This window comes from Mastomys coucha, unplaced genomic scaffold (genome assembly GCF_008632895.1).
Source record: "Mastomys coucha isolate ucsf_1 unplaced genomic scaffold, UCSF_Mcou_1 pScaffold16, whole genome shotgun sequence".
NCBI classification, from domain to species: domain Eukaryota; kingdom Metazoa; phylum Chordata; class Mammalia; order Rodentia; family Muridae; genus Mastomys; species Mastomys coucha.
In genome coordinates, this window is record NW_022196898.1 from 41,200,886 (window position 1) to 41,259,148 (window position 58,263).

The following is a 58,263-nucleotide window of genomic DNA, read 5'->3' on the forward strand; positions in this document are numbered from 1 at the left end:
CACTTGGCAGGGGGCTGGCACTGCTGCTGGCTCTGCTGGCAGGACATCTCAGCTGTGGGTCTTCAGGAGCTGTGAGAGAATCATAGATCTGTCAGACACCAGGCACTGTGGAAATCTGACCATATCTGGTCCCACAGAAGTGTTACTGATCATCATATAAACACCATCCATAGTCATTTCACTTATAATACACTCAGATTATCACATCCTATTCACCCTGTCTTTAAACATCAGAAACCCATGCAAATGAGATACAGTTATCTAAAATCCAGAGCACTAAATAAATATTCTGTGACACTTAGATAGGTTTGCTATTATTAGTCTCCACACGTGCAAATACATGCACTATTTCAAAGTTAGCTAGTTTTTTTTTTAACTTTTATTGCATTATGATGAGAAAAGTTACATGATTTCAATTTATCTGAATTTGTTAACATTTAAAAACAAATTTTAAGTAAATAGAATTAAATCACATTCTTGTTTTCCTTTTGTACCCCAACTCCTCCCAGAGACCCCCTTCAATACCTACAATATCTTTTTTGTCATATTCCTTAAAATTTATAAAATATTATAACAATAAAAATAAGTATTATAAAAGTTGTTTGATATAAAACAACAATCAATTTAACAGTCTTATGTAGATGCTCATCTACAGCAATAGTGAAAATACATTTTTCTCAATATAAAGTCTAAATAACTCCAAACATATTAACTTTATATTTCAAAATAATACATCACTACTAGTATTTTCTTAAATGAACATTAATATATAAAGTTTTTTGTTTGTTTGTTTTGTATTTAGTAGAGTTTAAAATCTTGGCTCTTAGTGTGGTACAAGCCCAAAATAAAAACAATTTTTAGACATTGGATTTCATTGAAATAAGGCTGTACTTCAATGACCCTCACATCACCAAATAATTTTACCTTCATCGTAGCTAAACTGAGAGTTGACAGTTCTGCAGCACCAAGAAATGAATTGTAGGCACGATTTTTGGATAGAGACTTCCTGCTATGGTCAAAGCTATTTGACTTGAGTGAGTGACTTTATTCTCAGTCCACAGAGAACAGGTTACATTCACTTAAGAAATGGTATATGTATTAAGATAGTCTATCCATAAAGTCATTCACCACAAAGTTAGCTAGTTTTAAAAGAGAGAACAATAATAAACTAAAGAAGATTTAGTTTAAGGTCAGTATTTGAAAGGACCTTCTAGCACATTTAGGGAGTAAGCTCAGCCCATGACAGAAAAAAATATGTAAACACTGTTCAGATCTTCTAGGAACTCTAACATGTTTTGTGAGAATGAAGGTCAGATGTATCCAAATTTCCATCTTCTCTGGCTAAGGGTGATAAGGTCAGTGTCATACTGGTGATATTCTATTGATCACAGAAATATGTGAACAGATCCCAGAAATTGGGCTCTTTCTTTCCCAAGCCTAACTGAGTCCTGTTGCCTTTCCTTTCTCTATTTCTTCAGTGCCAGTGAGGGGAAACATTTTCTTAAGAAGCCTAATTACACCTGGTAACCTGACTAGTTGCACAGTTGTCTATGCTGAATGTCCCATCCTAAGCGGTCCTAGAAATTAAAGATACATAGTATTTGCCAGAACCAAAGTACCCAAAGCTTTTCACATTCTTATAATATCAAGGCTGTGACTAATTACTATCACAGACACCATTGCCTCATCCCTCAGATTTCACCGTGTTTTATGATATTTCAATGTGGCCACAAGTTGACCATCCCAGAGTCTACCCAGCTCTAGTCCAGCTCCACTCTGTTCTAGTCCTTACCTCCAGTAAGCACTTAACAAGATGAGGTTTAGCCCAAGATCTGTAGGTATCGCAGCCAGTAAATGGATGGAAGGATCCTGTCCATTGGTCCTTTTATTCTGACCCTGGACTCTGTCTCAGCCAGTGAGATAGTGTCTGAAGACAGGATGCCCTGCCTACTGACACCCACACTTTTTGTGACAGATTATGACAAGATATTCCTCATCAGCATTCTACTTTGTGGGCAGGCAACTCCATCTATCTTAGGACATGACTTAAGCATGAAATCAGGATGTGGATTCATATATCCTTAAACCTGGCATTCCTACAAAGTACTTGCATTGGAATCCTCTTATTTTGTTGTCATCCTCCAATTCAGCTGGATCTTACTGTGATATGTGCCACTGGTGGCCCATGCTAAGATGAAAAAGAAACCTTGAATATCTTGAATGTCTGCTTCTATCCAGGTATGAATATGTGAGTGCACTTTAGACATCTACAGCAATAAAACCCTGCATGATCCATCTGGCTCAGCACCAAGACATATTGATGTACATTCTGAAAGTTTGTGTATCCAGTATCATTTCCTACTTAAAGTATTACCATGGATTATTATGAATAATACTTATGGGAATATATGAAAATCAATGAAATCTCAAGACATGGATAAAAATCCCTCACAAAAAAAAGAGCATCCTCTTATATGGTGTCCAATCAACATACGTGCAAACTGATAAATGTGCAGTGGGTAATATGGCATTTAAACACATCAATTGAGAGATGGTTTATCAATGGATAATATACACTGCTCTTGAGGAGGATCTGAGATTGATCCCTAAGACCTAAGTGGGGCAGCTCAGGACCAATTACAATTCTAGAGTCACAGCATATAACACTGTCTTCTTAACTACGATGGTGCAATGCACACACAAACATACACACACAAACAAACATGGGTATACACACTGACCAAATAAACTAGAAACACACACACAAACAGGCTTAAACACACACATACACACACACAATAACATACAATTAAATTATAAAATATTTGCCTTGGAAACAATAATTAAAAGCAGCTTACACAGATACAGAGAGCCCCAACCAAACAGCGGATGAAGATTGGGGAGTCATGGATGAATAGGACAAAGGATAGCAGGCTACCAGGGGACAGAATCTCCACAGGAAGGCTAACAGAATCAACTAACCTGGACCCTTGGGGCTCTCAAAGACTGAATACCAACTAAAGATCATACACAGCCTGGACCTAGACTTTACAACATAGTAGCACATATCCAGCTTGGTCTCCATGTGGGTTCTGAACAACGGGAACAGAGGTTATCCCAAAAGCTCTTGCCTGTATGTGGGATATGTTCTTCTAGCTGTGCTGCTTTTAATGACCTCAGAGGGATAGGAGGCATGGAGTCTTGGAGAGACTTGAAGTGCCAGGGTGGGAGGGATACACAGGGGCCTCTACCCTCTCAGAAGACAAGGGTAGGAGGGAGGAAGTATTGTATGGGGGCTAAAAGGGAGGGTCCATGAGGATGATGTAAAGTAAATGAGTGAAAAAATATATTTTTTATATTAGACTTTTAATGAATTTATATCTAATCGTCTTCTTAGGAATATGCTATACTGGTCTTTAATATTTTAATATTGCTGAATCTATAGAAGCCACCACATATCACTCATGGAAACTAAATGTGATTGCTGATAATGTCAGATGGCACATTACTAAGAAGAAAGTTAGAAAAGGGGTTCATATGGTATGGAGGAAATGATGTTGAATCAATAGAAAACACAGGAACAGTCATATGCTATGATGTATTGTCAGTCTACTCCTGCATATGACACAAAAGACCTAATGTGCCATATGCTCTCCCAAGAAGAAGTGCAACAAACTCATTAGCAAAACTTGTCAGGACTGTATGTCAGTTAAGAGCAATAAAGTCCTTTGTGACTTCACCCTCTTATGCTAGTTCATCTGAAACATTTTCCCACCAGCTCCCAAATTTGTTCGTAGGTGAATAATGTGATTTTTGGCTCTTTGCTTATGATTTTCCATAAAATGTACATTACAACTTTAGGTGCTTTATGATATTGCTTGATTACACCTTTCTTTCTTTTAATCTGTGATGTTTAATATAATCAAGATGAATTCTTAGAATTTCTTTTGGGTTTATTTATTGTTTCTTATAATCCTTAGTTGAACACATTCATCCTGTAGACAAATGGTGATATATAAGCCTCTGACTGGCATCTTCATTGATGTCTAAGCTTAGGAACAGATATTCCTAAGGACTTGGATCACCCTAAAGGAGCCTAACCTCTGAGACAGAGTGAGGTGTGTAGTCACATGACCTTGAAGAGTTATTCACTGTTACAACTGCACTGCCTTTATTCTCTTGCTCATGTTATTACAATAGCTTTAGTTACTGGGAGAGGTCAGGAATTGATTCCTGATTTATCCAGTGGCAGTTATGCCAGGCTCACATTGGAATTTCTAGGATGATGTGGCTGAGATGGCACCTAATCCACATATCTGCCATTGGCAAGACAACACCCAGGTCCAAAACTGACTTGCCTGAGCATAGTTATGTAAGAGTAGCATGATTGTTGGAAGAAGTCTAGAATCTAGCCTTGAGTGTGATCTCTGGAGGCTTAAACATCAAGCCAATGTGAGTATCATGGCTGGTACACTGTAGACAGTCTGAGGGCTTCCATTATCAGGTGTTTCTTAAGAGGCACAACAAGGGACATCAAGACTAAGAAACCCAAAGTTTCAGTTGTGGCATAGCTTGTGATTATCCAACTGCTCTCTAATTACAGTTAGGATGTACTCAATGAGAGGAAAAGCGTGTCTGGCACTGAAACCTCGGGAAGTACCCAGGGATATTAAGGCCATAAATCTTTGAGGAAAATCTACCACAATCACATTACTTCAGTAGCATAATTCCCAACTGCACTCTAAATATCTGTCTCTGTACCCCAGAGAAAAGTGTAGTCCTCATCCCCCATTAAGGAAAACACTTGCTAGGCAGTGGTGGCACACACTTTTAATCCCAGCACTTGGGAGGCAGAAGCAGGTGGATTTCTGACTTCAAGGCTGGCCTGGTCTATGGAGTGAGTTCCAGGACAGCCAGATCTGCAAAGAGAAACCCTGTCTCAAAAACAAAAACAAAAACAAACAAACAAACAAAAAAGGAAAACACTCTTCTAAACAGAGACTCTGAAAGAAAACCACAGCAATTCCAAATGCAGATTAACAAGATCCATGCCAATCAATAGATCTGTGTAACAAATTCAGCAAGTAGAGATCAACTGTCATTATGGAAGAGCAAGTGAATAAATTGTAAGGGCCAGAAGTTCATTGAATTTGGTGTGAGAATGGGTCTCCCAGTAAGATCATAGGCTAGACTCATAAAGTCTCACCAACTTGACTGCCTAAACATGAGCTGAACAATAACAACAACAATAAACATTACAAACTGAGGAAAGCTCTTGAAGCTTCAGCCCTACTGAAAGGACTATGGGCAACTAAGGAATCCTGAGGGGAAAAAAAAATTCTTCCCTGGGGAAGAGCATGTCAATAAGTTATCCAGTACCAAATAGTTTCCTGTAAAAATGTACATACAAGTAATTTTATAGTGACTGAGAAGGTTAAATTTAGGAATGTGTTTTTATTAATTTTCTGAACCAATAATTACAGGGAATAGAAAGAGATTAAGAATCTGAAAAGAAGTTGGGCAATGGTGGTACACACCTTTACTTGGGAGGCCCGAGGCAGTCAGATTTCTGAGTTTGAGGCCATTCTGGTCTACAGAGTGAGTTCCAAGATAGCCAAGGATATACAGAAAAACCCTGTCTCAAAAAAAAAAATGAAAAATGTCAAAGAGGGATGGATATGTGGTAGAAGCTACAGCAAATTTCTTAGTGGATATTATTCCTCCAAGGAAGAGGTTGGTTAACCTCATACTATCTATGCCACTATTGTACCAATGACCAACTATGCCATACCTGTCATGATTGTAGCTTCCTGCATTCACAGCTGCTTAATATATTTGAGGAGTTTTTATCCTACCCAACCAAAACTAACATTGCATATTTTAAGACTATTAAAGTTATCCAGCAGATTATAAATACCCTCATCTGTACCAATGTGTTTTTCTATGCACTATAACAGAAATTATCAGTGTGTTCATCAAAAGGGTCTTAAATATCAACCACTGGTGCACAGTGCAATAAAATCACAGTAGTGTATATTCATTTTCTTATCTCTGGAACTGATTTGTCCACCAATATGACTATTTTAGCTTTGTTGTAGACCTCTACTCTACTCTACTTGACTCTACTCTACTCTACTCTAATATACTATACTGTATTTCAGAGACTCATTATTCCCTGGTGGTAGTAATATACACATACACATATTTCCACACGGCATTATTGAACATCTTTTTTATCAGAATTTTTTTACCCTCCCCTCATGATTCTCTCCTTCTACTTCTGACCTTTTGAATTTAGAAGAAGATATAGTAGGGGATCTTGAAGAACTGAGTAGAGGAATGAAAGGTGAATATCATCAAATTCTAGGAAATCCATGGGATAAAAAATAATCAAGTAGTAACAATTATATTAAAGCATTGAAAAGCAAGCACACTAAAACCGTAGTACCATCATGGTTGGTTTGATTACATGGATATAAGGATTATGAAACAATTTAAAAGCTGTAAATGTAATAGACCAAATGAATAGATGAATAGACTTAGGCACAGAATTATGATATTCATCTTCAATTAGGTGAAAAAGGCTACAGAAAAATGAAACATCATTCATGGCCCATGCCTTGAAGATTCTAGAAAAAGCAAGAGTATATTAAATATTGCATTAATAAGGTAAACATAAAATTATTTCATTAAATCTTCAGAATAAGACAAGGGTGTATACTTTCTCTACTCTTAAATTCTTAGCTTGATGCCTGAGAGAGGGAGGCAGGGGGAAGAGAATAGGAAAAAAATAATGACTGCTGAAATGTCCTAAAATGACCCTAGAAAAAGGTCACATACAATGTTGACAAGTTTGATATTTCAAATTCAGTAGCATTGCTATAAGGGTAAAATGAATATGCTGTTCAAGAACTCAGGAAACATCATTTTTTCATTTTAGAAATTAAAGATCTAGGAATGCTGTGAAATAAAATCAAGGAGGCAAAACAGTTTTACAATGATACTTAATGACACTGAAGAAAGGCACTGAAGATAATGATGGGAAGGCTTCATTTACATACTAATAGTTAATACTGTGAAAATTATTATATTATAGAAAGCAATCTTCAAATTGAATTCAATCTTCACCAAATACAGCACAATAGAAATTTTAACTGAAATTTTTTTAAAAGAAATCATAAAACTTACATAGTGTTTAAAAGAGCCCACACCAACGAAGAAATCAGGCATGGAACGCACAATGCCAAAAGTATCACAATTCCTACTTTCAAATTGTATTTCAGAACAAAATTATATTAAATGGCATAAATTGCTGTAAACTGCCAGAAAATTATGTGGATACCAGTAAAGTAGACCACAGAACAGAAAGATAAAAAAAAACCCAGAGAGACAGATATGAAATCTCTGACAAAACTGTCAATAGCACACGTTGAAGAAGAGAGTACCTCTTCAGTACCTGGGACAGCAAAGGCTGGAAATCCTCATAGACTAGAGAAAAACCACACTTGTTTCACTTACACTGCACAAAATCAACTCTAAGAGAGACAATCACTCAAGGCAATGAGGGAGAAAATGTTTCAAGGCATATATAAATAGGCAAGGACTTTCAAAAAAAAAAACCTTCATTTTCAGGAAAAGGAGTGATCAACAATGAGGTTAACTTGAAAAGTACATTCTAGGCAAATGTAACAAGAAGGGAGTAGCTAACAAAATGAAAGAAAACTATGGATCAGTAAACATTTGGTGGAGAATTAGTGCCTAGACTACCAAAACAAGGAAGAGATTACCATGAAATCATGCAACTAATAGAAGGGAAACTCAACCAGTACTCAGAAGAAGAAAAAAAACAGCTATATGTGGATAATGTTTACTGTTTCTAGCCCTCAGGAACAAGAAAAAGAAACTGATGCTCAGATTCAGCTCACAGCAATCATCATGACCACTATAAGGAAAACGAATGGTAAGAAATGATGGTGAGGATAGTGGAGAAAATGAACCTCAAAACTCAAACAAGAACTACCTTTCGATTCAGTTACACCAATTCTAGGTATACACCAAAGACATCAGAGTCACCATACCACAGTGACACCTACAGACTGATATATATCATTGCACTATTCATAACAGCCACCATAGAGAACCAACCTAGAGATCTATCACATGTGGAGAAGAAAGAAAAGAAATAAAGAAAAAATAGAAAAAAATATGTTGTGCTTGCACAAAGGAATTATATTCTTTTACTTACTTGGTTAGAGTTACAATAAGATATTTTACATTATTTGTGGCTATTGTGATATGCTTGCCACCACATTTTTTTCTAAACCACATTATTGTTTAGTTAATGAGTTAATTTTATATCCATCCACTTTTCTGAGTTGTTTATCAGCAGTAAGAGTTCTCTAGTAAAATTTTTGGAGTTGCTTAAGTACATTATTATAACCTCCACAAATAGTGATTTTTTTACTTCTTTCTTTTAAATTTGTCACACTGATCTACATTTCTTGTCTTATTGCTCTAGCTAGAACTTCAAGTACTATATTGAATAAAGAGGAATAGAGTGTCCACCCCTGCCCTTGTCCCTGATTTTGGTAGGATTGTTTCAAGTTTCTCTCAATTTAGTTTGATGTTGGCTATTGGCTTGGTGTACATTGCTTTTATTACGTTTAGGTATGTGCCTTGACTCCCTGCTCTCTCCAAGACTTTTAAGATGAGGGGTAGTGGATTTTCTCTAAGGTTTTTCAGTATCTAATGAGATGATCGTGACATTTTTTTTCTTACAGTTTGTTTGTGTAATGAATTATGCAAGAAAGTCATGTCCCTGAAGAAGGAAATTGGAGAAGGTATCAGAAAATGGGGAGATCTCCTACTTACTGATTTGTAGTACTAACATAGAGAAAATGGCCATCTTACACAAATCAAAGCACAGGTTCAAAGCAATTCCCATCAAAAAGAGTTTTTGGCAGACATATAAAGAGAAAATCTCAACTTCATATGGAAGTACAAGAAAACAACAACAGAGAATAGTGAAAAACAAACAATCCTGAACAATAAAATTCTTCTGGAGGAATCACCATCCCTAACCTCAAGATGAACTACAGAGCAATAGACACAAAAAAAGGTAACAAACAAAAATAATAACCTGCATGGTATTGATAAATAAACATCCAGTTTAATGAATAGAATTTAATAAAAGACACAAATAAAATTGCACATATATGGACACTTGATTTTTGAAAAAGAAGCCAAATAGCATACAATGGAAAAAAGAAAACATCTTCAGGAAACAGTGCTGGTCTAACTGGATGTCTGCATGCAGGAGAACAAAAATAGACCCATTTTTATCACCCTGCCCAAAACTAAATTCAAAGTGGATCAAGAAGCTCAGCATAAAACTAGATACACTAAGTCTAATAGAAGAGAAAGTGGAAAATAGGCTTGAATTCATTGGTACAGGAGACAATTTTCTTAACAAAACAGGCACTAAGATCAACAATTAATAAATATGACCTCATGAAACTGAAAAGCTTCTGTAAGGTAAAGGACGTTGTCATTAGGACAATATGGCAGTGTACATATTCAGAAAAAGACCTTCTGCAACCCTTCATCTGACAGAAAGCTAATATGCAAAATATATAAAGAACTCAAAAAGTAGACTCCAGCAAAACAAGTAACCCATTGAAAAACTGTGGAACAGTGCTAAGCAAGGAAATATCTAAAGAAGAAACTCCGAGGACCAAGAAGCACTTAAAGAAATGTTTAACATCCTTAGTTATCAGGGAAAAGCAAATCAAACTGACCCTGAGGTTCCATCCTGCAACAATCAGAATGGCTGAGATCAAAAACTCAGATGACAGCATATGCTGGCTAGCATGTAGAAAAAGGGGAACACTCCTCCATTGCTGGTGGGATTGCAAACTTGAACAACTACTTGGGAAATCAATCTGGCATTTTCTCAGAAAATTGGCAATAGTTCTACATGACAACCCAGCTATGCTGCTCATGGACACCCAAAAGATGCTCCACCATATCACAATGACACATGCTCCATTATGTTCATAGCAGACTTATTTGTGATATCCAGAATCTAGAAACAACCCAGATGTCCCTCAACTGAAGAATGGGTACAGAAGATGTGGTTTGTTTACACAATGAAATACTATTCAGCTACTAAAAACAGGGACATCATGAATTTTCCAGTCAATTAAATTGAACTAGAAAATATCATCCTCAGTGATGTAACCAGACCCAAAAGGAAAAGCATGGTATGTACTCATTTGTAAGTGGATATTAGCCATAAAGTATGGGATAGTCATGATACATCCCATAGACCTAAAGAACTTAAAGAAGAAGGAAGGTACAAGTGAGGATGCTTGAATCCAGCTTGAAAGGGGAAACAAAATATTCATAGGAGGCAGAAGGAGGAGACATCCAAGTAGTAGAGGGTATGGGGAAGGGAATAGGAGGGCAGGATCAGGTGTAGGAAGAAACAAGTGAGAGAGCCAGAGGGCCAGGAGAATTAATGGAAATATGCAGCGTCCTAGGGTAGTGGTGGGGAGAATTGGGAGTCCTGGGGTGCATTAGGCTTCCGGGACTCAGTGAGGGTGACCGCAGCCAAGATTCCTAACAGTGGGGATATGGAACCTGAAATAGCCAGGCAGATACCCCAGTAGAGGGATAATGACACCAACCCACGTAGAAAACTTTCTACCCAAAATTTGTCCTGTCTAAAAAGAAAATGCTGGGATGAAGATGGAGCTGAGACTGATGGAATGGCCAACCAATAACTGGCCCAACTTAAGAGCCATCACATAAGCAAGTACCAGTCCCTGAAAGTATTAATGATACTCTGTTATACTTGCATACAGGAGCCTAGCATGGCTGTCCTCTGGGAAGCTCTACCCAGCAGCTCACTGAAACAGCCAACATTGGACAGAGGTGGGGGACTTTTATGGAAGAATTGAGGGATGGATTGAATGGCCTGTGGTGGATAGGAACCTCACCAGAAGTCCAAAATTGTAAACTAAGTGGACCCTTGGAGCTCGCAGAGACTGAGTCACCAATCAAAAAGCATACACTGGCTGGACAGAGGCCCCTGGCACAGATATAGCAGATTTTAACTGAGTCTCCATGTGTGTCTCCCAACAAGTAGAGCTTTGGCTCTCCCTAAAGCTGTAGCCTTAATCTCAAATCCTTTCTACAGCAGTGCTCTCTTGTCTGGCCTCAGTGGGAGATGTTGTGCCTAATTTTTCAGAGTCATGAGGCAAAAAGGTGGAGGGATATCTAGAGGGTCCCCATCCTCTAAGAGGAGAAGGGGTAGATAATGTGACAAGGATTCTGGAAACTGTTTAACATACAAATTAATAAAACATAAATAAATAAATAAATAAATAAATAAATAAATAAATAAGGAACTATATTCTATCCTAAAAAGGATTAATCATTTACAGATTAATGGATAGACTTGGTTATAAGATTACATTAAAAATTACATTAAAAACACAGAAGTAATGTATGTTTTCTCTCATATAAAAAGGTAAAATGCATTATACTTCTTCAAAAATAAAATGTACTACCAGTTAATTTTGAGTTCTACCATAGGATTATATCTTATTGAAATTATGCTCATTATATATGATGAGGATATGCCATTTTATGAAATGTTCAAGTTGCAAGTGGAGAGTTCTTAATATTATTTAGTGGGTATATTGCTCTAAAGATTGTACAAAAATAATTTACCATTACACTTAAATTAATAAACTTTATTTTGCTTAAATTATGCATAGCAGTGTGAATATATATTACAGAGACATTTTCACACACATTTAAGAGAACTGGACATGAGGGGCTGATATAGTGAGCGAGTGAACAGAAAGACCCTTTCTGTAGGAGTGGCAGCAGTTGAATGATGAAAAAGTCTCTTTCCTTCTAAGGACAGAGGACAGAGTTAGAAACCTGAAGGAAACTACAAGATCCAAGATAATTTGTCCAAGTACTACTACAGTGACTTGTATTAAATTAAAACACAGAAGTAGGAAGCAGGCATGTGAAAAGGCTTCCAAACATTTCCATCTCTACTAATGAACTCCTCATTTGTGAGAGTTCAGCACACACTAACAGAGGGGAAGGAATGAGAGCACTGCCAAAGATCAACTGTACAGAAATTCCCACACTGTAGCAGTTACAGCAGCAAAATGACTTGAAGAAAAATGTTTCTGCATTTCTGTGTAGCAACTTTGTTTACAAGATACATCGAGAACAAGAGGAAAAGAACTGATTGACCAGTGTGCTGCGTGTTCTCACTTCATCTGAGTGTAGAAACATGGTCCTCCTAATGACTAATAGTGGGCATGTACCAACAACTCCTTGGACACTGAGTTAGTCCCCAGTTTTATAATTGTGACAACTGATCATTTAAAAAGAGAAAGGAAATACTTACAGATAGAGTACAGAAGTTAGTACAACATCATGGAAATACACACACATCTAAAAGAGGACAATAGCCCTGAGTACCGCAGTCTGTCTGAAGGAAAAGATGACTATGCAATGAGAAACAGGATGCACCAAGAAAAAAAGGAAAGCAATGGTCTTGTCAGGAATGGTTGTCAAGGATTTTTAATTTATAACAAAGAGGCAAATGGGCATTATCATTTCCTGAGGAGAATACAGAACATTTCCCAGGAGATTTCAGCACCTCAGAGGGCAGGGTAAGGAGGAGGAGAGAGAGCATCAAGCATTGGTGAGTTCTCTGAGGATGTGATCTTCCTGCACCTTTTGTCTGAAGTCTTCCTCAGCCAGGTCAGCAGCACTCCCCAGACTGCTGGCTACTTCCACAGCAGCCACTGCTGCCACCACTGCTGCCACAGCAGCCACTGCTGCCACCACTGCTGCCACAGCAGCCACTGCTGCCACCACTGCTACAGCATCCAGAGCTGTGGCGATGGCGACGGAGAGATCTGCGGGGTCTGTGGTGGCTCAGGCAGCAGCCTCCACCCCCAGAGCTGCAGCAGCCACCAGAGCTGGAACCACAGCAGCCCCCTGAGCCCAGGCTACAGCAGGAAGACACAGGGGGGCACTTGGGAGGACATTTAGGGGGACATTTTGGAGGGCACTTTGGAGTCTGGCACTTGGGAGGGCACTTGGCAGGGGGCTGGCACTGCTGCTGGCTCTGCTGGCAGGACATCTCAGTTGTTGATGTTCAGCAGCTATGAGAGAATCACACACATATCAGACACCAGATACTGTAGCCCCCTAGCCCGTCTTGCCTCCCACCCTGCCCAGCATTATAACTGATCATCATAGAAACATGATCTATAATCATTTATTTATAATATTCTCAGGTTTCACATCCTGTTTATCATGGCTTTGCAACATCAGAAACATGAATGGTTACCTAAAATTCAGCACTTCTAAATAAATATCCAGTGACATTTAGAAAATGTCTGCTGTTCTTAGTCCTCATACATGTGCCAGTTTATGTACTATTTTTAAAGATGTAGGCAATAATTTTTTGAAGGTACTTTTAATTTAATGTCATAGGACCTTCTAGAACTCTTACAGAGTAAGCTCAGCCACTGACAGAAAAATATGTAAACCCTGCTCAAACATCCATGGGAACCGAAGCCCCTCTTGTGAGGCAAAATGTCAAATGTGTCCAAATTACCAACTTCTCAGGCTAAGGGTGGCAAGCTCAGGGTCATCTTCTTGGTGTCCAATTGATAAGAGAAATATGTAAACATACCCCAGAAGCAGGACTCTCTTTCCCATGCCAAACTGAAATTCTGTTGCTCTTTCCTGACTCTAGCCCTTTACTGGCAGGGAGGGGAAACTTTTTCTTCAGAAGCCAAGTCCCCCTAAAAACCTGTCCAGATGAACAGTTATTTGTTCTAAGTGTCCCATCCTAAGGGGTCGTATACACTGAGGGTACTTTGTGCTCTCCAGAGACAGAATACCCAGAGCTTTCCAGTGTTTGTTTACCAAGGCTGTGGCTAGTGTCTGACAGTGCTGGCTTTGCTCCACCCCTCAGACTTCACCATATTTTATTATCTATCAATATGGCCACAAGGCTGAGGGATCCTTCCCAGTGCCTCTCCAGCACTAGTATGGCTCCACTCTTAAAGTCTCTGCCCTTACCTCCAGGAAGCACTTACCAAGATGAAGGGTAACACAAGATCTGTGGGTATCTCAGCCAGTGAGTGGATGGAAACACCCTGTCCATCAGTCCTTTTATTCTGACCCTGGGCTCTGTCCCATCCTGTGAAACAGTGGCTGGACATGGCACACCCTCCTGACACCCACATAGTCATATGATTAGTGATGACTAGTTGTTTCTCCCCAGCCTTCCTTTATGATGTCCAGGCATGCTGCATCTGTCTTTGAGCATCACTTAGACATGAGGGGAGGAAGTGGATTCCTGGATTCTTAATCCTGGCATTCGTACAGAGTATCCACAGTAGGAATTAGTCATGTTTCTATCTCCTATGCCCTTTTTTGCTGGTTTTTATCTTGGGATGTGCAGCTTGTAGCCCAAGTCAAGCTAACAAAATATTAAAGTTTCTTGTATGTCTTTCTTTTTCCTTCTGTGCCTATGTGAATGGACTTTAGACATCTACCTTGCATAATGTAAAACCCTGCACAAAGGATCTGGCTCAGAACCATGATATGTTGAGGTGTTGTCCTAAAAGTCAATTTAGCCTGTCATTTCCCACTTCAATTATTACAATAAAATATTAATGACAATATTTATCAGAATATTATGAGAGTAAATGAAATATCAAAAAAAGAATAAGAAATAGTTACTGGCATTAGTAGGGGATCATAGTATAGGGTTTACAAAACATGTGAAACCTGTTACATGTATGATGAGGATTCTACCACTGAACAGTATAATATGAACTAGAGAAATGGTTCAGCAGTGAAAATTGCATACTCCTCTAATCGAGCCCTGAGCTATGTTCCCAGCACTTGATTGGATGACTAATGTAACTCTACTTCCAGGAGAAGAAACAATGACCACTCTTCTGACCTTCAAAGGCACAGGATTCCAAATACACATATGTGCATAAATATATAATTAAAATATTAATAATTTTTCAAACAATAATTGAAGGATGGTGGAAAGTATCAGTATATATTGTCTATATGCTAGTGTCACAAGAAAACTATTATCGTGTAAAATTAATGTACACTCATAATATAAGAAGCAGTACAGACTTCCAGAGTGTAGATCTTCTTATCTTTGTTTTTTGATTCTTCAAATTTAATCTTCATGTATATTTTTATATAGGACACTTCATGTTTTCATATGCACCATTAGGGCTATGATAGTAGTATGTTTACTATTTCAGGGCTACTAGATATTCTGTAGAAGCCAGCACACTTCTGTCATGGAAAGTACAAACCATTTCTAGTGACATTACAGTTAGGGAAAAGTTCAGAAGAGAATCAGGAAAGGAATTCATATAAAATACAAAGAGTGATATTTAGAGTTGAGAAAATAAAAAATAAAATAAAAAATTAAAAAATAAAGTGTATACTGTGAGACATTGTCAATCTCTTCCTACATGTGAAACAAAATAGCTAATTGGGCCATATCCCCACCTGTAGGGCATCAAGTGATTTTAAAAGAAGCAGTCATTGAATACACATATAATACATTATTATACTTTTAAAGCAGATACTTAAAAGTATGATTTCTTATGACTTTTTCAGGGACCCATACCCTGCTCTCCCATTCTGGACTCCTCTTCCTTCACTAATGTGACTCATTCTTTTCCAATCCTCAGATCAGATCACTTATCCCCTGCTATTTTCTTCTCTATTGCATGCCCACACCAGAACCCTGGCAACGGTCCCATTTTACTCTCCAAGTTTCTGAAGTTATTCATGTTCTCAACCCTGAAGATTTAGAACTAGAAGCCTGCGATGAGAGAAAAATATATGATGTTTCTTTGGGTCTGGGGTACCACTCTCAATATGATCATTCTATTTTCACCCATTTACATGCAAAGTTCTTTTTATTTTTCTTTACAGCTGTGTACTTTTCTATAGTGTGTATATGTATCATGTTTTTATTATCCATTTGTCCACCAAAGATCATTTCAGTTATTTCTCTTTCCTACCTTTTGTGAATAGAACAGCAATGAACATGACTCAACAAGTATCTGTAGAGTAGAATGTGGAGGAGAATCCCTCTTTGAGTTGTTCATCAGAGTTTTCCAAGAAAGTCCTCAAACATTCCAGGCTATTGCTGTAGTCCATGGGTGTTTCCTAGAAATGGAAGTTAAGTGCCTTTTGCTGAAGATACCATCCACTTGAGACACAGGGTTCAGAGGCCCATGAGCTACAAATTTTGGGTGAAGTTGTCATGGATGCTTACATAGGAGGGAAGCCACTAACAGTCCTATCCAGCTATGATGCCTATGAAACACAACAACAACCAGCATGGCATGATAACCATAAGGATGCAACCAGCACACAAATCTCTGTGGTAACTAAAAGCTCTGTAAGTAGACTTAAAATATGATAGATCTGGGGTAAATCATGCCTGGTATGGGAAATCTATTGAACTACCCCAACTAATGAGGTCATAGACCTTGTAGAATATTATATAACCAACATTTTATAAAACCAGCACAAAACTGTGTTCTAAACATTTATCCTTATAGCCTAAGATAAGTGTAGTTCTCATATTCATCAACAGATGTAAACCATTACAGAAAACCACAACTAATGCAAATCCAAAATTGTGGAGCCCAGACCTGACTGATACATTTACAATACTATGGCCATCCCTTAAGGCTCAGGGATCATTGTAGAAATGGGGACAAAAAGATCATAAGATTCAGAGAAACAGGGGATTAGTTGTGCAAATATATCTCCTAGGACTGTCAGAAAATACACTCAAAAATTCTCACCAACATGACTAAACTTGAGCTGAACAAGGAACAACTCCAGACATGCTGACATGAATTGAGTAAACCTACTAGACCTCAATGCTGCACAAGAACTACAGGCAACTAGGGAATGCTGTAAATGGAAGAAATAGTACTTCCCAGAGAAGAACATACCAATTGGTTACCCAATACCAAATGGACAGCTCTTAAAATATACATAATATTATGTACACTATAGACTGAAAAGGTTGTATTTAAGAATACACATACTTATGCTCACATGTGTGTATATATATATTTGTGACTATAAGTGTATATGTGAATGTGTGTATATTTATAATGTATATATTTATGGATGTATGTGTATATGTAACAAAAATTTTTGAAAACAGATCATGGATTCTGTCCTCTCTCTCTCTCTTTCTCTCTCTCTCTCTCTCTCTCTCTCTCTCTCTCTCTCTATATATATATATATATATATATATATATATATATATATATCTGTCTCTTTGTCTCTCTGGTTTTCATTAGTTTTCTTCATGTGCATAGGCTTTACATGAAGGTTCTATTTTGAACTTGTAATTTTTAATAAAATTTTAATGGAAATAGTTTGTACTTTCTATAGAATGTCATGGTGGTAGAGAGTTATAGTTTAACATTACTCCAAAAGCTTTAAAAAAAAAGGTTATTTATTGTGGTATAGACAAAGGAAAGTCAATTTGAATGGAATGAATGAAAAAGCCTCTTCTCCATGAATGCTGATTGACTCTTGAAAAACAACATGAGGCTGGGTCAGTTGAGAAGGGTAAAAATAAATGAAATGTGGTAGAGATATGAGGATATTTATAAACATGTATAGAGAGTCTACATAAAGAGATGTGTACCTCTCTATCATATATTTATCATGTCTGTCTGTCAACCCATCTTTCTTTTATCTAAATGCATCTACTCTTTATACACACCACCATCCTATGTCAAAATACAGCATCCAAATCTCTTTGTCTATCAATGATTCTGTTGCAACATCAGCTACAATAAAAGACATTAACACTCCCATAAACCATTAGTAAAGACTTGTCCAGGACTGTATACCATTTAACAGGAGTAAAATCATTATGCTATACAGCCCTTTGCACTACCTCTTCCTGAAGAAATTCCTACCTGCTCTCAAAATGGTTCTTAGGAAATGATGTTATTTTTCATACTTTACCTATAAGTTTTCCTTAAACACACACCATGCCCTTTGGCTCCCAGGACATTGAATCTGGGTTCAACTCTTTTTTCTTTCAATCCATCATATTCAATGTAATCATCATGTGTTCCTTTAACAACTTTTGTTAGTGTTTGTGGGCTTTTTCCTTATCTTCAGTAGTTGAGCAAAGTACTACGCTTATAATAGAAATTTGATGGTATCTAAGCCTCTCACTAACACCGTCACTGATGTCTCATAACTAGCTATTCCTTATGACTTAGGTCACTTCATGAAAACAAGAATTCTCTGAGACAGACAGAGGCATGTGTTTCAACATGACCTTGAAAGACTTGCCACTGTCATACCTGGTCTGACATTTGCTCTTCTACTTAGGTTGCTCCAAAGTGATTAGTAATGGGGAAGAGGTCAGGAATTGATTCCTGGTTTCCATAATGATAGTTCTATTCTGGTCAACTCCTGACTTCTAAGATGACTAAGACGAAATGAGTCTGTTCCATACGTATGCCTCTGTGCATACCAACACCCAGTTCCTCAGCTGATGTGGATGAGTAAAGGTAGGTGTGAGTAGCATGCCTCCTGAAAGAAGAGCAAGGGACATAGGCTTCAAGCCAATATTAGCACCTCAATTCACAAATTGACATCCTTAGGGTTTTCAGTTATGAGGTGTTTCCTAAATGTAAAAGAAAGGCAAATTTTCTCTGTCACATAGAACATAGGTGAGCACTGGGGGGTCTCACTGGGAGCACTGGGAGCAAGAAGCAATCCAAATGGAAAAAAATAATGTTCTTTTGAGCAAATACAGGGTTGAAATAGAGATTTTTGTTGTTTTGTTTTGTTGAACTATTTAACAATTACAAATCATGAAACAATATTCTTACAAATAAATTTAATTTTAAGGTCTTTATATATTTTATATATTAGTGTTCTCTCAGATGTGTAGTTGGTAAAAAAAAAAAAATCTTTTTTCAGTCTGTAAGATCTCACTTTGTAAAAATGGTGCCATGCAGAAGTTTTTCAGTTTCATGAGGTTCCACTTACTAATTGTGCTAGTGAGGTTCTGTTCAAAAAGAACTCTCCAGTGACAAGGCTAGTCACACTCTCCTCTTCTATCAAGTTCAGTATATTTGGTTTTACGTTGAGGTCTTTGATCCAACTAGAGTTGAGTTTTGTACAGGGTGCTAAGTAGAAATCTATTTGCGCTCTTCTATATGCAGACATTCAGTTTGAGCAGCACCAACTGTTATAGATAGTTTTTTTCCCAGTGTATATTTCTAGTATGATTTTTATCAAATGTTAGGTGTCCATAGGTGTGTGAATTTATGTCTCAGCCTTCAGTTGTGTTCCATTCATTGACATGTCTATCTGTGTGCAAGTACCATGCTAATTTTATTAGTATAGCTCTGTACTACAATTTCAAATCAGGGATGGTGATTCCACCAGAAGTTGTTTTACTGCTCAGGATTATTTTAACTATCCTTGTCTTGTTGTTGTTGTTGTTGTTGTTGTTATTGTTGTTTGTTTGTATGTGTGTGTGCATTTGTTTTCATATAAAGCTGAGACTTGTCCTTTCAAGGTTTATAAAGAATTGTGTTAGAAACATAATGGGGATTGCACTGAATCTGTACATTGCTTTTGGTAGGATGGCTGCTTTTACTATGTTAATCTTGAACATGAGAGAAATTTCCATCTTCTACAATTTCTTTCTTCAATGATTTGAAGTTTTATCATACAAGTCTTTCACTTGCTTGGTTAGAGTTAGTACAAGATATTTTATATTACTTAAGGGTATTGTTAAAGGTATTGCTTCCTTGATTTCTTCCCCAGACCATTTGTCATTTGTCTATAGGAGACATACTAATTTTGTGAGTTAATTCTGTATCCTTCTACTTTGCTGAAAATGTTTATCAGTTGTAGGAGTATTCAGATCATTTAGATATTTCCAAATAAAGATACTCTGACTTGTTTCTTTCCAATTTTACCCTTGATTTCCTTTGGTTGTCTTACTGTTCTAGCTAAGACTTCAAGCATTATATTGAATAGGTATGGTGAGAGTGGAAAACCTTGTCTTATTCCTGATAGTAATAGAATTTTTTTTTAGTTTCTTTCCATTTAACTTGATGTTGACTGTGGTCTTTCTGTAAAAAGCCTTTATTATTTTGTTCCTTGTATCCTTATTTTCTGTAGAGTCTTTGGTTTTGTTAAAGGCCTTCTCTGCATCTGAGGAGATGATCATGTGGTTTTTGTCTTTCAGTTTGTTTATATGATGGATTATATTTATTAATTTAGGTATATTGAACCACCCATACATCTCTGTTATAAAGCATATTTGATCATGATAATTAGATCCTTTGGATGTATTATTGCATTCAGTTTGCAAATATTTTATTTGACTTTTCACATCTATGTTCATAAGGGAAATTGGTCTGTAATTATCTTTCAGGGGGAGTCTTCATGTGCTTTGGATATCGGGGTAACTGTGGCCTTATAAACAAATTTTAACAATTTTTCTTCTGTAGAATGATCAGAGGAACACTGATGTTAACTCTTCTTTGAAAGTCTGATAGAATTCTACTTTTAAAACAACTAGTCTGGACTGTTTTTTGGTAGACTTTTAAAATTGCCTTGGTTTCACTAGGAGTTATAGTCTATTTAAATTGTATATCTGATTTTGACTTAGCTTTGACAAATTGTATGTATTGAGAAACTTATCTGGTTTCTTATTTTAAGGTCCTTTTCTTATGTGTCAGCTATGTTGCAATTTTCAGGGTCTACTATGGTTAGGCTGTGGAGGCAGGATTAAAGTAAAGAATGGAGGGTGGAGATCTGAATCTTGCCTACTTGTCCCCCTTCCCTGTTTTACTGACCATTTCTCAGGGAGTACCTCCTAGTGTTGCATGCACTAGGACATATAAAGAAGAAGAGGCATATAAAGGGAAGGAAAGTTTGAGGAGAGGGTCTACAAGGTCCATTAGAAATTGGAGCAAAGAAGAAAAGAAAGTTCCAACAAGTGACCTGTTATATAGCTAAAGGTAAGACTTGAGGATTGGATTTTGAGGAGAAAAAGATATAGTTGTCCTACCTGAGAATGCAAAAAGAATCTAAATATAAAGAAAAGCGATAACCTAATTTTAAAATTGTATAAAAAATGAATTCTTAAAAGAAGAAATTCAAAGAACTGAAAACAAAGAAATGTTCAGCATCCTTAGTCAGCCAGAAAATGAAAATCAAAACTACTTTGACATTTCATTTTACACCTGTCAGAATGGCTAAGATTAATAAAACAAAAGGTAGTTCACGCTAGTGGGAATGTGGAATAAGGGGAGCACTCATCCATTGTTGATGGGACTTCAAACTTATACAGCCACTATGGAAATAAGTATGGTGGCTCTTCAGGAAGATGGAAATCAGTCAACCTCAAGTTCATTCTAATATATACTACTCTTGGACATATACCTAAAGGATGTTACCGCAGAGATACCTACTCAAGCATGTTCATTGCTGCTCTGTCCATAATAGCCAGAAATTTGAAATAACCTAGATGTCACTCTACAAACAAATGGATTTTTAAAAATGTAATACATTTATACTTTGGGATATTACTTAGCTGTTAAAAAGGAAATTATGAAGTTGGTGGGTAAATGGATGGAATTAGAAAAATAATCACCCTGTGTGGGGTAACACAAACCTAGAAAGACAAATATGATATGTATTTATTCACTTATATACAAATATTAGCTCTTAAGTCAATCATACTCAAACTTCAATTTGTAGAACTACAAAAGTTAGGTATGGAGTAAGGCAATTAGAAAATATACCTCTCTAAGAAAGACAAATAGAATAGATAGTTATGAATTGATGGGACATGGTTGAAATGGGAATATCAAGTGGGGAAGAAAAAGGAATAGGAGGAAGGAAATATGGGGGAGGAGACAGCTAAAATTAGCAGCCATTTGAATGGTAGTATGGACAACTAATATAGTAGTCATTTCCTAAAATATATACATATATGAGGGTAATCTAAATGAAGTCATCAAATAACAGGGAAGACAATGCCCCAACCAGCTATCTGTTGTCACAAAAGAAGATTCTAGTACTGGGAATGGGTTGCATCTAATTAAGTTGTTGGCCAAAGAGGTCCATGGTAATCCCTAAACAACCTAATTGAGCTTATAGGTTTCTCTCCACAAATTGACAGCAAGGCCTGTTGCTGAAAATAACACTTGAATTCAGAGAAGTTGAGCTGGTGCCTACTAAATGGAGCCTATACTCCTATGTGCTAGCATTATTAGTATAAATGGGTATTTTGCAGGCTACCAAAGGAGAAACATAAGAACCTACTCAGCCACAAATGTTTTGATCTATAATGGTATCCAGCCTTTAAAATATGTTAGTTAAATTGTAGTACAAAGCTTGTGGGAGTAATTAACTAGTATCTGATTAAAACTCATTCCACAGGATAGAATCCAGAACTGATACTGCTTGAGGGACCAAGAACCTAAGATTAGACAGCCCAGGGACCTAGGATAAAAATGAAATACTACAGTTCTTTAAAAAAAAAAGTAGCAATAAAGTGACTCCTAATGACATTCTGCTTTACTCATAGATCTGTGCCTTGCTCAGTCATCCTCAGCGAAGTTTCTCCCAGCAGTAGATGAAAACAAATATAGGGACCAACAACCAGATATAATCAGGATGTCTCCATCAAATCTCTCCCCTCAGGGCTCAGTCAATCCTGAGGAAGATGATATGGGAAGAGTGTAAAAGCAAGAGGGGATGGAAAAACAAAAGAAACAAGGTTATCTATGTCAACAAAATTGAAGCAAATATGAACTCACAGAGACTGAGGCAGCATGCACAGAGCCTGCACAGGTCTGCATCAGATGAGATCCTAGAGCCGGAAGAAGTGGACACATGTCCCAGTCCCTGGCCCCGAAACTACTTCCAATTGACAAACACTTGCAAATGAAAATTTAGTTTTCTCTGAGGGAGTCTAACTGGGGAAAGAAACTACTCTTAAGGGTAGTCTGCATGCCCAGCAGTAAACAGCCAGCAGGAAAAGAACCCAGTGGCTCCTTTGGAGGTTCATTTTCTCATAAAGTCATGTCAGGACTTATAAAAATTTATTTTAGAATACATATGAACCAAAATATCACATTGTACCTCATAGTTGTTGATGAATGAGAACTATTTGATGTTAAAAACACTGCCAAAATCATCAGAGAAAATTATGCAGTTGGACATTTATTGCTGTAAAAATAGGTTAATGCAATAATTCTGCATGCCATGTGATAATTTATTCAACACATATTATTTGGTGTGCACAGGAATTAAAACATAAAATGGGAATACTCTTTTTATAATGCTGGAATATCCTACATGTGGATGAGATATAGAGAACTTTTAATGATACAGAGATGGAAATGGAGAGGAGCCTGGGATAAAGAAGGTCCAGCGACAGGCCCAAAGTGGGATCCAACTCAAGGGGAGGTCCCAAGGCCTGACACTATTTCTGAGGCTATGGAGTGCTCACAAAAAAATGGACCTAGCATGACCACACTCCAGAAGACCCAACAAGCAGCTGAAAGAGCCAGATGCAGATATTTGCACCCAACCAATGGGCAGAAGCAGCTGACCCCTGTTGTTAAATTAGGGAAGGCTGATAGAAGCTGAGATGTGCGGTTCTGTAGGAGGACCAGCAGTCTCAATTAATCTGGATCCCCGAGATCTCTCAACCACTGGACCACCAAATAGGCAGCATACACCAGCTGATACGAGACCTCTAACACATACACAGCAGAGGACTGCCATATCTGTTCACTCAGAGATGATACACCTAACCCTCAAGAGACTGGAGGCCCTAGAAAGTTTAGAGGTCAGGTGCGGTGGGGGTTGGGCATCCACAGGGAGATGGGAGTGGGTTATGGAGGAGGTGTGGGATGTGAAGCAGTCGGAGGATGGATGAGGGGAAGCAGGAAATGAAATATAGAGTGTAAAAAATAAATTAATTTAAAAAATAGTAAGTCACTTTAAAACAGTAAAAAAAAAAAAGCGTAAATGTCCCATAACAAATTATAAATATTTTAATAATAATTTCATTTAAAAATTCAAACTCATATATTCTAATTTAAAACTTTAATTTTAATGAAGTATCTTTAAATAATTTAATTAAAATTTTGATTTAAACATTTTCAGTGAAGGTTATGTTTGCTTACCTAATGTTGACTGTGTATGAAATGCCTGAAGTGGTACTCCTGAAAACCTTTCAGAAAATTCAAGCCCATTAGTGCAGATAGATGCTTTTCCATCTGCTCACTCGTGTATTCCTACTGCTTAAATTCCTGGGATGCATTCACTGATTATATTATATTGGGTATTTTGACTTTTCTCTTTCTGCTTTATTTATGTGGATTGGATTTACTGGAAATCTTATCTGGATAAAAATTAGCTCATCATCTGTGAAGATTCTATGCCCTAGTGTAGGGGAATGCCAGGGCCAGTAAGCAGGAGAGGGTGGGGTGGTGAGCAGGGGGAGGGAGGGGAAAGGGTTTTGTTTTTGTTTTCTTATTTTATTTTATTTCTTTTTTTTCAGAGGGGAACCTGGGAAAGGAGATATTGTATGACATGTAAATAAAGAAAACATCTAATAAAAAACAAACAAACAAAATAACAAAACAAAAAAGAGAAAAAATAATGACAGCATACAGTTTCAGTGAGCATGTGGAGAAACTGCATTCCTTATGCACTGGCACTAAGAGTGTTAAGCGATTAACTAGAAAACAGCTGAGCTTAATTTACTGTTACTGCAAAAATAAACAGGTGCTAACATTGTCAGAGTCCTGCAATTCAACTCCTGAGTATTTGACCCAGAGAAATACTCACTTACATGTGCACAAAAATGTATGTGTATTTACAATAACTTTTTTCAAAATAGACACAAAGTATAAACAACCAAGGTGAATGATTAAGCTGTGGTAACTTACTACATTAAAACTACTCGGGAATAAAAATGAATGAACTTTCTTACGTAAAAAAAAAAGTTGGCTCATCAGAATTGACATTTGATCTATTTCTTTCGTGCAATGAACATAGTTTTTCCCAACCTGAGTCATGCTTTCTGATTATTTTAAAATCACACTCTTTATTAGAAATTATTTTTGTATAATGTATTAATTTTCCCTTTAATTTTACTTTTTAACTTAGCTATTCATGTTATTTATTTATTTATTATTTATTTATATCTTTTCTGACTTTACCCCCTTCCTGAGAGGAGTTGAGGAGGGAAAAAGGGAAAAGTATCACTAAAATATATTTTTTTCTTTCTCTCTCTCTTTTTTTTTTTTTTTTTTTTTTTTTTTTTTTTTTTTTTTTTTTTGGTTTTTTTAAGACAGGGTTTCTCTGTGTAGCCCTGGCTGTCCTGGAATTCACTTTGTAGACCAGGCTGGCCTCGAACTCAGAAATCCACCTGCCTCTGCCTCCCAAGTGCTGGGATTAAAGGCGTGCGCTACCACCGCCTGGCTCAAATATTCTTACATATTACATATTAAGCAACTTTGCTGATACATTGCCTCATTTAACATATTTGATATTATTTCACACAATAAGTCACTTTCTGCATAATCTATTCACTCCTCTTGGCTCGTTTATTATGTTCTCCAGGAATAAGATCTAGTTTTCGCACTTGAAGGATTTACTGGACAAAAGGCCATGTGGACATTAAAACAACTGTGCTCATCACTCTGGGTTTATGGCAGTAAAGTGCTATCCTTGGGTTTCTGGAATGCAAGGAACAGAAAGAGAAACTAAAGGACTAATCAATATCCTAAGTTGTGCTTCCACAACTGCTACCAGCAAGACATGTGGTGGCCCTCTGCCACCAGAGGGAGGGGCGGCATAAACCAGCCGTGGCAGATAGCATGACAATTGTAAGCCTGTTTGGCCTCCATTTTGATTTTGTAGAGTGTACTGAGCATGGATAGACTTGTCTCCCTAGCAATTTTCAGGATTGGATAGTATAAATCAAAGGCCTGTGGTTCATTGAAACTACCATGTCAGTGGCAGGCTTTGTAATAATTCACACTCCTCTGAATGTGGAGAACAGGAAGATGGGGAGTCTTTAGGAAATGAGCAGATAGATGGGTGTCCTTAGGCTAGCTAAAGAGAGTGTCCTTTGGACCATTCTCTGGAAACAGTGTACCCTGGGGACCCTTCTTCCTGCAACTATCTAAAGCAGGGAGGGGTGTTCACAGAAGGCATCAGGAACTTCTTGTATTGCTCATGTATGTTAAGAGTCTAGCCTCCAAACAGATGGGAATTGTGGGGAATTTTCTCTTTGAGAAGAGGCATTCTTATGAAAGAGGGAGGAAAATAAATCACACCCAGTCATCAGTGGGTCACACACTGGGTCAAGGAATCATCAGAGAACAAGAAATTTACAAGGACACATACTTAAGGAGTCCCAGTCCATAAGGAATCTATCAGTCCTCATAAAGGTATCTTAGGAACTGAGGACTGGGAAAGAACAACAAAGAAACAATTTTTCACCTCCAGTGTGACTATTGTGTGATTTCCTATCCTCCCTGGAAGAACCTAAGCATGCTAAAACATAGGTTTCCCTGACTTACTGAGACCAAGTAAGGAAAGAGCCCCAGTCCTTGTCACTTGGTCTGAAACATGTAACCAGGACACTGCTAAACACAGTTGCCAAGATAGACCTCTGGGGACAAAAAAAGCAGGAATCTGTTGTGAATCTGTGAGGAAGGCTTTATTACTCTGAAACACAGAAGCGGGTAGCAACATGGGAACAAATTTTGAATCTCCACAGTTAGATTTCAGTATTGTAGTGACCTAGCCTTGAAACACAGGAGGAACAGGGCAGAACAGCAGGCAGGGGCAGGTCTTCTGAACATAGCTTCCTCCTGAATGGCTTGCCTAAAGTGTTAGTTGCTCAGGTCAGCAGCAGCCTCCAGACTGCTGACTACCACCACCACTGCTGCCACAGCAGCCACTGCTGCCACCACTGCTGCCACAGCAGCCACTGCTGCCACCACTGCTGCCACAGCAACCACTGCTGCCACCACTGCTGCCACAGCAGCCACTACTGCCACCACTGCTACAGCATCCAGAGCTGTGACGATGGCGACGGAGAGATCTGCGGGGTCTGTGGTGGCTCAGGCAGCAGCCTCCACCCCCAGAGCTGCAGCAGCCTCCAGAGCTGGAACCACAGCAACCACCAGAGCTGGAACCACAGCAGCCCCCAGAGCCCAGGCTACAGCAGGAAGACACAGGGGGGCACTTGGGAGGACATTTCGGGGGGCACTTTGGGGGACATTTTGGGGTCTGGCACTTGGGAGGGCACTTGGGGGTGCACTTGGGAGGGGGTTGGCATTGTTGCTGGCTCTGCTGGCAGGACATCTTGGCTGGTGGATGCTCAGGAGCTGCAGAAGAGTTGCACACAAGTCAGACCCAAGTTCCAAGACCATCTTGTCTACTCTTGTCCTTTCAGCTTCATTTCTCATCCCTCATGTGTCTTTTAATCAGACAGGAAAATATATATGAGGTTTTCTTCATCTTTACCCCTTACTAAGTACTTTGTTTCAGTATCTCATACCAAACGTCATTCAAAATGTGTCAAACAACACTCTCTTTAAACATGCCAAGAAAGTTGTTGATTGTTCAAATCACCAAAGTGCCCAGTCAAGCACTCACTCTGTTGCATCAACCAGCACTCTGAAACTATTCAAGAAGTTTAGAAGTGAAAGGTCTTTCAGAAAAGAGGAAAGGCATTCCCTCTGGAGGAATTTCAGAATCACATGGTTGTAGAGAAATGAGGGAAACTGTAAGTCTTTGGGATCAATTTGTTACCATCAGTTTACACAGGAAGAAACTCAAGGTAAGTGCGTATACTAGACCTGAGCTGATCCTGACTCAGCGGCTGGGCTGGGGTTTGTTTCCAGACCTTCTGGCTCTCAAGCTAGGGCCCTGCCCCACAGCAGTCTTCCTGCTGAGTAATCAGAGCAACCAGCCTCTCTATTCTTTTCTTCCTCCAATACCGGTGTCCTCAACACATCCTTTCCAAAAATGAACATGGCTAACTTTCTAAATTGTATTCCAGTGTTTCCTTGCATAATCTAGTGGACAACATTAAAAAAAAAAAAACCTGTAGCGACACACTAAAGAACATAAAGTAATTTAGTTTCTTTGAAAACATTGCACACATCCCTTAGTCTTCTCAGTTTCATTTGATTACTTTCAAAACCCCCCTTTCCCCATACTTCTTCCTAATAAAATGTTTCTTGCAGCCTGCACAGCCTCTCTCATGCTCTGCCCTGGCCATTCTTCTGAAGAAACACCTGCTCTTGTTCTATGGACACTTACCAGACTGACACGCAGGACAGACTCTGTAGACACCTCAAGATGCGAGTGGATAGAAGTATTCTGGCTGCCAGCCTTTTTATTCTGCTCTTAAGTTCTTCCCTTGGTACATGAGACAGGGCTTGGGCATGGAGGATTGCCTTCTAACACCCACATAACTCTGTGACACGTCATGACTGGGTATTCCTCACCTGACACCCGCCACTGGACTAGATTCCTGTGTTACAATGTTTGCTTGATATAGAAATGCTTGGAGAGAAGATATGGATGAGGCATCCCTGAAGTCTTTTTTTCTCTTCATTCCTATGTTTCCCTCAAGCCTAGTAATATGCTAATATTTAAAGGTTCTGGCCCCCCTCCCACCAATTTCTTCTTCCTGTTCATGACAGATAAAACTCATTTTTCATCTAGACCTTTGATTCTAGTGGCTTCATGTGATATTGTACTTTTGAGGTATGTGTGTGTGTGTGTGTGTGTGTGTGTGTGTGTGTGTGTGTGTGTGTAGCTGTGTTTGTGTGTGTGTTATAGGCACAGAAAACTCATTATAAAAGCAGCCCATGGAAATGTGGGAAAATTACTCAACATCTTAAAACCTCAGATTTCTGATCTCAATATAATAATAGAAATATCTCCATCATAGGATTACAAAATTAATTACTATGGGAAAGTGTAAGTAGCCAAAATAATATATGGTTTTATTTTGATATTCAAAAAATGAATAGATGAATGGATGAAAAGATATAGAGGTAATAGAGATCAGTACATGATAGGTTAGATTCAGAGAGACAGAGAGAAGGAATGGAGACTCACCTGAGCTTTTAAATGTAAACTGGAATGGTTTAAAGATGCAGATGCTTTTAAAGCAAAAGGATTCTTATTAAACTACAAGGTACCTTTTCCTCCTTACATAACTCAGTGAGTTTGGCTTTGTGAGTATATAGAAAATACAACCAATGAGAGAAACACTGCCCTAAATTATACCAGGAGAAGAATTTTCAGTTTCAAAATAAATCTGAAGAAATGAGTAGGCTTTGAGCTGTGACTCAGAGTAGTATAAATGGTAGATATGAAAATCGTCAATACTTAATTTGAACCATTTACATTGTTGAAATATAAATCTTCTATGGTAACTTCCTAGCTTCTAAGATGACTTTAAACTCTATAATTTGTACGTGTTTTTAGGAAGCTTCTACAGTAGTAGGTGTTGAATTTGCCTCTTAAGTCTTTAGTGGTTAGTTATCCATCCATATTCCTACCTTACCTTACCCTTCCGTCCCCCACCTCATTTAATGCTTTTTGTTCCAATGTCGACTATCCTTACTCATATTTCCTGTGTGCTATCCTCCCTATCTTAAAAGCCCCTGGAATGCCCCCTTACTGGCTTCTTGACATCTATGGGTACAAAAACTTAAGGAAAATACCCCACAAGTGAATCATGTGCAGAGAGTGAGAGACTTTGGAGCATTTACTCTTAGTAGTACGTCTTCACCAAATTCCTCCCCTCATGGCTCAGGGAGCTACAGAGAAGAAGTAGAAAGCCTGTAAGAGACAGAGGTGATAGATGTCACCAATAAAACAGTACTTCCCAAACATAATAGAACTGACCACATACAAACTCAATAGAGGCTCCCCACATAGGTTCAAGTCAGACAGGTCCCAGCACTGAGAAGGGAAAGTGATTATGAGTCCTACCCTTAACCAAGAAACTATTTGCTATTGATAACTGTTGGGAAATGAAAGTCAGTTTTCTCCAACGGAATATCACTCCATTGGCGTATCAATGGAGTGTCACTAGATATATCAATCATACTCCAGGGCAAGCTCTATGTCCAGGAGTACACAAAAAGAACTCCATGATGGTTTGTGGATTTTCATTTTTGTGCTTTGTGCTTATTTTTGATATACACACACAGAGGGAGAGAGAGGGAAAAGGAAGATGGAGAGAGGGAGAAAGAGACAGAGAGACAGATAGAGACACAGAGAGAAAACAAAGTGTGATGGGTAAAGAGGATTGAGAAGAGCAGGGGGAGGGGAAACATGATCAAAATATATTGTATGAAATTTTTAAAAAGAATTGGTTGATTAAAAAAATCAAATGCCATTAGGATACCCCCATGCCTCTTATCCCAGGTCTCTGTCTCTTCCTGGAGATGCACCCTACCTCCCCACTCTTGTCAGTTGCAGATTTACATTCATTTTCATGGCCTCCTGCCCTTCCCAATACCTGATCCTGACCCTCATTCCCCTCTCCATCCTCTCTCCCACCCAGTTCTCTTCCTTCATCTGCCTCTTATGACTATTGTATTCCCCCTTCTAAGTGAGATTCAAGCATCCTAGCATGTGCCTTCTTTCTTGTTTAGCTTCTTTGGGTATGTGGAGTGTGTCATGGGTATCCTTTATGGCTAATATCCACTTAAAAGTGAGTATATACCATGCCTGAAGAGATCACCTCCTATAGACAGGCAGGAACCCCAATGGAGCAATAGGCTCACCAACCCACCCACAAAACTTTCAACCCAAAACTTAACATGTCTGCAAGAAATGCAGGATTAGGGATGGAGCAGAGACTGAGGGAATGGCCAACCAATAACTGGCTGAACTTGAGACCCACCCCAGGGGCAAGCACCAGTCCTTGAAACTATTACTGATACTCTGTTATGCTTTCAGACAGGAGTTTAGCATGGCTATCCTCTAAAAGGCTCCACCCAGAAGCTGACTCAGACAGGTGCAGATACCCACAGCCAAACAGTAGAAGGAGCTTGGAGACTCATGGAAGAACAGAAGGAAGGACTGTAGGCCCCCAAGGGAAAAGGAAATCTAAAGAAAGACCAACAGAGTCAATTAACTTGTGGCTGAACCAACCAAAGAACATACACCGGCTGGACCTGGGCCTCCCTGCACATGTGTAGCAGATATGCAGCTTGGTCTTCATGTGGACCCTGAACAACTGGAACAAAAGCTGTTGCCTGTATGTGGGATATGTTATTCTAGTCAGTCTGTTTTGTCTGGCCTCAGTGGGAGAGGAAACATCAAGCCTCACAGAGAATTGATCTGCCAGGGTTGGGAAACACCCAGAGGGGTCCCCACCTGCTTAGAGGAGAAGGGGAGGGGGAATGGGGGAAGCATGGTGGGAGGAAGTGACTGGGATGGGTGCAGGGAGCTGGATGTACAGTAAATAAGTAAAAATAATAGTAAATAAACATTCTAAAGCCCCAGTAGATATATCTGCAGTACAGCTGTTTCATGCATAGTTTAGGGAACACTGTGGAAGAAGGTTAGAAAGATTATAAAACCCAGAGTACCAAGAAGTTTGCTGTATGATCATCTTTCTTAGAAATGTCTATATAAGCAAGATCTGAACAATGACAATATCAATAATCATGCTGAAACCTAGGAAAATCTCAAGGAATCCCACCCCAAGATTAAGAACAGCAGGCAACTAGTGACTACTGAGAGAAGGAGAATTAGGGGTTTTTTTAGAGATGAGGCCCCTGATTAGTTATCCAATATAAAGTGATCAGCCCTAAATACACATACACCCAAACAAAAGTGGAAGTAAGTAAGTTATTGTAGCATGTGTGTGCATGTGTGTGTGTGTGTGTAAAATAATGATATAAAAGGAAATTATTTTGATATAAAAGGAACAATTTGAGAGTGAAAGCCACATGTGAGAAAGTAGAGAAAAGAAAGGAAAGATAAAAATTGTGTAATTATATTTTAATTAAAATATAAAATGAAAACAATTTTAAAGAAAAAATTCAAAACTAGTATCCACATATGAAAAGGACACGCACTGTAGCATTTCGCTTTCTGGGTCTGTGTTATTTCATGCAGTATAGTGTTTTCCAGATCTATCTATTTACATAGGAATTTTATAATTTTATTTTTTCTTAACAATTAAATAATATTCAGTTAGGTAAATTTACCACATTTCTATTACCTACTTATTAGATGGTAAACATGTAGGGTTTTCCATTTCTTGGATGTTATGAATAGAGCAGCAATGAATGTGGATGAACAAGTTACTTATATAGTAGAACACAAGGCACTTTGGCTATGTGCTTAAGAGTTATATAGCTAGACCCTGCTTATATTGCTAAATAAGGATAATGAATGTAATCATATGTAACAATCTACTATAAAACAATCTAACATTCCATGAGAAGCCTGAAGTTGCCTTGGGTTAAAAACAAATGCAGACCTCTAATACTGTGTTTGCTTATTTATATTTAATGCACTGCTGTTTACATTGTAAAGACTTTTTAGTTTTAACAGCTGAAGGTTTGAATGGGAAGGAATAAAGGCCAAGATTTGACTCTCTGTTGGACTTGGAATGTCTCGAGGGAAAGGCCTGAGTTTCTTTAATTTAGTGATGTTCAACTTTGGAAAAGGGGAAAATGGATACTTTAACTTTACATTGCCCCCAGAAACAGTATTTAACAAATTGGAGATATGTTTGATCATAATAGCCATCATCTTTGAGGTCAGATATTCTCCTGAACACTGTATCATTCACCAGAAATCCAGCTCATAGCAGAATTATCAGTGAGCCATTAGAGACAGTTTACATTTAAGTACTATGGGACTGATACAGATATCTGGCATGGGCCAGATGACTAATGTTGGAGATTGTGGGTGAGTATGAATCAGCATGAAATGATTGTCATTGGATGTCTAGGAAACCCAAAAGTAAGTATTTATAACACCTGTTAGAACAGCTATTCCTGACAACAATGCCATGTTTGTGAAATTCAGTAGAGCCCTTCAGGCCCACCAGCCTGTGTTTGTCTTTAGGCCTATGTGCCACTGCTGTGTGTGTGTGGAGGGGTGTATGTGGGTGTGTATGTGTCTGTCTGTCTGCATGTATGTTTACATATATGTATGTCTATGCATATACTTTTCCAATGGCTTGGGTGCCAGTAAATAAAATGTGTCCTGTTTGTTTCTATCATGCCTGGAAATCTCTTCAGCCTCCCATGGTTCTGTGACCATCCTCCATTCTTGGTACCTACTAACAGAAATAAGAAGCAGCACATTGCTATTAGAAGAATGAGATGATGCTCACTGGAAACAGCTCCTGGGTTACTGACTGAACAAAACAAACTTCTGAAGACTGCTAGTAAGGTACTATGGAAGTAGGTGATTAACAGATTGCTCAGCCCTGCCTTTTCCTCCCAGTCACAGAAAGCCAGAATACCTCTCAGTGATTAAAATCCAACTCAGTTGCAAACCTAAACAGTATTTCTGACTGAGCCCAAGGCCTCCAGTCTCCTCCCACTAATCCAGAAAACCATTTAATGGCAAAGTTGCTAGGCAAGACCAAAGTGCAGGTGAACATTTGCAATGGTTGGTTTTTCACTGTCCTTTCAGGTTAAATACTCATCAAAGTACATGCACTTTCCTGTCCTTTGGCTCTATGTCATTTACCCTTTCAATTCTTCTTCCTTGAACTCCCCTAAATTCGTGTATTTACTTCCTTCAGCTCACTTGGCCTCTGCTTGAGGCATGGCTTGGCTTCCCTCTGGAGCTGGCCTCCCCTATCCAACATCCATTTCCCCAAACATTGCCTCTTTTCTCTTCCTCTCTCCATAGAGATGATATTCCACTGCCCAAAGCAAATGTATGTTTAGTGTTTGATAACACATGAAATATTTTAAATTACATTTCATTTACTTGTCACTATGATCTAGACCAGAAGTGCATTTATTCACATTAGCCACATTTTATAGATCAGGAGTTGAGTATTAGGAAAATCACATAAACCAAGACCTGTCAAGTACTGAATTGGTAGTGCTGAGTTCAAACCTGTACCTTAGTATACCATTTTCACTGCCTCTGGTTCACAGTTCTATACTCCTGTGAGACCCTCTGTCCCACACATTTAGTTCATCCTCTGCATTTTATGGTATCTTGATTTCTTACTCTTCATTCTGATGCTAGGTTGCTGTGTTACTTTTAGTTTCACAGCAGTTTGTTTACTTATTCTATTACAAAATTTAACTATATTTATACTTATTATGCACTTTCCTCTGCAATGAGTTCAATTCCTTAATAGCCAGAATATGTATTTTGTTCACTGAACTATCCCATACTGTCACTCTCTACTATATTTTTTAGACTAACAAGTGGCAAAAGGTAAAATTATATACTTGTATACATGGATAAATGATGCGTTGCACTTCCAAATTGTTCTGTTTTTTCCTGATTTCTATCTGGAATCTTCCTTTGCTGATTTATTTTAATTGAATTTAAGTACACAAGTTTTATCTGTGGTTGATTTGTTTTCTGGATGGAAGCTACTTCAAATAAGGGAAACTATAAATGTGCTATTACTTTCAGAATAGAACATTAGTCTTCCTTCATAGGGAAACAGAGCACATTTGATAGCACTAAAATCATAAGCTTGACTGCTGTTGAGTGACAACTCTTAAACATGGGCCCAGACATATTAATTAAACTCTCCATCTGTACAATGGAGTAAAATACTAATAGTTTCAAGTTACTGGAAACATGAGGAAAGATTCCAACTTCATATGGTATTCAGTACACAGAAGTTTTCCATCTCCTATCTTCACTGCAATTGACCAAAGCTAAGCACAGAACTCAGGAAGCATTGCGTGAGCCAGGAAGAGCAACTCTATCACACATAACATAACCATTAAGAACAAGGGCCCATCACCGTGTTCCACAGGAAATTTCGCCCTTTGTTGTTACTGAGATTATAATCAACCAAGCCTTCTTCATACATGCAGTCATATACACACTGACTCATAAGTAGGTGCAGCTAGTCTGGACCTTAAATCCAGGTTTGTTTGTTTTTATTGAATTTAAGTCAGTTTGTTTGTTTGTTTGTTTTTTACATCATCAGTTCTATGATTCTAACCTACATGATGTCAGAAGTTTACGCCTCAGTCCTCTCTCAAAATTTAAAGACACCTAGAATCTAAGCCACTTCCTCTTGAAGTGCTTCTCATAGACGTTTTTATACAAAAGTCATTTGAGGACGACTGAAAACTGGGTCCTAAAACCAGCAGAATACCTACATACTGTATTTGGCACCAAGAAAGGTGTTTCATCAAGGAGGAGCCATATCTCTCTCCTGGCTCACTTGTCTTTAAATCATGCTGATAGTCTGACTGTTGCTACATCTTCCTGGCAGTTTCCACTTTCCTTACTCACCATGCTCAGCTTCCATCATCTGTGACCTGTAGTTGCCTCCTGGACATTTGGTCCACTACATTCCCCTCCTAGGTACTTCCAGGACACCCTATGCCTCCCATTCCAAAGCTCATAACAAATATATTATTTACATTGCTCACATTTATTTCATCTCCAACATCAATCACTTTCTGGCAGTTAGCCAAATACCAGTAAATATCGATCACCTCAGTAGGTGTGTTGATGCAAGGTGATCTTCTCGTCTTTGGGCCTAACTCTAGAGAAAAGGAGAAAGATGTTCACTCAGCTCAAGATTCCTGTGGTAAATCATGAAGAGTGTGACAGGTAGATTAGGCAAAGCCTGGGTTCTTTCTAAGTCTGTATATCTAGTTTCACTTTCCAGATCAGGAACCCTCGTATTTAGGTAAATAAGCTTGTGATAGTCCCTGACAATGGAAAACACAAAAATCACCAGTTACCACCCATTTTCCTGGTTCATCTCAGTCACCACAATGTGGATCCTCTATAGCACCTAGTCATCCAGAATAAAGGACTAATCCATGGCTATGAACCGAGCCTGCTCACCAACCAACTACACCTCTAAACATCAGCAAAGTACACAGGTTGTCTTTTGGTCACTAGCATCAACTACCCTTATAGGTTAATACAATGGTTCTCAACGTTATTTTTTTTGGGGGGGGGGAGGAGGTTGGTTAACATCCATGTGCTGTTTTTATTTATAAGTTTTTTTATTGGTTTTAACAATTTTTATTGAATATTTTCTTTATTTACATTTCAAATGTTATCTTTCCCCTTTCCCAGTTTCCCTCCCTCCCAGAAACACCCTAACACCTCCTCCCTCCTACCCATTCACCCACTCCCACCTCCCCACCCTCCATTCCCGTACACTGGGGCATCTATCATAGGACCCATAATAAGGACCCATCATAGGACCAAGGATCTCTTCTTCCATTGGTGTATGACAAGGCCATCCTCTGCTACACATGTAGCTGGAGCCATATGTACTCCTTTGTTGATGGCTTAGTTCCTGGGAATTCAGGGGGTTCCGGTTGTTTGATACTGTTCTTCCCATGGGGTTGCAAACCTCTTCAACTCCTTAAGTCCCTTCTCTAAGTCCTCTATTAGGAACCCCTCTCTCAGTTCAATGGTTGGCTGCTAACATCTGGTTCTGTATTTGTAAGGCTCTGGCAGGGTCTCTCAGGAGACAGCTATATCAGGCTCCTTTCAGCAAGCACTTCTTGGCATCCACAATAGTGTCTGGGTTTGGTGACTGTATATGGGATGAATCCCAGGTGGGACAGTCTCTGGATGCCCTTTCCTTTAGTCTCTGTTCTACACTTTATCTACGGATGGTTCTCCACATTCTTAATGCTGTAACTTTTTAAATACAGTTCCTCATGCTATAGTGACCACAACCATAAAATTATTTCATTGCTACTTAAAAACTACAATTTTGCTACTGTTATGAATCATAATGTAAATATCTAATATATATAATATCTGATATGTGACCCCTGTAGACAGGTTGAAAACCACTGGTCTAGTACAGATAGCTGAGCTGCTCTCTGATGCATAGCAGGAATATTTGTTTATGTATCCAAGGATACCTAGTTGATGGAACAAATTGTGGAATGTGAAACTTCTTCCTCTGAATGTCTGTCAAATGCCTAGAAAAGGACAGATATTCCACAGCTAGGCTCTTTTCTTTCAGTAAGTATATCTCTAACATAAGCCATATCCCACATCACCTGCCTATGCACACTCCCTGATTTTAAATGTTTCTCAGCAGCAGAGGCTGAAAAAGCAAAATCTGAGAAGCAGAAGTAGGGGAGAGACAGCTCTATGGCAAATATGTGTGTGAAAGGGAAGAAGTAATGGAGGCCAGCTGTGGAGTGTGACAGGAGACAAGAAAGATTACCAATACACTCAAATATCTCTCCTTTCTACTGTTCTCTAATATCTTCCCACATCAAAGTATAGAGATACTGGATACAGAAGTCTACAGAATTTTCCCAGATGATATTGCAGGCCACAAAACATAGTTTGCAGCAATAAAGAGCCCACATGTGGTGACCTGGTTCCTAAACATATGATAAGTTGAAGCTTCACAGTTTTGATCACCCTTTTCTTACAATAAGCTCCATGTTTCTTCTTCATATAGAAGGGATACCTTATTTCTGCCTTCTTCAGGACTGCATGTACAGAATGTACAGAAGTGCATTTAAATGAAGAGTGGAGATATTTTCCTCATTCTAAAAAAGAAGCCAGGGCAATGGAAACCTATGCTTGTGGTGGCAAGTAAGGACACTCAGACTTCCTGTGGAATGTGCAATGAAAAAGTCAAGAGTATATATATATATATATATATATATATATATATATATATATATATGTATGTGTGTGTGTGTGTGTGTGTGTGTGTGTGTGTGTGTGTGTGTGTGCATTGTATATGTATATGTGCATGTATATATGTATATCACATATATGCATATATATGTGATCTCAACCCAGCTACAAACCATACAATTTACAGCAGTGACCTGACTTGAGGATAAGTTTGAGTAACAATGGCACAAACACTGTGGGAGTAACCAACCACTTGGGGCAGAAGTAATGGAGGTCAGCTGTGGAACATGACAGGAGTCAAGGAAGATTACCAGCACTTGGGAAGCCTACTTCTATAGATAGATAGATAGATAGATAGATAGATAGATAGATAGATAGATAGATAGATAGATAGATAGATAGATAGATAGATAGAAAAATAAATTTTCACACAATATATTCTGATCACAGTTTCCTTCATCAACTCCTCCCAGATCCTCCACATCTCCCCAACCACCCAACTCCTGCTTTCTTTTCTGCCTTCTTTAGAAAGCAAACAGGCAAAAAAAAATTAATTTTAAAATAAGGAAAAAAAGTGTGTGCATGTGTGTGTGCACTCACACATCAAACACATACATCATAAAACACAGAGTTAGAGTCATAATAAAGCAGCAAAGACCAGTAAGAAGATAAATTAAGCAAATCAGTATGAGATTAAAAAGTCTACAAAAATACCACTAAAGGGTTATTGCGTTTGTCTTGGCCATCTATTGATGGGCATGCAGCACACCCTTAAGTGTGGTTTACATACACAGTGAGATTCTATTGAAGAAAACTGTTTTTTTTTTTTAATTTGCAAGTAGATATCAACTGGAGATAGATTATTTGTTAGGGATGGGAACTCTTGACCACTTCCCCTCTCAGTGCTGTAACCCCATGTGACTTGAACTTGTACATGACCTATGCATGCTTCCTCAGTTTCAGTGTGTTCATATGTGTGTCGGTCCTGTGGTATCTGGAAGACACTTTCTTTGGCATGATTCATCTCCTCTTGCTCTTTCAATCTTTCTGCCTCCTCTTTTAAAAAATTCCCTGAGTCTTTAGGGTAGGAATTTGGTGAAAACACCTCATTTAGGACTGAGTGTTCCAAAAATCTTTCACTCTCTGAAAATTGTTCAGTTATGGATGTGTATTTTAGTTCCCATCTATTGCAAAAGGAAGCATCTTTGTTGATGCCTGAGCAAGGTACTGACCTACAGGTATAGCAGAATGCCATAGGGGTCCTTTTATTGCTATAATTTCTGACAGAATATAGTATTTGGTTTTCTTCTAGGTCCACAGGTGCTTGGCAACCCAAGCAGTGTCATACATAGATTTGATTTCATGGGGTAGACTCCTCAAGAAGATAGTGATTGATTACTCCCACAGGGTTTGTGCCATTGTTATACCAGCTTATCCAGTGGGCATGCTACTACTGTAAATTACATGGTTTATAGCTGAGTTGGTATTAATCTTTCTCCTCTGCAAAGTATCTTCCAATACCATGAACACTAGTTAGTAGAGGTAAAGGCTCTTAGACATGTTCAATGAGATATGTTGCTATTGTCTTCAGGAATAGACCCTTACCATTGGTTGTGGAAAGAAATCAATATCCTTGGCAATATCTTGAAATGGAGGATTTCCAGGTGGTCCCTTTGACCAGTGACTCAACTACATTTAAAGATTTCCTGACACATGATATTTCACTTGATGATAAAAGATGTCTAGAAAGGGCATTGTCTCTCCTTTTACTTCATAAGTCCATCTAAATTTCTTTCAAGTATTTATATATACTTAAGAAGTTTCTACAGTATATCATCACATGCCCCCCATATTCCCTTTCATACCCCTCTCTTCTGCCTTCCCCTCATTTAACCCTTCTTTTCTTTGTCCCTTCATAACTATATATTCTATTTCAAATTCCTTGGGAGATATTCCCTGTACCAAGCTAGTTTATTTCACCCAGACACAAGTTAGAGTTATTGGAGAGAAAGGAGCATAAACTGAGAAAAATTCCTTATTAAGGTTAGTCAAGTATAGAGGGCATTTGCTCAAGTAAGTGATGTGGCAGGACCAGTTTACTGTGGGATAGGATAAAAGGTTGATAACAGTTTTGGAAAAGAGCTAAAAGAGTCCTGTTCCCATCTATAAATATGGTCCCCAGGGAATTGGAGTTGTTGGAAGGACTAGGTTAGAGTAAGACAAAGAATATATCTGGATAAGCAAGGATGAAAGGGCTAGGGGAACTCTGGGTTTGTACTAGAGTTAGAATACTCAGTTAATGGAGGTAGGGAAGGTATATATACACACATGCTTATATATACATGCATACTATCCACCTATTAGATATGTGTGTGTGCATGTGCATGCGTATGTGCATGTGTGTGTGTGTGTGTGTGTGTGTGTGTATTACCTGCACATGGTATTTTACTAGTTCAGTGAAGACCAAATGTTACTAGGCAATGTAAACACTGGAGGACTACTTAGAATAAAGTTCATTGATATTTCTGCTTTGATCAGTTCATAACATGTGCTTGTATTTATAACAAGAACCCAGATGATACTTGTGAAACACCAGATTCTAGCCATGATAGAGCTGGTGCCCTCTCAAGCTCTCAGTAGCTATGATTACACACAAGTCCTGAATAAAATTGAGTTGGCTGAAGGTGGGTCAAGGATATAGACAATCAATGTTACTCTCTCTGAGGATTTAGGATTGGTTTGCTATTGTTGTTAGGAAAGAGTCATTTTCTTCAGTGGTGTAGTTATTCATAAGTTATCCATATTCATGTAACTAACACCTCACCCATGATGATCATAGTGAACTCATTAGATAGCCAAGTCACACTAATGAGTAATCATCTTAAATCTGTTGTTGGTACCTTATCTTAGTGAATAAATGTTTGTGTTTCTAGTTAAAGTTCACATAACACTTTGTGCCCAACATACGATATGACAGAACCAAAGAGGAGTTTGGGAGAGGTTCTTATGGTATCTCCCTCTGATGAAGCTAAGCTGTCTGATAGTGGGACTTCTATAGAAACAAACTCAATATGGTCATCTTTTCCTATTTAGTATAGAAGGTCATGGCTCCTTGGCACACTAGGAGTTGCTCTGGGTAAAGCATATGCAACCAATGCCACCTCATCTGAACGGTGTCTGTTTTCAGCTATATGGTACAGAGTGCCATGCCTCCTTCATGACTGTAACCCTATTATGTGAGTGTAAGGGTGTCTCCAGAACAATGATGGACTGCAGAATGTATTACACAGTCCCTGAAAGTAGCACATGTGGGAAGGATCTTATTGAGGCATGCATGCCCCTTGCTCTAAGCAATAAGACATGCAACTGAAGCTGAGTTACCCGAGAAGGAGCTTGCTTGGATAAGGGAGGAATGATAGTATTGAAGGTACACCTCTAAAAGGGATATCTAAATCATCCTCCACAAGTCTCAGGGGACATCATAGTGGAAGGGCTGAAATGATTTAAGAACAGGAGGAAAGGGTAGAGGGTTATAGAATTCTGCCTTCCAGGATTGACATGGCTATTATTGTCTTTTTAACTGGGCCCATTAATGTATGTCATTGGAAGAGAAGGGCTGGCCCCTTCCTGAATAGAAACAATTGGTTAATGATTGTTGGAAAAGACATTTTCTTGAGCTGTTCAAGCACTCATAAACTCTTCCTGCTTCTGTATACAACCCCTTACTCATTCTCCTATAATTGACCCTAACTGATGATCAATGATTCACTAAGCTAGACTTAAATGGAATCATTTCTCTGACCTACCACTAGGGCCATATCCTGGATAGATAGATGTTTATTTGTTTCCTTAGAAAAAGTTTACACAACAATGTCATTTCCATTCCAGGTACCACCAAGAACCATTTGTTAAATTATCTAGTGATAATATTCAGGATTTATATCCCTTTGCCTGTGTCTTTCTGGCAGGTAAAAATGACTGTCCATAGTACATGAAGGCATGGACCTCTCAGAAATGTCTCTGCTTTCTTTTAAATAACACATGGTTTTGGTGTGTTGTCTCTACATCTCCAAAATTGACATTGTAGACCTAGGTCCCCAGTGCAGGGAACAACATATTTATAGCCAAGATTTGACTCTTATGTTCTCTTCTATGGCCTTGTTCTTTTGAAGTCATTTGGGATGGGCTTTGTGAGGAGAGAGCATTGGAACAGACATTCCAAGAGCCATATCAATACCTACTCCCTTTTGTCATTCTCCTTAGAGGAACCTTTTCACCACTTCGTGTCTCTAGGGTGCAATTTTTTAAGGTACCCTGCATAATAGGATTTGATAACAATTGATGAATTCTGAATCTGGATCAGAGTCTTTGATTTCTGTATAACATAATAAGCAAATAAATCAAAACAATTCAATTCAAAAGAAAATAGATCTCCAGAGAATCTGCACATGTCCAACCTCCTACTCCCATGGGGTAGGTTTATGGCTCTGACTGTAACCCTAGTACTACATCTGGGTAACTACCAAGTGCAGGCCTGGACACATTTACTTCTAGCATGGAAGTCACCCTCCATGCTCAGTCATTCCATCAGAGAACAAGGATGTAAAGATGAGACAAAAAAACCACATAAGCCAAGCCACTTTTAGATTAAGGAAAGTTCAGGCAACAATAATAACGGAAAACTGAAATAGTAAATTACAATGAAATCCATCCCCATCATATTTGGATGATTGGTATTTAAGGAGAGCACAGAAACTAGCAAAAGTTGACAAGAATGAGGAAAAATCAGGACCAGCTCACTGGAATTGGACTGTAACTGATGCTGCTGGGGGGTGGGATTATCAACTGTGCTGCTGGGGTGGAACTGTGAATGATCATGCTGGGGTGGGACTGTGAATGATCATGCTGGGGTGGGACTGTGAATGATCATGCTGGGGTGGGACTGTGAATGATATCACCCCTGTGGGAAGCAACATAGCAGTACCTGCGGTCTAGCAATTCCAATTCTTGATCTCTATCCAAACAAATTGAAATCATACACTCAGAGAAGTATTTTATAACAGTGTAGACTTGACCATTACTAAGTATAGTCAAATGATGGAAGCAAATCAAGTGCTTAGCCATTTGTTGGAGAACAAATAAAGCATAGTATCTACATGAAATATAGTATCATGCCACCTTAAATAGCTGTCACATGCTACAGCAAAAATGAACCTGGAGAACATTATGCTAAGTGAGATAACCCAGTCACAGAAATACAAATACTGGATGAGTCTACCTGTGACACATATAGCGTCAAATTTTAAAAGATAGAAAATGGAATGATGTTGTGTAGAGGCAAAGGGGAAGTGGAGAATGGAATGTTGAGTTTTTGTCCTGTAGGACAGATAATTGGTGGTGATGGTAATACAGCCATGTGAGTATAATCAATCCCTCGGAATTGTACTCTCCAACATAGCTATGAAGGTAAACTTTGTTATATATATTTTACTCTGATGTGAAACGGTACTTCATCTCAGCAAATTGGCATCAAATAAAGGACAGGCATTACTCAGGACAGAGGCTGTGAGTATATCCAGTTTTTATTGTTATGTATCCTCCTATTGTACCAGTTCCTATACTTTCCCAACAGGACAGAACATGACTCAAGCTGCCAACCATAACTTTGTTCAACTATTACCCAACCTAAGATAGGCACAGAGATTTAAGGATATACTGATTCCCCTTGGATGAAAGTTTGCAATCTAATTGGGAAAAAAGGCAGCAATTGCAAAGAGAAGTTAATAATTCAAGAGTGTTGAAAAGCACTTGCTAAATGAATGGCATTAGGAGTAGTGAATTCTAGGAAGTCAGAATAGGCTCCTATGGGTGGAAAGAGAAAACAATGACAGCAACAACAAAAGGGTTCAAGGAGGAGTTATTGAAAGGCAGGTACAATTCTGGTTCCTGGAAAATGGTTGAGAAATGGTCCAGGCTGAGGAAGCCTCTGCAGACGCAAGAGCATCTGGGGACTGTCAGGAGGAACACCCAAGGAGTGTCCTAGTGGCCAAGCTGGTCTGGTTAGAATTAAAGCTGTGTGCAAAGGAGGAGTGAGACATGAGGCTGGAAAGATGTCAGAGACTCAGGTGTAGAACCTGAAGTGATATGCAAGGAATTTGGATAAACAACTTTGAAGCAGAGAGCACCTCAATGTCTATGGAAAGATTAAACCAGATAAGAATGGCAAACACTCTAAAGAACCTAATGCAGGAGCATTTGGGCTATACTTTTGTTTAAAAGTAGGCTCCCTTTGCGCCACCATAAGCCCCACAGCTCACGCCACCATAGGTGTTTCCTTGGTCTCCACAACCACTTAGACCGTGAGATCCTGAAAAGACATCCCCAGATTCGCAGCTGCCATGACTCTCTTGCCTTTGGCTGAAGTTATATGAGCCACAGCGTGGGCCTTCAGTATCCAGGCGACATGGGTTAGATTCGTGACAACCTAGTTCTTGTCTGTGAGAAACTGAATTGGGACCTGAGCAGGGACTGGGACAACGAATGGGTTGCCCACAAGGCTCTGGGCTGGAACAAGGCACTGGGCGTGGCATTGGCTCTGGATGTAGACAAGGTTGTGAACGTGGACAGGGCTGTGGATGGGGACCTGGATTCTCACAGTGAACGGGGCGCGGACGTGGCACTGGGCGTGGTGATGGAGGCGGCACTGGCTGAGGAACTGAGCATGGTTCTGGATACAGGCAAGGTTCTGAAAATCGCCGCAATGGTGGACATGGGCGAGGTTCTGGACTTGGGCATGGTTGTGGACGAGGACATGGACGAGGTTCTGGACTGGGGCATGGCTGTGGACGAGGACGCGGGCGGGGTTCCGGACTTGGGCATGGCTGTGGACGAGGACGCGGGCGGGGTTCCGGACTTGGGCATGGCTGTGGACGTGGATATGGACGTGGTACAGGAACTGGGCACCTCTGCCATGATGATTCTGGGGACCGGTCAAGACGCTGTGGCCTACAAGACCTGGGGAATGGGTGCGGTTCTGTGCGTGACCTCAGGTCAGGGCAGGAGACACCCCAAGAGGGTTGTCGAGGACAGCTCTGGGATCTTCCTCTAATGGGAGGAATCTGGACAGGACACCTCTGTGGGGGAACCTGCCTTGGGCAGCAAGGGGAGGAAATCTCTATCCTGCATTTGGGTCCACATCTTTGAGAACAGCCTGAAGGGCGGCCCCGAGGAGGACAGTGGCTGCCATAGATGGGCTCTGAGCGGCGGGGTGGAGTGCAATAGTTGTAGGAGCCTGAAGAGCATCGGGATGGCAGGTAGCTACCATAACAGGGCTCAGAATGTCTTGGTGGAGAGCAGCTGCGATAAGAAGGCTGGAGCCGACGAGGAGGGAGGCATCGACTGCTACTCTGAGACCGACGCTGTGAAGAGAAGCTTCCGTAGGTGCCCTGGGACTGGCATTGAGGTGCACAGGTGCTAAAGGAACCCCCTGACCGACGCTGGGAGGAGCAGTTGCTGTAAGATGCTCTAGACTGGAGTTGAGAGGTACAGCTGCCATAGGAAGCCTGTGACTGGCGCTGAGGGCCACAGTTGGTGTAGGAGGGCCCGGACTGAAGTTGGGGCTCACAGTAACTGTAGGAAGCCTGAGACTGATGCTGTGGACCACAGCTGCTGTAAGAACCCCGTGACTGTGATTGAGAAGTGCAGCCACCATAGGAGCCCTGATACTGGTACTGAGTGGAGAAACTTCCCTGGCCCTGGCCCACTGAGGGACATTCTACATAAGTGTAGGCAGGCTGAGGAGCTGGAGCGGGTACGTAGGTTGAAACCGGATATTCCACATAACGAGTTTCTGTGTAATACACTGGAGCACACTCAACATAGTAGGTCTGAGGAGGTTGTGGGACTTGCACGTAGGAAACCTGAGGTTGGCATGGAGCCTGGCATTGAACACAGGAAACCTGAGTCTGGCAGGGAGCCTGGCACTTTATCTCCGTGGTCTTAGGCTGGCATTTAACCTGGGTGGTCTTTGACTGGCACGGGGCCTGGCATTTAACTTTGGTGGTCTTACATGGAGCCTGGCCCTTCACTTCAGTGGTACTGGACTGGCACGGAGTTTGAGAAACTTGAACTGGGCATGGTGCAGCACATTCCAGAATTTGCATCTCACATGGAGCTTCTACCAGTACTTGGTTGTTGGCATAAGGAAACTGTGAGGGACCAAAGGAGGAACCCTTGACACAGCACTGGGGTATCGGCACACAACACTGAATCGGTTGCTGGTCACACATGGTCCTGGTGCAGGTGGGTGAGCAAGACCTGAGGGAAGAGAAATCAGGGTCAGGGGGCTGAGAGATAGTAGTGAGGAGCTGGGATCTAGAGCAAGAAGCCTGGCATCTTCTCTGGTTTTTCTTTATATGATTTCAAACAAGAATCCTTACTATCTTACCTGAGCCCATGCTAGTCACTATTGTTCATGATACCTGCCCTGGTTGTGCCAAAACGGCTCAATTCTACACAGCTGGATATAAAGGTAGGCATACCAATATCTGCCACTAGAGAGCAGTGATGACAAGCAGATTCAAAGTCAAGTGGTACAAAAAGCCCTATAGGAAAAACAAGTAACAGCTTGTTTCTGTTTGTACATAGCCCAAACTGAGGCTTCCATGCACACAGGAACTTATACACAAGCCAAATGTAAAAATGAGAACAGGGCAGGACTGGAGGACCCCAGGCATTATCTATGTTCGCATTATATCAGAGTCCACTGGATTAGCAAAGGATCCAGGAAGATCCTGCCAAACCCAGTGTTCAGTATTTGCTGCCTTGCATCTTTTTAAATAAATTAATTTAAATAGATCCTCACAGAAATATGAAAATCCATATATACTTCACATGCAAAACACATCAGCCTTAAACTCTACATGGTCACTAGCCCGGGCAGGTTGCTGTTATTAATGATCTGGAGGATGACAATCTGCTGGCTTCAGAAATGTTTTCTACTCAGACTCTCTGAGATGCAGGATGCAGTTAATTAAGCTGAGATAACCCAGAGACTATCATATTCCTCATCACATTCAAGGGTTTATAGTCATGTAAGACTTATGGATTTATATAACGAGAACATCACAGTATAACCCTAAGGCATTCAGGCATACACTCCTATACTAACCTTACCTAGCAAAAAAATACAGTAGCTCCCATCTGCTTTCCCCAGAGCCACCTGTCTGGTCAGCTAGCCCAACGACTGCCAAAGCACAAGATTAATATAAAAATTGAATCATAACAACAAAGCACCTCTCACAAACTTCCAAAATACCTAAAATTCTTCCCCTGGAAGACAGAGCTAGACATTTCCCATTTACAGCAAGTGTCTATGTTTGTGTTCCCTACAGAGGGTGATCCGTCCTCCTGTGTCTCTACTCACATAAAACAACTACTGTATCCATCCTTCTGTGCCTCTACCTACTCAAAATAAATAAATATTGTATCTTCTCTAAGGACAACGAGTTCCTTACAAAGGGAAATGGTACCTGGAGAAAAGACCAGAACTGTCAAATATAAATACACCAACTTTAAAGCCCCATCTCTTTCCATAAACTCTACATATTTTATAATCCTTGGTCAGTTTTCCACCACAGACTGATGTCCTTCTGCCCTAGCTTCTGCCTTAATCATTCTTCAGGCTTTAGAGTCTGGGAATCCCTTGAATACCCATCACCCCCAGCATGATCCCAGGACCCAGTATCCAGACTTACCCTCCTCAGCAGGCACAAAGTCATTCAGGCTAAGGCATCTGGGCAGAAGGCTGTGTTTATATAAAGAGTTGTGGGTCTGGCTCAGACCATGAGACAACTGGTTGGCATCTGCCCAAGGTAACATTCCACCACCTAATTTCCTCCCTGTGTGCTGTCCATCTAGTCACCTACAGAGCTGGGAGTGTCTTTCCCTGGTGTCAGAGCTTCCAGGCTATGGATAAGCAGATTGTTTTCTTTCTCATTTTTCATCCTATCAGGTTCCTCTCCAGCCCAGCAGGACTCAATGGTGAAGGTGGTGAGGAGGCATTAAAGTATCATCTCTCCTAGAAAATTACTCCATGTTTTACCTTCTCCTGGCCTCAGATTCTCATGAGATAGAAGTAATGAAGGAGACATTCCATGACGTAAAGCAATCGAGCCTAAAGTCTAAAATCAAGTCAACTTTAGAATGAGGAAAATGTGGAGTCAGAGCTGCATCTAGTGTCTCATGCTGATGACCTTACAGCTTGGGGACCTTTATAACTGAGCTAGAAGTTAATTTACTCTTCTTCAAAATGGATGAATCTTTTTAAAATTGTCATGGAGACTGCAACAGTTCTTCATACAAATCTGTCCTACCAAGAATGATGCTCGAAATAGCCAACATTTTCTCAAGGGTAAGCATGCCACAAGCAAAAATACAACTGAGTCAATGTGCATCTGCCATGACCCGGTCTAAAGCTGAGAAGGCAGTGGATGAACAGCAAGTGCTTGGCTGATGCTATAGAGCAGCCTTCCAAAGCAGCATAAGGCACCTCATGTCTTAGAGAACAGCACAGTTCCGATTAGAACTAGCAAGGTGGCCCCGTGAGCCACATGAACACAAGCGGGGTATCCTTTACATTTTTCTGCACTTCGCTAAAATTAATAACGAGTATTTTTAAATAAATAGATTTTAGCTAATATTCTAGATCTCCAGGTTTTCCTTTATAAATGAAGTCTGTTTAGAGGTGCCTGACTTTTATCAAACTGTCAATGGTGAGCTTCCACTAGAAGGATATATGATTTTCCATTCTACAAACATTAATCATTCTTCTGTTGTTATTGCTTGGGTTGTTTTGTTTGTTTGTTTGTTCATTTGAGACAGGATTTCTTTGTGTAGCCCTAGATGTCCTGGAACTCTCTCTGTAGACCAAGCTGGCCTCTAATTCAGAGATATATATGCCTGCTGTCTCCTGAGTCTGGGGATTAAAGGTGTGTGCCACCATGCCCAGCCCATCATTCTTCATTCTATATGTACAGCGCAATCTAAAGTGCAAGTTTCCTTATATTATTTTTCCACTGTTCTTATTGTTAAAAGGGAAGCAAACATTGGGCTGGAGTGATACTCAGTGGTTAATAGCATTTACTCTTTAATCCTAAAGATAAAGAGTTCAGATTCCAGCAACAACCTACCAGGCATCCTTTACAAAAGCCCATAATTCCAACTTTTAGGGGACACCAAGGTAGAAGGATCACTGGAAAGGACATGCTGGCTTCCAGCCTAGCCAAGCTGTGAATTTCCAGATTCAGGAAGATTATTCTGCCTTAGGAGAACATGTGGTAAGTAATAAAGATGACACATGACATCCTCTCCTGGCCTCCACATGCACGTCCAGGCATAAGCACCACATATGTATATGTATCAACACTCACATAGATATCCCCTCATGCACATAAATAAATATAAATAAATCTTGAAAACAGAGAACAAAATCTCAAAAGTCTTTCCTCAATCTCTCCCTCTAGCCTTTGTGGTCATTCATATTCTGACCAAGCTTATAAGCAAACATTGTAAATTTAAATATATTTTGAACTCTAGTACTTACTAATGAAGTGAAATCTATTTAGTTTTCATAAGCCTAGATCTATTGTCTATGAAATCTTAAGAAAATAAAGGAGGAGAGATGTGGGTGAAAAGGAGAAGTAATAAGTATGAAAGGTCTTAAGATTTTTGTGTGAAGTAGATAAGAAAATTAATATAAAATACTTAATACAGACATTTTCCTCTCTGTGCTTCATCTTCTTCATAAAATGATGGGACTGATAACCCCTACCAGGTGCTGCTGGGGATAGATAGTAGGTATGAAAGTTCTTTGTGCCCAGCAGTGCACATTGCCAATCACGTTTCTGAAGTCTCTCCCAAGGTGAGGTCTGTCCGGTGCAATGTGACTTGAGAGTCCTAGTTCTCATCCCCATGTATCATTCCAAATTTCCACAGGATTACAGACTTTCAGAGTGTCATGCCAACCAGAATCCTGACAAGTTTCCAGGTCCTTCTCTGCCCTTCTGGAGATGAGGATCCCCAGGCAGAAGAAATTTACCTGGGTACCAACGACTGCCTTGGAGAGTCTAAATCCTAGATATTTCTAGTACAGAGACAGTGATATTTCTGCTATGAGTTATTTCCCTGATCCCAAACTTTAGCCAAGGTTCCCTGAACATGGATAATGTATGAGTAACCTGGAAAATGGCAAACAAGGAAAACTGAGAACTGAAACTAATTGGCATCACCAGGATATGAAGTGTTGAGTACTAACACCTGTCTCCTCCATTCAACTTTTTGAAGGGGAACATGGCTTTGGTGTTCCTGTTCATCTATATCCTGACATAAAACAAATATATTAATAAGCCCATGATAGATGAATACAACACTGAGCATGAAATTGCATATCACAGATCACTAGAGAATGAGTAGACAAACAAGAGGAGCCTTGTAAGTTCTGTTACTTCTTGTAACTCACAAAGCAAAGTAGAGGGAACATGGTGGGTGGAAAAGCTAGACATTAGAGTTAGGCATACGGTTTAAAAATAATACAGTTTCAGACATCATCTGAAACTAAAAGCAAAACTCCTGACTTTCTTCCTCCTTTGTATAAATTTCTAAAAATAAAAAGTTTTCATTGGTAGGTTAGAGGAATGCCTTAGTCTGTAACATGCCTGCCACACAGTGAGACCAGAGTTATGATTCCCAGCATTTTCACTTAAAAGTCTAAGTGTTGTTGTTTGATTCTGTAATATCAACAATAAGAAGGCAAAGACAAAAAGATGTGACGTGTGTAGGACCATCAGCCTAACTTATTATGAACTCCAGGTTTAGTGAGAGATCCTGTATCAAAAAAAAAAAAATAATGTAGGTTTCGAGTGATGGAGAAAAGCACTCCATTAACCCCTGGCACATGCACAGACCCACACAAACACATAAACACAAATACAACATACATACACATACAAAGTTGTCATTGTCTAGTACAAAGTACTAGAATTAGTGCTGAGACTGTTTGAAGGCAATAATAAATGTGGAGTATTACCTTGTTCTAGCAAGGTTTAGTGTTCTTATTTGCAGTATCTTCAATCTAAATGGGTCCAGGACAGGGGATATGGTTCAGGGAGTAAAACATTTGCCATTTAAGAATGAGAATATAACTTTGGACTAGCACCCAAATAAAAAACCAAATGTGGTACTACATGCTTGTAGCCCCAGTGCTGAAGGAACAATACAGAAGGTCAATGAGAAAGCTTATATCAAGAGGAGAAGTAGCATGGGATTTGTATCCCAAGAACAACTTCTGACTCCGTGCATGCATATACTAAGTGATGTATACACATACCTTCAATTTGATCTTCCAATCTGTGGTTTTAAATTATTTTATTGTTTTTTATTGTTGTTGTTTGTTTTATTGTTGATTTTCCTCTTAAACATTTTAATAGTGAAAAATAGGTCATGGGATTCTGGAAAGATCTTCCTCTTATAGTCTCATTGTTAAATAATAAATGTCACATTTGATCCATTTTCTAGTTTACTCCAACACACAATCCCTATGCAGCCTTCAGAACTCCTCTCCCATATACTTGCTAATGTCCTTCCCCACTCCCTACATATATGTCAGCTTTTGTGCTCCTATTAGTACAATGGTCTCACTATTTTCTCTGCATTCAGGCTTTATCTGAATGTAGTCACAGAGTGATTTTAATAAAGTAATAAAATAAAAGCTACTTAGATTATTTAATTTATTTTCTATTGTCTACTATTTTAAAAACTATACAAATCCCTTAGCAAAAAAATACTAAACCCTTCAAGAGCTGGCTCTTTCCTACAGTTTTGAACTCATATCCCTCTCAGCATCACTAACTCCCACTCACCCACCATGACACACAACTACAAACAAACTCATGTAAAGCAGTTTCACTCTTTTCACATATCTTGATAGTCCATACTGCAGGCTTTTCCATGTGTCTTCTCTTCTTCCTGGAACACCTTTTCATCTCTTTCTACACGTGAACTATTGCTCACTGTTTGAGACAATTCCCAATGATAGTCTTTAGCAATGATTCTGACTGCAAAGCTTTGATGGCCATGATTCACCTGGCACTCCAGCAGCACTTGAGGCATATCTGTCATGGAGATCATCATGTGTTATGATCATTTACATTCCTGTCTTCCATCATAACTTCAGTTTTCACAAGGAAAATAAATTGGGATATTTGAAAACTCTGAATCCAAGAAACTGACACTGTGTCACTACATATATTTCCCCTTGTAGAGTAAACGATTATTTCTGATTTTTTCAAATGAACATATGGACATATAAGTCTAGTGTATATGTCTTGTATTTGTTTTATAAAAGACATTAAATACTAGTATGAAGGCAAATTGATTTGTTTCATTACATGTTGAGATACAGTAAGTGAGCATTGATAATGAATTAAGGCCATATTGAACGCAACAATAGTTCCTACGAGATGGGATGCAATCAATAGCTAGATTTAGAAATGTATTTAAAAAGCAAAGGTTATTTCCAGGAAGAATTCATTACTTTGTTTTAGGTTAGTTTGTTTTTTTTTAACTCTTCTGTGGTACAGATCATTATTTTATAACTGTGAGACAAAGGTCTTTTGGAGGTTTCAGGCTTGAGGATGTCAAAACAAGTGTTCATTGCTGCCACGTTATCTAGCAAGAAGCATTTAGAAGCAGATATGTTACTTGAGCTACAGATATATAGAGATGTTCTATATTTTTTATTAGATATTTTCTTTATTTACATGTAAATTTCTCCATTCCCAGTTTCCCCTCCAAAAAACAAAGAAACAAACAAAAACAACAAAAACAAACCCCTGTTGCCTTCCCCCTCCCCATGCCTGCCACCCCACCCTCTCCCACTTATTGGCCCTGGCATTCCCCTACACTGGGGCACAGAACTTTCACAGGGCCGAGCTCCTCTCCTCCTATTAATGATCAAATTGCAATCCTCTACTATACACATACTGCCAGAACAATCAGACCCCTCCATGTGCAGTCCTTGGTTGGTGGTTAAGACTCTGGGAGCTCTGAGGGTACTAGTTAGTTCATATTGTTATTCGTCCTAAGGGGCTGCAAAACCCTCAGCTCCATTGGTCCTTTCTCTAACTCCTTCACTGGGGACCCTGTACTCAGATCAATAGATGTCTGTGAGCCTCTACATCTGTATTAGTCAGGTACTGTCAGAGCCTCTCGGGAGATAGCTACATTTAGGCTGGCTTGTTCTATATTTTATTACAGATGCTTTGCAGGACTGCAAGCCTGCGGGACTCTGAGTTGTCAATTCTGGAAAGCATTTAATGACATCTTAGTGATACTGACAGTCAAGAAGAAGTGTTGTATGCTACAAAGATATGCTTTAAAAATATTTTATGTTATTCATACAAGTATATAATGTGTTTTGATCAAATCCCCCCATTCTCTCATTTGCTCCCCTAGTGCTCCAACAACTTTTCTTCCCAACTTGGTGTTCTATCTCTTTATTTTTGAAAAAAATTTATTAGATATTTTCTTCATTTACATTTCAAATGTCATTCCCTTTGCTGGATTCTCCTCCAAAACCCCCTATTCCATTCCTTTTCTACCTGCCCATCAACACACCCACTCCCGCTTCCCTGTCCTAGCATTCCCTTACACTAGGGCACTGAGACTTAACAGGACCAAGGGCCTCTCCTCCCATTGATGTCCAGCAAAGCCATTCTCTGCTACATATGCAACTGGAGCCAAGGATCCCTCCTTGTGTACTCTTTGGTTGGTGGTTTAGTCCCTGGGAACTCTGGAGGTTGTGGTTGGCTCATATTGTTGTTCCTCCTATGGGGCTGCAAAACCCTTCAGCTCTTTGGGTCCTTTCTCTAGATCCTCCATTGTTAAACCTGAGCAAGGTCTAACGGTTAGCTGAGAACATCCACCTCTGTATTTGTCAGGCACTTGCAGAACCTCTCAGGAGACAGCTATAGCAGGCAGGCTCTTTTTAGCAAGTACTTGTTGGCATCCACAATACTGTCTGGATTTGGTAACTGTGTATGGGATGAATCCCCAAGTGGAGAAGTCTCTGGAGGGCCTTTCCTTCAGTCTCTGCTCCACACTTTGTCTCTATATCTCCTACCATGGTTATTTTGCACACACCCCTTCCAAGAAGGATGGAAGTATCCACACTTTGGTCTTCCTTCTTGAGCTTCATGTGGTCTGTGAATTGTATCTTGGGTATTTCAAGCTTCTGGGCTAATATCCACTTATTAGTGAGTGCATACCATGTGTGTTCTTTTGTGATTGGATTACCTCACTCAGGATGATATTTTCTAGTTCCATCCATTTGCCTAAGAGTTTCATGAAGTAATTATTTTTAATAGCTGAGTAGTATTCCATTGTGTAAATGTACCACATTTTCTGTATCCATTCCTCTGTTAAGGGACATCTGGATTCTTTCCAGCTTCTGGCTATTATAAATATGGCTGCTGTGAACATAGTGGAGCATGTGTCCTTATTACATGTTGGAGCATCTTCTGGGTATATGCCCAGGAGTGGTACAGCTGGGTCCTCAGGTATTAGTATGCTCAATTTTCTGAGGAACCGCCAGACTGATTTCCAGAGTGGTTGTACCAACTTGCAATCCCACCAAGAATGGAAAAGTTTTCCTCTTTCTCCATATCTCTGCCAGCATCTACTGTCACCTGAGTTTTTTTTTTTTATTTTAGCCATTCTGACTGATGTGCAGTAGAATCTCAGGATATTTTGATTTGCATTTCCCTGATGACTAAGGATGTCAAACATTTCTTTAGGTGCTTCTCGGCCATTCGGTGTTCGTCAGTTGATAATTCTTTGTTTAGCTCTGGACCCCAGTTTTAGTAGAGTTATTTGGTTCCCTGGAGTTTAACTTCTTGAGTTCTTTGTATATATTGGATATTAGCCCTCTATTGGATGTAGGGTTGGTAAAGATCTTTCCCAATCTGTTGGTTGCCAATTTGTCCTATTGACAGTGTCCTTTGCCTTACAGAAGCTTTGCAATTTTATGAGATCCTATTTGTTGATTCTTAATTTTAGAGCATAAGCCATTGGTATTCTGTTCAAGAAATTTCTCCCTGTGCCCATGTGCTCTTCCCCACTTTCTTTTCTATTAGTTTCTGTGCATCTGGCTTTATGTGGAGTTCCTTGATCCACTTGGACTTGAGCTTTGTACAAGGAGATAAGAATGGATTGGTTTTCATTCTTCTACATGCTGACCTCCAGTTGAGCCAGCACCATTTGTTGAAAATGCAGTCCTTTTTTCACTGCATGGTTTTAGGTCCTTTGTCAAAGATCAAATGATCATAGGTGTGTGGGTTCATTTCTGGGTCTTCAATTCTGTTCCATTGATCTACCTGCTTGTCTTTGTACCAATACCATGCAGTTTTTATCATGATTGCTCTGTAATACAGCTTTAGGTCAGGGATGTTAATTCCCCCAGAAGTTCTTTTATTGTTGAGAATAGTTTTTGCTTTCCTGGGTTTTTTGTTATTCCAGATGAATTTGCAAATTGCTCTTTCTAACTTATAATGAATTGAGTTGGAATTTATTTTTTCAAAAAGAGAATGTTAGCATGGATTTAATCCACTTAGTGCTGCCTGTATGTGTATGGAAATGGGACCATCTTCTGAAGAAAGGAAAAACCCTCAGACCTGCATCCTTAAAGAAAGCTGACTTTTGCTATTTCAGCAGCTCTCAACTACTTAGATGAGGATTAGACTTCATGGCCAAATCTGTGCTGAATTTTGACTAGATCTCTTGCAAACTGTTCTAGGTTCTAGTATGAACCTAACTATGCTGTCATGTCTGGCAAATACTGGTTTTGCTGAGGTGAACTATCCTCTCTGGTTCTTACAATCTTTCTGTTCTTTCTTTCCATATGATCACTGAGCCTTGTTAGGAAGGGATGTAATAAACATGTCCCGTTTAGAACTGAGTGCTTGGCCACCTCTTATTCTCTGCACATTGAACAGTTGGGTGTCTCCATAGTAAAGACTCATCTCCTCTCTTAGCGATATCATTTTCCAGTCTTCCTGTTTCAGCTTCCTCTCCACCACCGTAACAGTGAAGGACAGTAGGCCTCAGTATTGAAACAGAGATTGTATTTGTTACCTTTGTTATCTTTCAATCTTTTCACATAAACTGTAGAGTCCTTTGACATCATCCATCTAAGAACTCCAGTATTTAGCCTGATACAAGAGTGCTACTGATCCTTCTGTCCCAAGTCCAGCTTCATTAGATCAGTTTCTTATCTCTAATCTTTCCTTCAAGTTAGCTAATGTGTAGGTAAAAATAAAGCATCAAATTGCCTGACATAATACTAAATAGCTGAAGAAACATGAGCATCAAAGGACTAGAATACGGATGCAAACAAAAGATTACACTTAAAAGAGAACTCAGTTCTGTTTCCTTCTCAGAACACAGAACAGACATGTGAATGGAGGGCTACAGATAGGCACGATGTTTGACAATGATAATAAGAGACTGTATAAAAATAATGATATGGCCGGGCAGTGGTGGCACACTTGGGAGGCAGAGGCAGGCTGATTTCTGAGTTCGAGGCCAGCCTGGTCTGCAAAGTGATTTCCAGGACAGCCAGGGCTATAAAGAGAAACCCTGTCTCAAAAAACTAAAATAATGATAATAATAATAATAATAATAATAATAATAATAATAATAATAATAAGAAGAAGAAGAAGAAGAAGAAGAAGAAGAAGAAGAAAACCAAAAGTATAATTATGCTTCCAATTTATCACTTTTTCTATTTGGCACATTTAATAATGTTGCCTCAACTAAATGGAGTTATATGCACATTTTGTGGGCAGAATAAAAGCTAATTTACATAAAATCTTATAAAATGTTTGGACATTTAAAAAGCTGACTACCTTGTTGTATCCATTTCAAAAGCCTATTCATATAGCTTTTATAGGGCTAATATAGGATTGAATCAATTACTATTCTAATATAAAATTTTATTGTATATATTCACTATATATAATGATGGAATAGATTAGGTAGTTTGACTATATACAACTCTGAACTCCCCTTTGAATCAAGTGACTTTTAAATTATACTAAATTTTTGGTCATCAAAATTTTATGAGTCCTAGTTTGATCTTTGTTGCTGTGAAAAACATCATGATCAAAAGCAATTGAGAGGAGGAAATGGTTTATTTGGCTTATACTTCCAGGTCACAATATACTATTGAGGGAAGTCAGAGCAGGAATTCAATCTGAAAATGAGAAAGCAACCCTGGAGAAATGTTACTTGTTGCCTTTCTCCCTAATTCACGCTTAAATAGTTTTCTTATTTAGCCTATGATGGCTCAGGGACAGCACTACCCACAGCAGGCCCTCCAAAACTAATCAACAATCAAAACAATTCCTCACAGACATGACCACAGGCCCATATGATAAACACAATTCCTGAGTTAAGGTTTCCTCTTCTCTGGTGACTCTAGGCTATGAAAGTTGATATATAATCTAACCCACGGCATGAGCCATGTTTGTTTAGATCCTTGGCTTAAATAATACCAAATAATTTCTAATTTTCAAAACTTTAGAAAACAGCAAAGAACAATTTATTGTTTCCAATAAGCCTCTAGCTAACCCTAGACTTCACATTGGTCCATTTCTAGGCTGATGCACCAATAGCTGCCACTCCTCAGAATCTTTCCTCTTTCCAGCATTCTGCAATCACTAGCCCCTGTCTAATCTCCATGCTAAACATCTACCAGTATCCCATCACATTTAACTCAGATGCCAACATCTCCATCAACCTTATGTGGCTCCACTTTCAACATCACCCTGTGTGGCGGGTAGCATATGCCACTTCAAAATCCCCAAGGGTTTTCTTTACAGGACCAACAAGTGTTGTGCATCTTTATTGGTATGTATAGCTCCTTCATTAGATGACAAGCATTCTCATGGCACATTAAGAGCTACTTAAAATAGGCTATTAAAGCCAATATTATAAAACTCTTAAAAGAAAATATAAAGACAAATCTCTGTAGAGTTGAGTCGATGCTAATTTCTCAGATATAAAATCAAGAGTATAAGCAATGGAAAAAAAACAGAAAAAGTGGGCTTCATTAAAAACTGAAACCTTTTTATGGCAGGATTTTTGGGTTGTTATATATATTGTCATATGTATGCCATATTAAATATATATATATATATATATATATAT

General features: G+C 39.2%; 2 protein-coding genes across 2 annotated transcripts; both read right to left on the reverse strand.

Moving 5' to 3' along the window:
- Positions 1-26,847: 26,847 nt before the first annotated feature.
- On the reverse strand, positions 26,848-28,589 carry LOC116094151 (late cornified envelope protein 1C-like). Its single transcript, XM_031376090.1, has 2 exons — positions 28,480-28,589; positions 26,848-27,539 (listed from the first exon to the last, which is right to left on the reverse strand). The coding sequence occupies exon 2, from the start codon at positions 27,514-27,516 to the stop codon at positions 27,055-27,057; it is 462 nt and encodes a 153-aa protein (XP_031231950.1). The 5' UTR covers positions 27,517-27,539; positions 28,480-28,589; the 3' UTR covers positions 26,848-27,054.
- A 14,976-nt stretch (positions 28,590-43,565) lies between these two features.
- Kprp (keratinocyte proline rich protein) lies at positions 43,566-47,881 on the reverse strand. The gene is made up of 2 exons (XM_031374679.1): positions 47,757-47,881; positions 43,566-46,317 (listed from the first exon to the last, which is right to left on the reverse strand). The coding sequence occupies exon 2, from the start codon at positions 46,287-46,289 to the stop codon at positions 44,274-44,276; it is 2,016 nt and encodes a 671-aa protein (XP_031230539.1). The 5' UTR covers positions 46,290-46,317; positions 47,757-47,881; the 3' UTR covers positions 43,566-44,273.
- Positions 47,882-58,263: the final 10,382 nt, after the last annotated feature.

Coding starts and splice junctions, on each gene's coding strand:
- LOC116094151 (XM_031376090.1), bottom strand. CDS start 27,516: ATGTCCTGCCAGCAGAGCCAGCAACAATGCCAACCCCCTCCCAAGTGC.
- Kprp (XM_031374679.1), bottom strand. CDS start 46,289: ATGTGTGACCAGCAACCGATTCAGTGTTGTGTGCCGATACCCCAGTGC.